Source organism: Sciurus carolinensis, chromosome 13, assembly GCF_902686445.1.
Source record: "Sciurus carolinensis chromosome 13, mSciCar1.2, whole genome shotgun sequence".
Lineage (NCBI taxonomy): Eukaryota > Metazoa > Chordata > Mammalia > Rodentia > Sciuridae > Sciurus > Sciurus carolinensis.
The window spans coordinates 25,504,618-25,566,970 of NC_062225.1; the positions used below are offsets into that span (position 1 = coordinate 25,504,618).

General features: G+C 39.8%; 1 protein-coding gene and 3 pseudogenes across 1 annotated transcript; all 4 read left to right on the forward strand.

The window, feature by feature from the left end:
- The first annotated feature begins 1,979 nt into the window (after window positions 1-1,979).
- Window positions 1,980-8,997, forward strand: LOC124962964 (uncharacterized protein C2orf78-like). The gene is made up of 3 exons (XM_047522243.1): window positions 1,980-2,076; window positions 5,504-6,265; window positions 7,085-8,997. The coding sequence occupies exons 1-3, from the start codon at window positions 1,980-1,982 to the stop codon at window positions 8,995-8,997; spliced, it is 2,772 nt and encodes a 923-aa protein (XP_047378199.1).
- Window positions 8,998-12,114: 3,117 nt separating this feature from the next.
- LOC124962830 (STAM-binding protein-like) lies at window positions 12,115-27,071 on the forward strand (annotated as a pseudogene).
- LOC124963433 (probable mitochondrial glutathione transporter SLC25A39) lies at window positions 15,922-17,003 on the forward strand (annotated as a pseudogene).
- LOC124963477 (centromere protein I-like) lies at window positions 21,016-22,813 on the forward strand (annotated as a pseudogene).
- Window positions 27,072-62,353: the final 35,282 nt, after the last annotated feature.

Sequence of the window (62,353 nt, forward strand, 5' to 3'; positions counted from 1 at the left end):
CTCCAGAAATTTATCAGGTCAAGTTTAGGCATGATGATTCAAAATAAACAGTCATCAATAGGAAAACATGCAACATATCCTACAAGGTTGGATTCCTTTAAAATATGACAAAAAATGAGCTGAAAATCCAAAGCCTTTGGGAGCCATTCACAGTCTAAAAATACCCTGAGTGATGGAAATGAGATGTGACATAAATAAGTAAACTATATTTAAGACCAGTATCTTCACTGAATAGAATTCATGGCAGATTCTGGACTTTCTACCTACCTACATTAAAAATGCATATATATTGAGCCAGGCACAGTGCACACACCTGTAATCCCAGCAACTGAAGAGGCTGAGGCAGGAGGACTGCAAGTTCAAGAACAGTCACAACAACTCTGCAGGCCCTAACCAGCATGGTGAGACTCTGTCTCAAAATAAAACCTACAAATAAAAAGCGTTAGCAATGCGACTCAGTGGTAAATTATCCCCAGCTTAAATTCCTAGGAATCCCTCACAAAAAAATGGAATTACCTGTTTTATTAACACATAATGAGATCAAAATGCGTTGCCTTGTTTCTGACAAAAGAAATTGAAAATCCATGTTACCCTCTTGTTTCTTTACACTCACTTTCCCTATATTCTACTAATGTTCTCTTCTAACTATTCTCCTGAACTTCCACCCAAGCATGGCTGACAAAGAATGTGAGAGGCCCAGGATTCTATAGTGGCTGTTTGCAAGGGGGAGGAAGATTCAGTAACTGCCACACTGGATTCACTTACATAAGAAGAGAAAAAGAATCCTCAGTGCCACTCACATATGAAAGAGCCCAAAGGCAGGATGTCTATGTGACCCAAGGAGCTATCCAAGGCAAATGATGGTGAAAGAAGTACAACCCAAGTCCAGAACAGGGACATTTTACATTGAGCCTCTCTTCTACCTCTCCACTGTTTGAGTCTAATGTTCAGAGTGCATTTTTGAAAGAATCAAGTCACAGAAAACCTGTGCTTTTGTCAGTCAAAAGATAGTAATATTCATGAGTATAAGAATGCAAACTCAAGGCTTGTCCATGAAACAATGTCTACAATGAAGAGGGGTGGGAGGAGGAGAGCAGAAGAGAGTTACAAGTCCAACTTGTCCCAGCACACCCCAGCCCAAGGAAAGTAGGACTGAAGAAAACCTAAAGAAAAACTTGGACCTCCTCATTCCCTACAGGGTGCACTCAAGGAACTTCACCCTACTCTTAGGTTATGAAAAAACTCTTTAGGGCTGAGGTTGTGGCTCAGTGGTAGAGTGATCACCTGGCACATGTGAGGCACTGGGTTTGATCCTCACACATAAAAATGAATGAATAAAATAAAGGTATTGTACGCACATTCAAAAAGAAAAGAGAGATTGGTTTTAGTCCTTTTGTTTCATCCTTGGAAGGAGCAATAACTTCACATCAACTTCTATGGCTACAGAACAACTAGAATGCTCAAAACAGATGTCTCTTTCTTCCATGCCCAGGGATATTAACTATATATGTACTATGTAATTACGTGCACACTATTACCTATGAATATGTGAAATATATAACATATAAATAATTTTGAATGAACATTAATAAGAAACACTGAGATGAACTCCCTAATATAAACACCTGGAAAGGTGGCCCTATCTTGTCCCTCTGGCAGGATTTCACCTCCCCAGAGCTCGGCCATTTAGGTTCAATTCTAAGTCTCCTGTCACTTTCTCTACCCAATCAACTCTCTTGTCAGTGTCTTCACCCAATCCCACCTTCTGGTTGGGAATCTGACCTCCCTATTGGCTACCTCATACCTTTAAACTGCCTTTTTGATGACATCATTCTCCCACCAAACCTACTGCCACCTGATAGAATCTTAGGGATTCCATGGAGTTGTAAACAAATTTGGATCATCGCAAGTGACCAGTGACCAGTAACCAGTCATCAGTGACCAGTGGTCAGTGACCAGTGGACTCCATACTGGGAAACATGCATTCTCTAGCCTCAGTCACCCAGACATCCTCTGGGGTGGTCTCCTCATCCTTTGTATCTGCAATTGATGTCACCTCTTCTCTGACAATGTCAGGTAAAGAAAGAAACTTTTTAAAGTTTTTCATTAGACATTTTGCTGCCTCAATGTACTATTGGAGTCCAATTAGCTTAGAGTAATAGGGAAAAGAATGGAAGAAGAAATCTGGAGACCTAATTTGAGTTTTCACGTTGACATGTACTAGGTATGGGAGGGATGATCATTTACTCTCTCATAAAATCTTTTTCCTCATCTGAACCAGGAGGATAACACAGTGACTTTACACTGGTCCCTTTCTTTTCTAATATTGAGTCTTAAGGGGCATATTTATAGAGAAAGAAATTTGATTTGGGGAGTGCCTTCATTTCAACAGAAAAAAAGATAGTGAGATGGAGAAGAAAACTCACACTGTGTACCGAGAGTATCATCTGGAACAGTGTCCCTCCACCAATATTTCCACTTCAGCATTTCATATTTAGTGATATTCAAAATGGGACATTCACATATTTTGGAATTTTCTGTTTGAACTATGTGAAAGAGAACTAGGGAGAGGGAAGGGGGAGAACAGGGCTGTAAGGAGGCAGATATTCCAGGGGAAGTAAGTTTGGGACTGTTGAAGCACAGGGGCAACAGGAACTTGGTGGGGGAGAAAATATCAAAATAAGGGAAAAGAAAATGTGAGAATAAAAGAGATGAAGAGCATGGAGATGTTCTCAGTTAAATAGTAGTTAGTTGGAATGGAATATACAAAAAAAAAGTGATTTAAATCGATGCAGAGAACATAGAGTGAAATCTTCCCAGCACTTGGACATATGAGGGTGGTCGAGAGAATGTCCTAATTAACTGACTAGCAGGGAAACTTAGGGTAGAATTAGGGTATCACTGGGGAAAGCGGTTTCTCAGAAAAGTCATATTTGGTTCTTTGGAGTTTTTCCTATAGCCTCTTTGAACACAGATGACCTAGACAGTTTGAACATGAACATTTTAAAAGTATGTTTTAGTAATGATTCTTTCTCTAAACATGCTAATGAAAGGGGAGAGAGACAGGCCTGGGGAAACAGCAGTTTTCCATGTCCTATTTTACTCTGTTTTTTAAACTACATGAATTTTTAAAAAATGATGTGCCCTAACCTGCATCAGAAGGATGCATTCCTGTGGTGATAGGTAGTTTTCAAACAGAAGCTGTCTTCCATCTTTACAATAATTTTTTTTCTTCATGAGAATATATACAAATACTCATTAACATGTTTTAAACCTAAGAACCAAAAGAAAGACCTATGTAAGAATAAAATTCAAGTCCCATATCTAATCCCATATTTATCTAAAATAACTTTTGATTTTTCTACAGTTCAAAAAATTGTTTTTGAGTCGGGGTATAGCTCAGTGGTAGAGTGAATGCTTAGCATGTGGGAAGCCCTGAGTTTGATTTCCTGTTCTAGTAAACATCATAGAAATTTGTTTTACTTGTATGATTATATTCTGATGGTGATGTTTTTTTCAGACTTTAGGGACAACCTTTTCCTGTTAAAGATAATTATAAACTAGATTGTGATGATAAATATAACTTTAATGATGACATAGTATTCTTCTGCTTTTTTATAACAAATGTTTATCAGAAAATGTTTTATATTAATTGAAATATCTACATAGTAGGATTAATATCTTTCCATGTTGTGGGTAATATTTAGAAGAAGATGAACAACCACAGAGATGAAATTATTTTACATTTCTTGTTTCATACTCTACTTTGTAGAAAATTTCCTTCCCTCCCTCCTTCCTTCCTTCCTCCTTTCCTAACTTCCTTCCATCCTTCCTTTTTCCTTCCCAGTGCTGGGGACTGAACACAAGGTCTCATACATGCTAGGCAAGCAAGCTATCACAAGCTATATCCCCAGCACATCTTGTTTTCTCTCTGAGACAGGATCTTGCTAAATTGCCCAGAATGACTTTGAATTTCTGGACTCCAGCAATTCCAATGCCTCAGCATCCAGAGTGCTGGGACCACAGGTCCAACCCACCATGCCTAGACTCATAGTGCTATTTTGCTTCAGTTTGTGCATATGGCAGGGAAGAAGAGGGTTGGTTTATGTTTCATTTGTTTTGTAGTACCAGGGATTGAACCTAGGGGCACATAACCATTGAGCTACATCCTGAACCCTTTTTAAATTTTATTTTGATGATTCTCGCTAAATTGCCAAGGCTGTCCTCTAACTTGTGATCATCCTGTCCCTGCCTATTGAGAATCTGAGATTGCAGGTGTGTGCCACTATAACTGGATTAAAAACATTTTTCTTCAAATATTTATATACAAACATTGTGGCTACCTAAACATTTACATTTACATCAATTAGTTGCTTATTACACAATTTTTGTTAATATAGTTTCTCTGTCTATAGGTACTGGTTAGAAATTCATTCAAAATCACCTTCAATTTTGCACAGTGTTTTGATTAACAGTATTCACTGAAATAAAGGACAAACATTCATTTTCATTATATTCTATGTATGATAATGGAACTTCATTGGTTAGTAAATTTACTATGCTTTGATGTTTGCTAACTATCCAAGTTTTCATTAGTATCTAGGTATTCTTTGTAGTTCTGTGCTGTTTTTCACTTTTGCCTTTCTATCTTTCCAGAATTTACTACATCTTAGCCTATATAAATCTAATGTAATATGTCGCTTTTTTCATGGATGAATTATGACTTTTTATTATTGTAAACGCCTTACTTGTGTAACCTGAAGCTCAAAAAGTTCAAATAAATTTTTCTAACAAGAAGCATTTCCTGAAAATTTTACTCTCAAGTGGTAATGTTGATGATGGATGAAAAATCAGGCTTGAATATCAAAAACAGTGGCCCTGTAAATTACCATCTGGATGGTACAAGTGAACTCCAGAAAATGGCATGCAACCTGCACAAACAAAATCAGATGCTGAAGAAAACAGTGGTGATATCAGTACTGTTTTCTCTGAATAGAGAAAAACAAAAATATGTTTCTCCTCATTTCTGGTATTTGTCTATAGTACAGAGTCCTGGCAAGGGAGTAAGTTTCCACAACCTGGTGTTGATAATGAACAAGTCAATAATACTTTCCTGACCCTTGGTTTACTCACTTGCAAACTGATAATGTTAGACATTCTCTAACTTCTAAATGCTTCTGTTGAAAGGCATATTCATGGGCCAAAATTAGTGGAGGCTCAAGGGAAAGGTAGGTCAGGGAGAAGGAAGTGTGTAGGGAACAATGTGTGGTTCAGACCACTTGGGTCTTCGGTACCCAATTGGAGAGAAACAGCAGTTCATCAGAACAGTACCACACTACTCCAACTTTGCAGCCATGTAAATGGTCTGATTTGGGGAATCTCAATATTTATTGGTATTAGAGGCTTCCTGACTGCCACAACAATAAGATAATGCCGTTTCTCAAGTATCTTAAAAATCTGTGAGTCTCATCAATTTTTTTCATCACCCTTTTGCTTCCTACAGAAAATTTCCAGAATTCCTCTATATTTGGAACTACAAATTCTCTGCCTCTCTCTCTTCCTGTGGTGAGCAATGCAGCTTCCCTAACAGGAAGTGCATGTAACTTCTCCAGAGTCTCTGCTTCTGCTGTCAGTTCGGCATGGCTATTGCCTTCAAACTCGGGCACCTCCTTCCAGCCACTCATGGGCAGTGCCTACCTTTACCAACGTTCTAGCACAGCCATGTTGTCTGGGGTTACTAGCCAGCACCAGATCCCCCTGGCACCTGCCTCCTATCCAAGTATTTTTGAGTGGGATAATATGGGAGGTACTGAAAAGAAGTCATCTGCACTGGGGGACTATACTCTGACTGTCACTGAACAGGACACAGCAGCTCCTTCCATGTCTATGACAGCCCAATATGATACACCTTCAGATGCCAATGTCATATTCCCTGAGTATCCATCACTGTCGGCCAGGCTTGTCCAGGTGGCACCATCTCAGATTCCAAATCAGGCACATACCCTGTCACTTCCCTACCAAGCACAGAGCCAGGTCTACTACTATGATCAAAACACACTGGGACCTCTGCTCTCTGGAGATCTTGGGCCCTACCTGCAATCCTATGACTCTGTGTCATACGCAAGAAATAGGGTTGCTGCCCCTCAACCAGAAATGGTGATGGTGCTGAAGGAGGTTCCGTCTACAAATATCCTACCATTGGTCTCTAACCCTGGCACCTACTACTGTGTGTCTACTCAGCCTATGACAGAAACAAATTTTCAAGGTGAGTACAAACAAGAGCATGGGGAAAGAAAAAGATCAGAAATGAAAAGGAGAGTCAAATAGGCAGCCGGGAGCTGTGGGTCTACAGATATATAGAATTTAAGTCCTGAGACTTTAACCCCTATTCTTATTCAGCAGTTTGCATTTTCAGACTCTGCAAGAAGAAGATGCAGGACCCTCTAATGTTCATTCACAATGCATTTAAAAGACCTTCATGAGCACACTGGAGGCGATTAATTTTCAGTGCCTTGGTAGACCAGTCCCCCTCCACCAACACATTATGAGTCTATTTCCCTAATTTGGCTGGGTTTTCTAAGGAAGATACTTCAAAACTGACCATGATTTGACAGTTTAATTTTCCTTCCTTAATTTCAGGATTTAAACATTCTATTCAGAGATCCTGTGCAAAGCAGATTTCTCAAAATCTGTCCATTATCAAATATGTTATGAGGAAGAGCTCCACCCTCTCCTAGCACATGGTGTTCAGTGTTCATATATTCTTGGGAGAGTGGAGAGTATTCAGAGGTTGCAACATGAGAATGACAGGTTTCAGAAAACATTTTTTGTGGGTATCACACATAGGAGGTAAGTGTGCTACCAATCAGCCATGCTGCCATGATAATGTTGCCAGTGCAAATCTAGGATATCTACTGATCACCTGTAACTGAGGGGGTCAGCACCCACTCCTAACAGAGACCTGTCCATGGTCCTTAGGAAGAGCTACTAGAAAGGACTTCTCCACAGTTGGTAGGTTCCCTGATTATTGTGTTGCTGTGTAGGGGGAGCATCCTACTTACCATCCTCCTTGATTCCTTTGCAGTGATGGAAACTACCCGAGGGATGGAGGCTTCTGTGGGATTGCCACCGCCAAGTCAAACATTTTGTCTGCCACAACCTCCAGAATTCCCCAACTCCTGCAGTAGCAGAAGTATGCAAAATCTCCAAATACTTGAGAGTAACCCACCAACTGAACCTGGGGACATTTCAGTAATAACTCCAGACCAGAGCTCTACTAATTTCGTGGCATTGCCTCCAACTCAAAGTCAGGAAGAAACAGACAGTTTGGATGAGGTTAAAGCCATGCTTTCAAACCCTCTGGATGCCTATCTGTTTGCAGTAGAAAACCAGGATCCTCTACTACTCCCTTTAGAAATCTCTGATAGCCATGAGCTCCTGGCCTCCACTGGTCCTCTGGACCAAGAGGAGATGCCCCATTCTGAACATATCAATCTGGGAAAGAGTACCCTGAGTCTTGAGGACCAAGGCACACTTGAAAATGGGATCGAATGTAGCAGTGATTTTGCAGACCTCACTGCACTGGTGGGGGACATTCACCTTCCCGAAATTTTCAATTTCTTCAAAGACCTTGACCAACCTGGAAGTCCTCAAATCATAAAAGCCAATGACACCGGAGACATCATGGTGAATCAGGAGCAGGTAAACTCAAGTGACATAAAGGACCATGCTGATCAAGTTAGGAAGAACAAACATAAAGCCTCAGAGTCTCCTGATGGGACTCCTAAGGCCAAATTGCCGCCAAAGCCCCCAGAGTGCACATTAGAGGGAAAAGTTGCTTGCAGGGATGCAGACAGTCAAAGGGCTCTTGGGAACAGAGCCCAGCATTCTAACAGGAAAACTCAAAAGGCTGCAACCAGCAGTAACAGCAAAGCTAAGGGTCATGGGCAGGAAAAGCCCAAAAGGAGCACAGAAAACAGGTTCAAGAAAGCAGAAGACAGTAAGCAGGCAGGCAACAAGGTCAAGACAGAAGAGAAGCCAATGGTTCCTAAGGCAAAGCGCAAGAGAAATCAACCTGACCTTAGCCAAGAGACCTTTAAAAAGCCTCGAAGTTATCTAGGCATGCACATGCTGGAGTCCGTGCAGGTTTTTCATGCACTGGGGAAGAAGAATGATAAGAATCCTGGGCTCTCTTCCTCCCGGGCCCTGGGAAACTCAAGCAGTAACAAAGATCCCCGTCCTTGCCCAGCTAGGAAACCCTGGCTGCAGGTTAAAGGTCCTGAGAAAACTCAAGTGAGAGCCCAGAAACCAGATATCAGTGCTGACAAAGAGTGTCCATCTCCATCCCAGCATGAGCTTCCACCTCCTGGGAAGGTTAAATTGGTGCCTTTGCCTTTTCTGTCCCCAGAGAAACCTCAACCTCGACCTGTGTATCGCAGGCCACAGTCTCTGGCCTCACGTAGACCCACTGTGGCTTACCCTGCCCAGCCTGCTTCTACCAGCTCAGCTCAACCCAGGGCAGTCAACCAATCCCGACCAGCTCCTGCCAACACATCTTTCATGCGTCCTGCCAAGCCAGCTCAGCCGGCTGTATCCCACTCAATCCATTCAGGCTTCACCACGTCTACCCAGCCTAGTGTCCCTCAGTCTGCTGCCTCTAGGCCTGCAGCCTACACAACATCATCTTGCACTTCTGTCCAGCGGGGCCCTGTTTCCACCCTTGTGAACAAGCTCCAGTCCCAACCGCCCAAGCCTCAAAACCGATATCTGCTCCAAGACTTTGCCTTACAACCAATTCCATGGAGGAAACCCAATGTTCCTGGGCCAGTAATGTCAACTCCCATCACGGAAGAGCAGAGGCCAGAGCGGGAAGCCATGAAGAAGAAGGCTCAACAAGAGCGTGAGAATGCTGCCAAATATCCTTTGGGGAGAGTGCAGTTTTTCATTGAGAGGGAAAGAGAGATGGAAATTGCTAACTACTATGGCTATACGATATAAGAGGTGCTAAGACTGATGGTGCCACGTGGCTGCCAGTTAGTTTCCACATGTATATAGATTGATATAAATTTAATGATTCTCATATGTTTTTAAATTTTAATAAAATTAGATGAAGAAATTTAAGAGGTCTTTTGGTACCACTTGGGTACCAATTAGTGTTCCACATATAATACAGAGATAGATAGATACAAATTATTCATTCTGATATAATCTCAAAATACAATAAAATTGAATAAAGCAATGCATTAGAAAATATTAATAGATAAGTAATGAGATTTTTTGGTACTATTTGAATACCAAATAGTTTCCCACATTTATATATATGTCTATAGGTACAAGTTCATAGGCTGATATATTTTTAAATCTTAATAAAATTGAATAAAGAAATGTAATAGTATTGTTTAATAGATAAGCAACAAAGAGGTTCTGGTACCACTGGAGCATCACATACTTTTCCACATAGAGACAGATATATGTACGTTACGGTTAGGGTTAGGGTTAGGATTATTCATTCTGATATACATTTCAAAGTTATTAAAATTGAATAAAGAATTAACAGATCAATAATAAAGAGAACTTTTGAGTTTTGAATTGCTGTGAACTGTGGTTTTCTTGGAAGACGTGGGGATTAAAGCCTGCATGAGAAGAAAAGACCTGAACGTGGGACAGGATAACAGGGGAAAAGAATAGGAATTGAGGAAAGAGGAAGGAATATGACCTAGCACTAGGAAAGCAAATGGATTTATACCAAGATTCAGGAAATGAAGTCACAAAGTTTGAGGCTGGGGTTAAAAGCATAAAATCTGAAACAAGTGGAAAATGACAGAAGATGGGTTCACGTTGACCAGGAGAAATGCTAAAATCAAACAAAAACCCTCATGGAGAATGATCTAGGTATTATGACCTATCAGAAAGACATTTTTAGTAAATTAGATTCAGGGCACGAGTCCAGCATGTTTGGGTCACCTAAGATCATGACTGGGGTGGTAAATACAAAACATGGGGTTATCTACCAGGGTTGTGGCAAGGGTTCATAGTTATCCTTAGTGCACCTGACAATGTGGTACCTAGGCAAGTGAACTGCAGCAGTATGAGGCCCACCCTGAACACGGCCTGGAATAAATCATCATTTACTAACACCCGTGCACCAGGGCAGCAGAGATGCACTACTTCAATTAACCTTCAAACACACAAGGCCAGTATCGCTGTGCCACTTTACTAAAGATCTACTGCTGTATGATCACAAATTTTGCACAAAAAGAAGGCGTCAATCTGAGGCCGATGGCCTCAAGTCCTCCATGATTACAAGTGCGGTCTGGCAGCCAGCCTGGCTTTCAGAGCACAGCATCCAGACATTACCGGCAGCCGAGATCACACTTCAAAACAAGGATAAATAACTAAATTGAGGGACCTGTCAGTCCTTGTTCACTGATTCCTGCACGTGCCATCACCAGAGACCACTGCCATCAACCGACGCTCACGAGAAACAACAGTTCTTGGCGTCCATCTCCACCCTATGCGAGCAGACAGTGCGCGTGCGCAGGGAATAGCTGGCCAACAGCTGCAGGACCCAGAAGCCCAAAGCTGTGCAGGCTCTTCCGGAGGCCGGAGGCCGGAGGCCAGAGTCCTCGTGCACAGCTGCCCTGGGAGAGGGTGACCGACAGTGGGTGAGAATTGGAAAAGAATGGATCTTAGCGCAGGCAGCAGATTTTAACTATGCAAAGATTATTAATGTATATTTGAGAAATTTTTGCTGTAGATATAAATCACATAACATAGAATTCATTATTGAAAAGTGTGCAATTCAGTGGCATTTAGTAATCTCTTGAGGTTGTGCAACCATCGCCACCATCTAATTCATAACATATTCATAATCCCCAAAAGAAACCCTTCTATGTGTGAGAGGTCACTCCCATTCCTTCCTCGCCCTGCCCCCACGCAACCATTAATCTTTGGTTTTGTCTTTTCTGGACATTTCATATGAAAGGAATCATACAATATATGGCCTTTTATGGCTTCTTTGAATTAGAAGACTGTTCTCAAGGATTATCCGTGTTATAAAGTGTTGAGTCCTTCATCCGTTTTTCAGATTGCCTATGATTATATTCCACTGATATCCCACATTTTTTACATGAATACATCTCCAGTTTAACTTCAAACCATGTACAACCACAGGGAAGGGATGTTGTACTCCATGTACATAATATGTCAAAATACATTCTATAATCATGTATACCAAAAAGAACATAAAATTATTTATTTTTAAAAATTCGAAATACAAAAAATTACAGCATGTGCTTATAAGCTAATTTATAAATGTGTAAATGAAATATAAAATGATAAAATCCCTCACCTGAAGTGTATCAAATAACCCTAAAATTTCTTACGTCATTTAACTGTTTGCAATTCTCAACCTTGAGATTGCAAGTTTTTACAAAAAATTTTTCAATAATTAGAAAATAATTTATATAACTCATAGCTAACTTGTTGGAAACAAAGAAACAAAATTTGACTAAAATTAAACTTATTCCTAGTTTATACAATTAATCATCACTTTTAACAAACCCACATATTAAAGATCTCTCTGAAGATGCATAAGAAACTATTTTGCAAACTTGTCACTTTTCCTGCTGACACGAGAGACCAGTGTTTGAAGTAGCTATAGGTGATGTTCCAAACCACAGATTAATCTCAATGTTATCATTTTTTTCTTTTTTTTCATGGTAATTTTTATTCATTTATTTTTTGAATTTTTTAATATTTTTATTTTTTTTCAAGTATATTTACTCTTTATTGCATTCCTCCATTTGCATTAAATAATATAATATTCACCAATTTCTATACAGTTTTGGGCAGAACACAAAGATATCTTTATTGAAAAAGAGACATAAGTTAATATAAATTGTGCTGTTTCTCAAGAAGAGGTCAGATGGCAAACACATTGGGGATCCAGGACACAAGCCACCAGGGATCACAGAATTTCACAATATAATCTACTGTTGCAAAAGCCACAAAATGAGCCAGTGAGGAAGACCAGTGGTAAGAAATTCACCTCAAAAGGACTCAAGATGTTCTTCTTCCCTCTGAAAGTTTAGTAGGGTAAAGGAATGGATCAGTATGGGTGTTCAAGGGCTGAGGGAGAGGGTAAGGACAGGCCTTATTTCTCTGGATAATAGTGTTTATTTGCATGATAGATAGTACAGATAATTTGATATAAAGGAAGGATAAATTCTAAGGAACTAGGCAAAGGAAAAGGGAAAAGTGGTGATACTAATAACCCATTAATATTATCCTAAGGAATGGACCCACTTAGAGTTGGACAATAATTAGTGCTGAGAGGTTTGTAAAATTTATTTTAATGGTTCTTTTCAGAATGTTCAGGGTGTACATTTTTCCATACATATCTTTCATAAGATTTCAACAATGCAATGTTATGGTTTTACTGTAGCCTTCTTCTGAAGGGACAACTTCACCAGGTAATTCCAACTACAAGTGAAAAAGAACATCATTTGCATGCAATAATAATGGACAAGCTTAAAAGACTCCAATGCATTTGAGACATTGGCCTATATTTGAACGTTCATCCCATCTTTTTCTGTCCAAGTACTTACTTTCAAATTCTGACATTTTAATATTCCCAATAGGTGCATAACAAACATTTTACCAGTGTGAACAATTTCTCTTCAGTATACATCCCTTTTCTGCCTTCAGAGCACCCCCAATCCTTAGCAATGTTCTAGACAGGCTGTTGTAGCATTGCAATGCAAACACTGAAAGCCTGCATCTCCCAAGGCAAATGTTTCCAGGCACTAGCTGCAGACAGGGAGGTGTTTTTAATAATCACTTCTAAAGTAAGAGTGTCTAGGAGGCATTAGTTAATCTCCTTCCAAGTAAATCCTCTCCAGAAGCTGCCCACAGATCCCTTCTCCAAGAAGGTGAAATTCCTGAGTGCCCAAGAAAATTGTTATGCTTACTAGAGCACCCCTCAAAAGAACTTATATAAACCTAATCCCTATCTTTGTTCAGTGGCTTCTTTTGCACCAGGAAAGTAGGTCCATTAGAACTATGACTCCATTCCTGAATAAGGCTTTTGGCTGATTCTTGAAGTGTGCACCTGCCATTCTCCTAAATGCTGTCTAAAAATGAGGACAGGTGGTCAGAAGCCACCACCAGTTTTTGCCACAGTGGCACTTGGCTGTGGCTCTTTCATCTGTCTCCACAGATCATCTCCAAATCTTGCTCTCTGGACACTTTTATTTGGGGTCTTCATCCATGGCTCATTTTTGTGGCTTTTACAACAGTGGATTATATTGTGAAATTCTGTGATCCGTGGTGGCTTGTGTCCTGGTTCTCCAATATGTTTGCCACCTGGCCTCTTCCTGAGAAGCAGCATATATTGTATTAACTTAGTCTCTTGTTCAATAATGTCTTTGTGTTCTGCCCAAAACTGTATAGAAATTGATAAATATTATATTGTTTAATGCAAATGAAGGAATGCATTAAAGAGTACATATACTTGGGAAAAAACCTGGGGAATATCGAGGGTATGACCTAAACTTGTATTTTTAAAATATGACTCTTGGCTGTTACGTGGTAAATGGTAGAGAGTTGCTCAGAGAAGGCAGGAAAACCAGCTGGAAACACTTTCAGCAACTCAGCAGAAGGCTAGTGGTTTGGAGTAGTAAAACATGGCAGCACGGGGAGAGACAGATGGATTTGCTGAATGGAGGTAGAGTCCAGAGGACTCTAGTGACTTATAGTCTGGAAAAAAAAGATGCTATCATGGTTGACCTCAGATTTTTGTCTTGAGCAACATGGTAGTCCATTTCCCCAGTATGTGTCAAAAAGGGGTTGAGGAGCTCAGTCACTTGTAATCCTAGCTACTCAGGAGGCTGAAGCAGCAGGATTATAAGTTCAAAGCCAGTCAGGAAAACTTACTGAGATCCTGTGTCTGAAATATATAAATAGTATTTATCAATAAAAAAGAATTTATAAATAAAATGGAGATGTAATTCAGTGGAAGTGCCCCTAAATTGTTTTTTTTTTTAACATTTTGACTTGTTAAACTTGGGATGCATATGAGATGTTCAAGTAGAAATGTCAATAGGAGGTTGAATGTACCACTCTGAATGAACTCAGAGGAGAGATCTGGGCTGAAAATATAAATAAGAGTGACCTCAAAGTGAAAATGGTTCTGAAGCCATGAGAACAGCTGAGACCTTCTAGTGAAGAGATTCATAGCCCAGGGTCCAGGAAACTCTGAGGGATTCATGTATAGAATTCAGGGGACCATGAAGTTGAATGAGGAAAATGGTTCTTACTATTACTATCCACCAACTGACATTTAGCAGTTTTTTCCATGTTGAATGTAGGCTTAAACAAAATCCATGTTCAAAATATTTCTAACTTTGTCACCAATAGCTATGAAGATATTTTCATGCCATATTAAAATTGTTCTGATATCCCAAAATACCATCTACATTTATCTCTACTTCAGAATCATGGTATAGTATTACTAAACCAATGACTAGATCCTGTTATGTCATGTGTTAATAAATTCATTCACATTTGGTTATACATAAAGCTGAAAGTACTGGGACTTTAACTGTATTTGAAAATAGGTATATGGTGGCTGGGTAGATAGGTGTGGGGACTGCATCTCATCAGTATATTGGTAGCAAGGGAAGCATGGATCATGTGTTGGAAAATCAAACTAGCACAGAAAAATGTTTTGAAAATCTCTTTCCCCGGGAAGCCTTTCTTCTGATGTGTGAAGTGTTGGCCCAAATGTTTCTCTCCCTTTGCAGAAGAAGGAAGTGGAGGGATTTGGTGGGAACATAACTATCCAGCAAGAGCTAGAACATGAAAGACAGAGGGACAGCACATGAGAAGGAGCAGTAGTTGGAACAGGAAGAGTTCCATGCCTTTAAGGAAATGATCCAGAACCAGGAACTAGAAAAAGTGTGACTGAAAATTGTACAGGAATTTGAAAAGGTGGACCCTGGCCTAGGAGGCCACTGATGCCTGACTTGGAAAAATACTCCTTTGACGTGTTCCCCGCTCACCTGTGTCATCCACACAGCCTTCAAACGGTAACACAACAGCAAGGCCAGCTAGGCCAACAGTGGTGGACAGGTCCTTGCAACCTGGAGCACTGAGCAGCTCTGAAAGTAGTGAGTCTGTTTGCTGTTCTCCTCTCATTTTTGCCTCCACAGTATCATTCTGGGGGACTCAGCCTAGGAGGGCCTCTGTGATTCCACTTACCAGCCTTTGGTAACAGAACCCCTTGGATAAGCACTGCCATAGTGTGTCCTGTCACACTGGCTACCTTGTTTGAGGCCTTTATTTAAAACATACAATTTACCTGAAGCCAGGTCAGTTTCCTGAAAAGCTGGTAGTATCCCTGAAGGTCAAACCCTCAGCTTTTAAGGTCATCCAGAGATTGAAAATGATCAGTGAATAAGAGACCACCATTGACTTTTTGTGAAAATAATTCTAAAATGTACAGAATCTATGGTGCAATTCAATGACTGAATTTTAAAAAAGAAAAAGAAAGAACAGGGTACTACTTGCCCTGAAAGCATTCCTGATTCTTAAGGCACTTGGTGAAGGTGAACCTCATGTGATAACTCAGTTCAACCATCAAAACTACCGGCAGTCTTACCTCCTGTCACCAATGATGGCAATCAAGAAAATAGGAATGGGGTTAAACGATGAGTAAATCTTGATCATTAGAGGAATTTGTGGAAGGCAGGAATTGACTTTCAAGTAGTCACTTAAAATCGCCTTTGGAGTTTCCCAGCTCTCGTTGTGTGAAGCGGGTGAGCGCGTGGGCACCCTGCACTGGCTGCAGAGCTGCTATGGGCCCACTGGGCCCCTGGCCACTACATAGGAGCACCAGTTTAGAGCCAGGATTGGAACAAGATGGCTGACCAGGACCTTGGGGGAATTAGCCCTCTCCAACAAATGATGGCCTCAGGGGCTGTGGCTGTGGTCACCTCCCTCTTCACGACACCCCTGGATGTGTTGGAGGTCCGCTTGCAGTCTCAGTGCACCTCAGTAGGCAGTGAGCCAGAGTCCCTCCAGACTCTGGAACCTCTCCTACAGCAGATCGCACTCCTCTCTCCAATCCACAGGGAAGTGCCTCCCATACTGCAATGTTGTCCTGGAGCCCCTGTACAAATGTTCAAATGGTACCCACTGTACCACATGGTTTCATGATCCTACCCACTTCACTGGCACTCTGAATACTTTTGTGAAGATTGTGAGGCATGAGGGCACCAGCATCCTGTGGAGTGGCCTCCCAGCCACCCTGGTGATGACTGTGCCAGCTACCACCATCTACTTCACTGCCTATGACTACCTCAAGGCCTTCCTCTGTGGGCAAGTCCTGACTTCTGACCTCTACGCACCCATGGTTGCTGGTGCACTGGCTCACTTGGGCACTGCGACAGTGATCGGTCCCCTGGAACTTGTGCGGACAAAGCTGCAGGCTCAGCATGTATCATACCATGAGCTAAGCACCTGTGGCCGGGCTGCAGCGACTCAGGGCAGCTGGCGCTCACTGTGGCTGGGCGGAGGCCCCACAGCAGTTCGAGATGTACCCTTCTCAGCTCTGTACTGGTTCAAGTATGAGCTGGTGAAGAGATGACTGAATAGGCCCAGACCAAAGGACCAGACGTCTGTGGGCATTAGCTTCGCAGCTGGCGGCATCTCAGGGACGGTGGCTACCATCTTGACTCTACCCTTTGATGTGGTGAAGATGCAGCACCAGGTTGCGAGGGAAGCAGTAGAGGCTGAGAGAGTGAAGCCCCCACCAGTTCACTCCACCTGGCTGATGCTTCGGAGAATACGGGCTGCTGAATCAGGTACCAAGGGACTCTTTGCAGGTTTTCAACAGAGGATCGTCAAGGCTGCCCCCTCCTGTGCTACCATGATCAGCACCTTACGAGTTTGGCAAAAGCTTCTTCCAGAGGCTCAACCAGGAAAAGCCTCAGGGCCATTAAATGGGGCCAGGAAATGGACTCTTAGCTCTTCTGTGGATGCGGGGCAAGAGGAGATGGAGTCAGGTGCCTTTTCCTCAGCACTCAGGGAAGGGGCCACCTTTCCCTCTTCTCCAACCAAGAGCCCCAGGTAGTGCTGTCCCCCAACCCTGGGTCATCCAGGCCTTCCTTAGACCCAGCTTGCTTCCTGTTGCTCCCCCTTTCTAAGATCATCCCTTTCCCACCCCCCAAGTTCAAGACCAAATCTGATAATTGCCTGCCTCTTGTGTTCCCTTTGTGTTTGTCTGTAGCTGGGCCCCCAGGAGCCAGGAACCCCTGGGCTCAGCTTACTCTCCCTGCCCTCTGCACGCTCTAAAAATTAAAAAAAAAAGTCAGCTTTGATGGAAATCCATTTACAAGTAAGAAGGGAAGGAGGCTGGGCTGTGAGGTCTGAGATTTTGACACCCATCCCCATTTACCAGGCAGCCTTATCTCCCACTACTGTTCCTTCCTACATATTCTTAGTTCAGGGTAATTGATCTGTCAAGTTCCCAGAACATTCCCTCCACTGCCTTATCCAATGATGTTTGCTAACTTTTGCCTTCTACATAGATTCTGTTTCTGCCTTCCCTGCTTTTCTGGAAGCCTTTCCACTTCCTCTCCCTTCAATCAGATTGATCTGCAATACAAGTTAGATCATTTATCAGATTATGTAGTTATTTGTCAATAACTTGATTTTCACTTCCTGCAAGTGAGGACCTGAGTCTTGTTCGAGTCTGATTCACATTTGTGTTCCCTGTAGGCTGAACACAGTGTCTACTTGCTATACATTTAATTGGCAAATTTATAGAATTAAAAGGAAAGGAGTGTGTCAAACATTAATTCCTCATCTGTAGATGTCATCATCAGACTGTTGATTCACAGTGCATCCCATGGACTGACTTTGTCACCTCTCTGGCAGTTCAGACCTTGCTGTAGAACATACAGAAAATAATGTGCTTTTTAACTTTTTTTTTATTAAAATATGATTGTGAATTTGCTTCCTAAGCTTAGCTTGCTGGCTTTCTCAGAGGGTTTCTCCTTGGTGTTTAGGAACTGCGTCCATCCTTAACATCCTGAAGCAGTTTTAGAATTTGTTAATGCATTTTTAGAGAGACCAGACTTTTGTTATTTTAGGGGGTTGTGCTTGGGATTTAAACATTCTTCTCAAGACTCAACTCAGAAGGAAATGACTACCTAAGTCATTTTCCATTATGAAGACTATATTATTTTAAGCCTCCATGAAAGTCATACTCTAACATTCTTATGAGTTCAAACAGAGATGAACAGTTGAAAGGGGAGGTTATTTTTTAATCATCCTATTTAGACTGTGGCAGAGAATTTCTAAATATCTTAGAAATGTTTTGAAAAGGAGTAGTTTACCCTTGTCTGATATTTAATAAGTAAAGCCTACTCTTTTCTTGAAGTATCGAGAACATGAACTCAAACTTCAAAGTTTCGTATAAATCACATACAGATGAGACCCAAGGCACAATTCATCCTTCTCCAGCTGGGAACTGGAAATGAATAAGTTATATGCTTCCAAAATATAATGATGGAACCGGTGTAGGACATGCAGTCCCATTCCAAAAGGGAGAAATAAATGAAGAACCAAGTGATTGGAGCAGGCTTGGTATTCCATGCCTATGATGCCACTACAAGGCAGGCTGAGGTGGGAGGATTCCCAAGTTCAAGGTCAGTTTGGGCACCGTGCAAACCAAGAATGGGAAAACAACATTAAGTCTTAATGTTGGAGAACAATCTCTTTTGATTCCATGTCCTGCATTCTGGGCACACTAGGACATATGTTGGACCCCCCCCTCCCGCCCCAAGACATCATAAGCCCATTTCTATATTTTCTGCTGAACTCAGTTCACCCAGAGCTCTCATGAGTATGCCCAAATTGTTCAGAATGGAATCATGGACTGATGGCTCTCTGGTTCTGGGTCTTGAAGCACTGCCCCACTCCTCCAATGCCAAGGCACTGCCCCAAAGGGGCCTCTCTTTGGTAGCTCTGCTCCTATGACACGTCTCTGAACAGACCCTCAGACTGTCTGAAACATACTTTGAAACCTAGGTAGAGACCACATGGCCCCACAGTTCTTAGGGGAATTGGCTTATATGAATAAGGAGGCTGAGAAGTTCCACAAAATATTTTTGCTAGATGAACACCCTGGAATGCTGGTCATGTGACTCTGTTCACATCCAAAATCTTCAGAACCAGGGCAGCTCATGGCATAATTCTCAGCTTCAGTCCAAAGACCTTAGAATCCAGGAGCCACTGGTGCAAGTCTTAGAGTCCAAAGTCTAGAAATCCAGTCCTGATTTCCAAAGACAGGAATAGAAGAGTGCCTCTACTCTGCCTTTGTTGTGATTCTGTCTGGGCTCCCGCTGTTTGCATGCTGCCACTCATATTGACAGCAGATCTTCCCCACTCAGTCTGGAGAACCACACATCAGTTTCCTTCAGAAAACCTCTGAAAGTCACACCCAGAAATAACTCTTTACCATGTATGTATTCCTTAATGCAGTCAAGCTGACACATAAAATTGACCGTAACATCTCCAAATCAGCTGTGGCCACAGGCTGGAGAAGAGATTTTATGACAGTTTTTTGATGTCATTAGAATGAGATGCTCACTCAGTGTCTGAAGTTGGGGGGATTCCAGTGACTTAGGATTGCTCTCCCAATGCTAGAAGCTGTGAACTCTGCTTGGAATGATTCAGCCTCATGGTCTCAGACTTTTCCCTTCACCATTACAGTTCCTACAATTGACAGACTGCACCATGTGGTGGTGCCCAGGAGACTCTGTCCTCAGTTTCTTCAGTTAGCCAGTGCCAACACTGCTCAGGGAGTAGAATTTCTTTGAGATACTGGTAAAAAAGAAAAGAAGAGAAAAGAAAGAAAGAAAGAAAGAAAGAAAGAAAGAAAGAAAGAAAGAAAAAGAACAAAAAACTCAAACTCGTTCCTGAAGTGAGACTTCCATTTCTTGACCTCCCATAACTCTCAGAGAAGATGTTCAGGGTCAGTTTCTTTTTGCATGAAATCCTCCACAGATGCAACATGGACTGTGGAGTATAATCCCTTTAGATCTTTAGACTCTGTATTTGGTTGCTTTTCAGATTCCCTTGAATTGAACTGATTATTATTATAGTTAGAAACTAAACATAGTAGGAAGAGCTAGCCATTACCTATACCACCATGTTCTGAGTACCTACTCTGTGGTAGGACCTAGAAATATAAAATATTTGTAATACAAATAGTTTATGTTCACAAAAAGAGTCCAATCAAGTTGGAGATGGGAAATATGCAATAAACATACATAGCGTTCTGAGTCTATGTATGATATAAGCACTAGGAATTTTGAGGAAGGAAAGAGCACTGAATGCAGGCACTTAGAGAACCCATTACTAACTGCTGGATGAATCCATGAATGAAGTGGAACAGACGTAGCCAGAGTTTAATGAAGGACTTAACAGTGAGAGGAAAACTGCTTTAGACATGAGCAAAGGAAGGGAAATGCTACTCCACTTGGAGATTTTCAGGAACCACGAATACAATGCAACAGGACTGCGGCGTTTACCCAAGCTGGGCATCAGAGGAAGGTTAAGGGATGGTCACAGCATCTCTGGTTATGACCAGCACCCAGTAATGCACATTAGTAGACAAGGGGGTGAAACACTGAGGTGAGGGATTCTGGGAACACAGAAGAGACTCATGCTGTGGTGGGAAGTAATGTTGCTTGTATAGATATTGGACTTTCCACAGTAAGGTTGTAGGAGTGCACAAGAATTGTGACAATCTGTTTTCTTCTTTGCAGATGAGGAATGAATTTACCATTATCCACAGTCTCATCTCCAAGCAAAGTGCTGGTATGATTATTGCAACACAGATATAGAACTTTTCCTCATACAGGATCAGCAGGGTCTCATCAACCTGGGCGGGATTCATGTAAGCAAATCTCAGCTGTCTGAGGGTTCATCTCATCTCTGTTTGTTATGAACACTGCTTGTTTCTTGTTTTCAACAGATTGTACATAGGTTATTTATTGTTTTCCTCTCCTTTGGATACAGTTCCTAGTATACTTGAGTGCTTGTACTAAGAAAATGGCAAAGTTTTCCAGAACCTCTGGCAGTAGTGGTAGGTCCAGCTAATGTCCATCCACTAAACAGAAAATGGAATTCTCACTCAGTTACACCTCTACTACATTCTGGTAGCTACACTAATGTGGAAAAAAAACAGACGAGTCTTTCTGTCTCAGTCACAATAGATCACTTCCACTGGAACAGCTTCAAAACTTCCCTCCACTCTTACAAAACATCCATTGCTTAGAGCTGCCTTCTCAGTTGGGCTCAGTGCTGAACAAATCTCTGCTACTTTACTATGTTAACTGTGACAGAGATGAGTCAATGTCACTGAGGCTCTGTTACTAGTTCAGTCAGACATTACAAGAAGACTGTATTGGGTAAAACAGGAATAATATTGAACATCGATAAGACTTTACCAACTTCCTGGACACTATCATCAGGGCACAGTGCTTCCTACACAAGGGGTTTTACTCCTGTGAAGCATTCCAGTCTGAGCGCCTTCCTCTCCTGGATGGCCTCTGTTGTTGGTCACAATTCCTTCAGCTTGTGAGCTGGGTTTCTTTTGTCATTTCTCAGAGGTGAAGCCTATTCTTTCTGACCATCTAGCACAGCTCTTCTTTACATCAACCACGTCTTTCAAGTGTAGTGTTCTTCAGAGTCTGAAAGAGGTGCTGCAAAATTGGCTGCTGGGGCTTTCTGTGGACACTGGCAGGAAACCTCTGGCAAGCAGTCCTCTGGAGACAATCTTGGGTGGATCCATGAACTCTGTGTCTAAACTGATTCACTATGAAGGATGGTTGTGTACTACTGCACTGTGATTGGAGAGTAATAGTACTTTCTTGTTGCAGTTCAGGTTGGATTTGTATGAGTGGGATGTGACACATATGTAAATTATAACCTTTCACTAAGGCTATTATTTGTTCCTGGGATGTTCTCTTCTGCACTCTTCTGTCTGGATACCAGTAAACGGAACCAGCTCTGATATAGTATGCACAGGTAATGTAAAAATTTCATGCTAGCAAGAAAAGAGACTTGGTACAAAAGGCAAAATCAGAGTTCAATTTCAGCAGCAAGACACATCAATAAATTTGTCACTAATTGACAACCAGTTGTTTGCCTGTGGACATACAAACCCTTTGAGAAAGGAACATAGATTGACCTCCAAATCTGAGAAAGAGGTGGAGTAGTGGAGTACAAAAACAGGCTAAGTTTAGTCTACTACCCTTCTCTATTTAGGTATACTCTTCCTTTTGCCTGCAGGAAAGCCCAGTAGGACGGACAATAAACATGAGCTCTACTCGGGGGAAGAAATGGAACTGGTATTTGGAGTATTTATTCTCAGAGGTTGTTACGAGGTGTGAAACATTTCATAGGAAGTAATATTCATCATTCTTCTGTCCCATGGTCAGAGCTGGCCCTTTATCAGAGAGCAAAACCACCACAATAAATATTAAATGAATGTTGACATACAAAGTGAACACATCAGACTAAGTTCCTTCCTCAAGGGTAGAGAGGCCAAGTAGCTCAACTTTTGTTTCCGTATTCATTTCAGTAGCAGACTGCATTCAAGGAGTATTCAGAAGGGCCTCCTGTTGGTGGCTCAGGAGGGCCTTGGTGTAGCCAACTATCTTTCATCATTTAAATTTTTAGCTTACTGGTGAAAAAGGACCTCTTCATCCTGCTCTGCCCTCCACCAAATTATACCTGAAGAGAGACATCTGCTTTGTGCTGGGAGTTTTCACATTCTTATAAACCATGAGTTGCACTGACCGACGAGAGTAGGTAATATATAGTGCTAGTTAATCCACAGACATACTTTTGCATACTCTGCTGTCTCGGTGAAACCTCTGTGGATATTGACATTTTTTCTTATGTGAACAAGAGCAGCAGTACCAACTTAATAGGATACAAGACATATGAGTGTAAGGGCCCTGAGTAGCTGATGGCCTCCTGGGCTGTCACTGGTAAGAATTTGTTGAGGGAAGGAAGGAGAAGGATGGGGGGGAATCAAGACATTTCTGTTCATACTGATACGGTTTCATTAAACTATTTTATTTGTGTGTATATGTGTATGTATATACATAATTTTTAAATGTTCAGGTCTATGTAAACTAACTGCAAATTTACTTTGAGAAGGAATTCTGAAGCTTTTTATGAATTTCCTATTAACTAAACTAAGATGTTGAAAATATAAATTTTGGAGGGCTGGGGTTGTAGATTAGTCATAGAGAGCTTGCCTAGCATGTGTAAGGCACTGAGATCAATTTTATGCAGGGCAAATAAATAAATGAATAATGTCCATCAACAACTAAAAAATAATGTTAAGAAATATGAATTTTTTCTCCCTGCTACTCTTAATTTAATTCATATCATTTTAGAGGAATGAAATTGAATTTATCCTTGCATTGAAGGGTATTGTAAGAACCCAGAAACCACTCCGGACACGGGAACTCACGTAAGAGGGTTTATTAAGCAAACAGAGTGTCCCCCTGCAGGGTAAGAGAGAAAATGAGAGGAAAAGGGAAAGGGCATATGCAACAGAGAATGTGAAAAGCAAGGAGGAGAGAGAAAGAAAAGTGAGTAGGAGAGAGAAAGTAAGAAAAAAGATGGCGGGGGAGTTATCCTTAAGCAGTTGAATTCCACTGGGCTAACAGGGGACCAATAATGGACAAGGATACTTGCAAGCTGACTGATGAACCAATAGCTAGGTAGGATGTTCACAGACTGACAAGAAGTTGGTAGGCAGGGAGATGACTGCAGCCAAAAGGGCGGGGGAGCAGTTTTATATTATATGTACATTCCCAGTATTTTTCTGTTCATTAAAACAAAAATAATAATCGAACAGTAGAAATCTTATTCATGTATTCATAGAGTGAATTAATATGTATTGAGTTCCTTATTGTGGGGCAGGTATTCTTTGGTGTGCTGGTTATATAGCTGCATCCCATGCAAAGAACCTTCTTTTAGGAATTTATGTTCCAATGAAGAATAAAGATAATAACAATGTAAGCAATATATAATGTCAGGTGCTAAGAAGAAAAAGCAGGCATTAGGGATAGAATGGGGAGGTGGTTGCTATTATTTATAAGGTGGTTAGGGAAGGTCTGTTTGAAGAGGTGATATAAGCAGAGAACCTCATAAGCATACGAGCCATTTGACTAGGAAAGAGCATTCTGCACAGGGGAAAAGGCAAGTCAAAAGGCCCTATAATGTTTATCTATGTGGCATATTTAAGGGACAACAGAGGCTGGTGAGGTTACCACATGATGAAGAGTAAACAGTGGGAAGAACTAGGGACAAAAGGCAGAGACTACTTTATGAAAGGTTCATTTAGCCTGGTATGGACCATTAGGGAGACTGAGAAAAGATGGCATAATTTGGCTTACCTGTATGAAATACAAGGATACAGTGTGAAGGTTAGACTAAAAAGGATTGAGGGCCAATGCAGAGAATACTTAGATTCTTACAATATTCCAGGAAAGAGTCTTAGGCCAGTCTCACAGATGATAGAGAAGTGTTTAGATGTTGGATTCAGTCTCTATTTTGAAGTTGGAGAAGTTAGGATTTACTGATCACTTGGATATTAGGAGGAAGAAAGAGAGGAGTCAAGGATGAATCCTAGACCTTTGTTTACCTGAACTAGGTGAATTCTAAGATAGAGATGAGGCATACTGGAGGAAAAGGGTTTGGAAAAGCATGAAATCAACTTCTATTTTGTCCACGTTGGGTTGGAGATGCTGAATAGACAACTGGATTTCAGGGTATAATTTAGGGCTTGAAATTTAATCTGGAGTTATCTGGGAATAACCATGGCATTGGATGAAATCACTTTATGGATCTGGAAAAGAGAAAATGGAAGAGAACCGAGCCCTGGGTTCTTCCAACATTACAAAGAACAGGAATAACAAAAGACTGAGAAACTTACAAATGTACTGGAAATGTACTAAAATGAGGAGATTGCTATGCTGGAAGCCAGGTAACAAGAGGGTTTCAGAAAGGTGGGAATATTTCCATTTGTTCTCATAAATGAGAAGAAGCTCAAATATTTGATCTGGTGAGTTGGGGAACTGAGTTTGAAGACGATAATTTATAGGTATAAAGGTGCAGCTGGGGGGAAAATAGTAATGTCTGATAGCACTTTAGGGTAACTCTGTTTGACAACAATGAACTGTACATTTCAAAATGGATCCTAACTTCTGGGACTAAGGCTCAGTGATAGAGCACTTGTGGAGCACAAGTGTGAGGCAGTGGGTTCAATTCTCTGCACTGCATAGAAATAAATAAAATAAAGGGCCATCTACAATAAAAAGTACACAGATATTCTCATTAAAAAAGAAAAAATCCCACAAAATTGAATACTGTCTAAAAGAAAAAAATTATATATATTTGACATGTAATATGCCAATGATCCTGTTTTACATCATACATATATATGTATTGAAATAGCACACTGTACACTATAAATATGTATAATTATATATCAATGAAAATGTTTTAAGTCAAACAAAAAATACAGTTCCTCAAAAATAAGAGGAAGAAAAAAGAAAGTGAACTATGTAGTCACCATGTTGCACACAAAACCTTTTAACAACAACGCAAAAGAAATTATGGGTTTCTTCCCATACTTGTATTGCATTTTTGTTTACAATGTTGGAAAGAAATATCCTTCCTTTTTGTGAACTTCAAGTGTACCCCTCAAGTTGTAAATACCTTTTACTTGAAAAGAATTTTGGTATCAGCGTTGAGACGTTCCAACATGGCCATACCTTTCTTCGTGCACCACACATGACTGTCCCTGCTCACCAAGAGTTCTCTGGCTCCTTTCTCTTCTCAGACTCATTCCACACAGATCTCCTTTCTCTCCAGTGTTGACCTACGCACTCACTGTTCCTACCAGATGATGCTACCACAGTCAATAACTAGTGTCTGCTCCCCCAAGTTTCAGGAGTGAGTACACAGGACTTGGTTCTAGGTGTTATAGGGAGGACGGAGCAAAGAAAGTCTCAGAGCAAAAGGTCTTTATACTTGAGACTGGTTCTTTAGAAAATATAGAGATTGTAGCATTAACTGGCTTCTTTCTAAAATGCTTCTTGAAAGCCCCATATTCTGGTAAACCTATGATGCTTGTTTTAAAAGATATATAAGCAAAAGTTTTGTTGCTTTTCTAAGAGAAGCCAGGTGCAGTGACCCATGCCTGAAATCCTAGCATCTTGGGAGGCTACAACAGGAGGATAGATCCTCAGCAACTTAGTGAGACTGACCCTATCTCAAAAAGACAAAACAAACACAAAACAAACAAACAAACAAAAAACCAGGGCAGGGTATGTAGGTCTATAGTGAAGTGCCCCGGGCTCCATTCCCAGTATCAAAAAATTAAAATAAAAATAAATTTTAAAAAGTCCACCAGAAATTTAGAGTATTTGATTTGAAGAAAAGGGAATTCCAAGAGTTCAATGTTGGGTTAGAGAATTTCAAATCTGTGCTAAGCGGGTGGAGCTCAGTGGAAAAGCACTTCTATGCATGTGTGAAGCCACGAGTACCATCCCTGCTACCACACACACAGACGAACAGAAGTTCAAATCAAACTCATGATGTCATTGTTAGCTCTTTTTCATTCCAAATACTGTTATTTACTATGAGTTCTCCCAGAAAAACCAATGTGGTTGCACTGATGAATCATTCTGTAACTGTGCTTACTCAATAGATAAGAGACTTGTAAACCAGCATACTATAGAAGCTGTCTTAAAATGCACTTAGTTGTACTGTGTGTGAGAATGCATGCCTGGTCCTGTGTGAGTGTGAGAGAGAGAGAGGCTTTGCTTGCCTCTGAATCTGCCTCTTCTTATTTGAGAACTGGATTCTTTACATTAACTGACCATGGACAAGAGGAGATTTCTTCATGTTGCCAGAAAGGATCTGATCCACACAGCAAGGATCCACCTGTTTTGTATATACATCTAGTGTAAAAGAAATTAGAGCTGTACTTCAGGCAAGGAGGACAGTCAGAGCTGATGAGGTGCACTGTTCTGCCTGGCCCACATGGAATATCTGCCTTGTCACTTGTCTTTCCAGATCTCTGTAATAAGGACAGACATGGGAAGCAGTGTGAGATGGAAACAGATTTGAATGTGAGCTATACCACTGATTCACTCTATGTTTTTGAGGCTACTTCCCTACCTGGACCTCATCTTTCTGATCAGTAAAGTGAGGATAATAATAAAACATATTTATAGGCATACTGCAAGGATTAAAGGAAGTAGGGTTAGCATGCATAAGACCCTGAATTCAATCCCCAGCAACACGTGCACAAAAGTAATTTGCAGGAAGTACCTAATACAGTAGCTGGGTAATGAAATGTTACTTTTGTTCTTTATTGGGTCAACTGCTATGCCTATCCTTTGGCAAGAGGTTTGAATGCAAAGGAAAAAAGCACCAAAGAGAGGTTAATTAAGTATACTTGACCTGGAATTTTGCTCAGATAGAGGGTAAGTGAAAAGCCTATAGCTCAGGAGTTAATTGGAAAGTATCAGCATAAACCCAAGTTATTACATTATAAACACCCGCAAACATAATTTCACAGAAAAAGCCTAGGAACATTTTCAGCCTGGTAGCAATGCATATCTCTAGCACTCAGATGGTAGTCTCTAAGTATCATTCCCACTAAAAGGAATCTAAGCACATTGATTCGGGCTGGGGCTCAAAATGAACAAGATGATCCTGGAACATTTTTATACAAATAGCAAAAATAGTGAACAAAGATTCCAAAATTTGTTTTGAAATGTCTCAGGCACCAAATTGAGGAGCTCCAAACACCCAAAGACATGGCTTCAACTTGTACCTCGGTAACAAAAAAAAGGGCATGGAGTTCATAATGATATAAAAAGTAAAGTAATTAAACAAAATCCTACTATTTCAACTCATTGTGCAAATTTAAACAAAAGGAAAGAATCATGCCTACCCAACTGGGCCTCCAGTTGATAAGGGGAAAATTGTCCTTATAGAAAAATCCACAGATAATAAAGGAAGAAAGAATTATTGACCTTTCTATTTTTTGATGTCTCAAAAGAAGTGATCGACCAATCATCAAGAACTGATAACATCATAGAAAGAGATAACCACTCATTGATAAGCTTCCTCGGAGAAGAAATACAATGTCACTTCTGAAACAGTTTTGCCACAAAAAAAAAAGACAGAGACAACAAGTCTGAATATGAACAAGTTAGATCCAAGTACCAGTTTGCAGACAGTAAAGGACTAGAAAAAATATTAACAACACATGGGGATGCAGTTGTCAAAATCTACATACCACAGACACTACCTGATTAATACATAAATTTCAATGCACAGTTGGAGGACAGTTAGAGAGGCACAGTTAGAGAGACATGAAAGGGAATCTGTGGATTAAATAAGACATAAGAGCCTTAACAACTAATTGCAACGTGACAATATTTTATGGCATTTAGGAGTCAATAGCAAGTTTGAGCACTGATGGGATACATGCCATTTGAGAACTGATATAAAAATAAAAGTCCATACATTTAAAATACACTCACCAAAGTGGTAGAAATAAAATTATATCACATCTGAGCCTTGCTGTGAAATACTACAGAATGGGGTGACACAGGTAGGGGTACAGATGAAACAAGACATTCATCAGTTGATAAACATTAAAGCTGAAGACATTAGTGGGTTTAATAAACACCTGTAAGTATTATGTCTCTCTGTATCTGTGTGACATTCAGGACAACAGCTTAAAAACATGAAGATGACATTGCAAAAGTACAGCAGTTTCTCAGTAGGTCAAAGACCATGTGACCCAGTAATTCTACACATAGTCAGACATGTAGAAAAAATGAAAGCAAGGATTCAAACAAATATTTATACAGCAGTCCAGCAGGGTGGCACACGATGTACTCCCAGTGACTCGGGAGGCTGAGGCAGGAGTATCACATGCTTAAGGCTACCTTTAGTAAGACCCTAAGCAACTCAGTGACACCTTGTCTCAAAATAAAAATTAAAAAGGGCTGTGGATAAGGCCGAATGGTAAAGTTCCTGTGGGTTCAATCCCCAACAGCAAAACACCAAAAGAGAAACATCTGTATACCAATGTTTATAGCAGCAATATTCCCTATAGCCCAAGAAACCTCCCACCACCTATGAATAGATGAAGGATAAACAAAACATGGCACACGCACACAATAAAATATTTAGCCATGAAAAGGAATAAGATTCTGAAACATGCCCCAAAATGGATGAATCTTAACAACATAATTAGTGAAATGGGCTAGACACAGAAGGACAAAGATTATTATTCCTTTTCTATGAGGCACCAAGAATAAGAAAAGTTAGAGAGACAAAAAGTAGATTAGCGGTTACCAGGGGCTGGAGGAAGAAAAGGGAATTACTTTTTATAGGTTATTGAGTTTTTGTTGAAGATGAAAGACTGGGTATAAACAATAGCAATCGTGACCAAACTGTTCATTTCTACAATCTCATTATGAGAGAGCAATTAAATACATGTAATTCAGGACACCATTTGGTTTCCTTTTAAAATTGTTATTATCCATGGAAGAAGGCCAGGCTTCACATGAGCGTAAGATGAAAATTATGAAATCGTTACTGAATTACTATGAATTATTTTAACATCATAATGGAGAATGGTGCGCAACTGCAATCCCAGCAGCTTGGCAGGCTGAGACAGGAGTATGGCAAGTTCAAAGTCAACTTCACCAACAGAAAGGCACCAAGCAAATCAGTGAGACCCTGTCCACTAAAAAACAATACATAATATGACTGGGGATGTGGCTCAGTGGTTGAGTGCACTTCAGTTCAAGTTCAATCCTTGGTTGTAAGAAGAAAAAAAAAAAGTTTCCTTCAGTTAAAGGTTCAATTTACATCTGACATCTAATAGTGCTGAGTATTCGTTAAATCAATAATCAATCCAAGCTCTTCATTTTGTTCTTGAATTTGCTTAAAAAGATCCAGTGGAAAAAGGGTTCTTCTGGAGCAAGTTTGGCTTCAAAACTCTGTCAGAGAAAATGAAATAGAGAGACAATGTGTGCTAAAATCTGGTTATACATTTATTCAAATCTGAAGACACCAAAAACTGTGAGATGCAAGGAGGGTTTCTACTCTTCTAGAAACTAAATTATAAACTCTCTTCCACTCATCTGAAGGAAGAAAGACGCTCACTCCTTAGATAAAGGCTCACTGAATATATAAATGGATGTGTTACTTGAGTTCCACATACTAAATGACTCATGAACATACTAGTCGACGTTAATATAGTTGCGTAAAAAAACCTGCTCTTTACCTAAGTTTTGGATCCTAACTCTGATTCACAAATAAAGTATTTTTGGACAATTATAATGTCCATTGAATGTCTCAGGACAATAATCACCTGATCAACAAAGTGAAGACCGTATTTCGTTTTGTTTGGAAATCTATTGAAGTTTTTCACTGTTTTGGAAATACAACCAAGGTTACAATGTATATTTGTAGATCTTGCATTCATAGTAATAAACACCTCTTTCCTTATATCTTCTAGTGTGCTAATGTTCATTAATTTAGATACTGAAATATATATGACTTAATTATAAATTTAGTGTATTATTCATAGTTAAGGCATTATAATAACTTCTTTGAAAGTATGGTTTGAAGTAAATTATATTCATCTACAAATATTTATGGGGAGCAAAGGATACATTAAGAAGCATTTGCTACAAAAGGAAATGTTAGAGTGTGACAGGGTTGAAAACCAGTGTTCAAATAATTTGTTCATATATTCATGGCCTCTATTAAAAATAGTAGCCCAAATTTAAAAAAATATTGGTGGGAAACAATTTTCAATACAAAGTTACAGTACTATTGGCTGGTAGTTAACTAGAACATACAGACTTCTAAGCAGATAGCAGTGAGAATTTACCGCATAGAACCTCACGGAGAATCCTCAGTTCTATAGATTCAGTTAGGTACTGCCTTCTTTGGTGCAGAGCAGGGAAAATGAAATCTACAACACCCACCTCAGCAGAGGTAGGCTGGTTCCTGGAGGAGGGCAGGAAAAGATGGTCACCAAGACACCATAAAAAACAGGGAAGCTGATACTTAATATTATTTTGGGAAGTAATTATTTAGTTGAATACCATATATGTGAGACAGATTCAAAGGAGAGAGACTGAAGGACTTTCTCCATATTTCCAGCCTGGCTACACATGGCCATGCTTCTAAATACAATGTTGTATGAAGCAATGGCACAAAGGATCACAGGCATAAGCACACAAGCCACCAGGCAGATCTGGCACTGAGTAGCAAGTTGCAAAAGCTGTGCATCTTGGGCAGCAGGTGGGAATTTATCAGATGCAACCGAAATCACTGTAATTTCATAAATCATATCCCTGGATAGAATAAGCTTTCCATGGCATGGCTCTGAGCTAAGAAGTAAATTTACCTTGAAATTTTTGAAGTACACAAATCCAAGCTGTCACAATACAGTGGATGCAGTCGGGTCCCTTCTAGTACTATGATACCCCTGTGGTCTCAATAAATGTACTCTGACTAGAGGTCACCATGATCAAGACAAACACAAAAAGTTCACCAATCCCAACAAACAGCATGATTTAAAACAAGATTAATTCTTAATATCTATGTGCAGGGCTGGGTATGTGGCTCAGTGGTAGAGCACTTGACTAGCATGAGTGAGGCACTGGTTTCAACACTCCCAAACACATAAATAATAAGTAAATAAAATGAAAATATTGTGTCCATCTATGACTAAAAAATAATTTAAAAAAGGTTTATGTGTAAATAAAACTACTTTTACATTGAAAAAAATGAATGTTTGGCATCACAATTTCATTGTGGCATGCTAGGGATCTGGCAGAGTTTGAGCCACCAATGTCAGGTGTTGGGTCATTTTTGTTTGATTTTAGATATTTTCCATTTCAAGGAAGGTGGTCTAATAGAGTGGGCAGGCACAGAAGCAATGAAGTCAAGCTGCCTGAATATCAATGCTCTACTTCCCCACAACCAGCCCTGGCTGTGTGATACTGTGGATCATATGGATGCCTGAGTTGTGACTCCTAAGTCCCAGAGACAGCCACAAATAAGGGTTCCATTGCTTGCACATGTGTAAAAATCAGTCAGATGAGTGAAGATGGCAGAGACAATGTCCACTCTACAAAGGCCACCTGTAGCATGCTTATGAGCAGCTGCATCCCAAAGAACATCTCCAAGCAAGGAAGCTCCCCACCACACAAAGTCCCAGCTTGATAACACCATCCCTCTGCAGTCTGTGGTGTTCCTCTGCGGGATATAACCACCCAACTTCCTGCTAGCTATGTGGCCCAGGCAGAAACCTGAGAGCACACCTTGCCTGCAGGTTCCCACCTAGAAGCCAGATAGTGGGGCTTTTAACCTCTACCTCAAAAAGGAACCTATATTTATGCTGTACACATTAAAGAAAGTTATTTAAAAACTTGTAGTGAATAATTTTTTTTTTTGGTGGTACTGGGATTGAACCAAGGACCTTATGCTTTTGAGGCAAGTACTCTACCAAATGAGTTAAACTCCCAACCCCAACAATTTTTATTTTATATATTTCATGTAGTGTTAAAAAATAGATATATAAATATATATGTCTATTAAAATTCCATATCAATTTCAAAAAAGAAAAAGGAAAAATACCCCAGTCTTCCACAGGGTGAATTTAGACTTCTGCAAGAATACTGAATTAACTTTTGCTTACCTTTTGCAAAGGGACTTTGAAAGCAAAGAATCAAGTCTCAGGCATCCGGTCCAACTGGGAGATAGTCTTTCCACCTAGGAGATACATTCTTTGTTAGCCAAACTGTATGTTAGCCTTGTCTCCATGCACAGAATAAAGGCTTCTGGAAAACCACAGTCCCTGCTGACACAGCATGTCCCTTCCCTCTGCTTTGCTTTCTGCTACTAACTTATTCATCTGTCTTTCTGCTACTAACTTATTCATCTTTCTGGTAATAAGTCCTTCTTCCCATCTCCCCATCTTGAAAACAGATCAAAGACAACAGAACAAAGGAATCCACAAATCAGGAATAGCTAAAATCAGATGGCCAGAACTTCTGTATCCCTCACAAACTCTAACCTTAGTACCAATACTATGGAGTTATTATTAGAAACACACTGCAACACTTTAAATTCAATTCTCTAACTAAACATCATTTTCTAAGTTTTCATACAACCGATAGCATCAAATTCAATCGGTAGGGCATTTAAAGTTTAATTTTGAACAGAAAACTCTTCAAATAGAAAGGAACTATGAACTTCACTTAAGGCTAGGAGTCAACCCTGAAAAGTATTATTTGAGTTCACTTCTGTGGAACAAGTTAGAAGTAAGTATGGTGAATTCAATATATCTCAAGCACAGAAAGTCCAGAGCAGTAAGAAGTGGGGCTGGAGAAGCAGAGAGGATCCCACACCACACAGGGCCTCACAGACCATGTAAGAAGATTGTTTTTATTCTTAAAATAATGCTTTACACTGATGTCTATGAGCTACCTTCCAATTCCATTTCAATTTCAACATGGTTTGGGTGCTGAGGTTAACCCCATGAGCACTTCACCACTGAGCTATACACCCACTTTTTTTTTTTTTTAAAGAGACCAGGTATCCCTAAACTGCTGGCCTGGATTGGAACTTGTGATCTTCCTGCCTTAAGGCTCCCAAGTAGCTGGGATTATAGCCATGCACCACTATACGGGGCTCTCAATTGTTCATAATGACCTACTTAAGAAGGTACGAGCCGGAAGGGCCAACCCAGCAGCAGGGCATATCACCTTTCCGGGATGCGGTTTCCGCCCTTCCTCTTTGCTAGGTGACATCCAGAAAAGTCGCTTCCTGTCTCTAGCCACCGCGGATAGGATGCCATTGGCTCACGTGGGTGCCGAGACGCCGCCCACCCAATGCCAAGCGGGTCTAGGTAGTCACAGTGGCGTCCTCGGTGCCTGAAAAAGACGCTGGGTTGGGAGCGTGTCAGACAGCTACCCATGGATCGCTGGCCGGCGCCACTGCGCCTGCGACACTTCCGGTCCTGATGGGACATACCCGCTTGCTGTGTTGCTCGACTTACATACGGGACTCTGGCGCCCACAGCGCCCACTTGGCTGGAGGCCTGTAGCACAGGTCTGTGAGTTCCTGTGAGCACTCCTGAATTCAAATCTGCTGGCCCTGGAATAAAGAGTTAGGTCCCACAGTACCCAGTTCCCTATGTGTTCTTTGAGATGTGTCCAAGTGTTTACATTTACATTTTGTATAGCTTTTATGGATAATTACTTCACATATATGTATAGCTTCTTCACTCACAGCAGCAGCTCACCATATGATTTCTGTCTCTAGAATACTGATTTTTCTCAGTTTATACGTGTATCCATCCAAGTTTTTAATGACCACAGTGCATTGCATGCATTGTAAGTAACATAACTCAAAGTATCATCATTTGCTTAGTCAGTCCCATATTAATGGACCTCTAGTTGTTTTCACGTTTTTTGGTTTGGGTTTAGGTCTTCTCTTATAGGCCATGCAATGAACTATCCCTACACATATACAAAACTATATCTAAATTTCTAGAAATAGAATTTCTGGAATGAAGGATACACACACTTAACGTTTTGAAAGATACTGTCTAATTGACCTCCAAAAATTATATACCCTATACTCACATTCCTGGCCAGGCGTTCACAACATTCCTATCATATGACAGGTATGCTAAAAGTAGACAACAACATATCCATGTTTTAGAAAATACCAAAACCAAAGCAAAAGTGAGAGACATGAGAGTGGAGTTCACTTCTAATATCTTCACATACTTATCACTCATCCAGACTGTACCTATTAGGAAAACTATCAATTCAGTTACAAGTAGAAGAGCAAAGAACACCATATCTGAAGATGGGAGTACTGACTTCCAGATTAAACTGTAAATAATTATGATTGCAACAGTTCTTCAAAATAATTTCTACTTTTTGTTTCTAATTTTGAAAGGTCCTTATATGCACTGTTATTAGTCTTCACAACAATTTTTATTTGCAAACTACAATTTGGCACATTCAAACTTGACAGTAAATTATAAAATACTCTTTTGGAACATAGGAAAACATATCTGACAGGTATATGATGGCTAGATGGCATAAATGATCCATCTGTTTATAAACATGACAAAGTACAAAATGTGACATAAATTTCTCCAAAACTAGAATAACTATGTTGGTCTTGCACTTTAAGTTTTCAAAAAGACATAAGTATGACAAGAACAAACTCAGTTATAGTTGCCAGGAGAAAATCCAGACCTAGACAGAATAGAGTTTCCAGAAAGTATGGGAAGTGCAAGAGTAGTCCTTTGGAAAGGAGTGGTTCCAATATGAGTTAAAAGAATGTCTTCACAAATCCGTAGTACACAGGAATGGAGGATAGAGAATGGAGAAAGAGATATTAGGAGGAACAGTTAAGTAGTTGACACTAATAAAATGTGACAGTACCTGGTAGTGTCTAGGTATCATATAGAGACTTGAGGGTTTCCATTCTTAATAAAACCCAAATGAGAATATGGGGAGAACATGGAAGGATGTCAGGGATAGATGTTATGGGTAGGTTACAGGAAGATGAGTCCCAGTCATCCTGATCAGTACTAATTGCTGGGATTGGGTTGTGCCTGGAACAATACCCTCAATATAAAAACTGAGGGTTTAGTTCAGGGAAGGACTTGATGCTACATTACAGTGTTGGACCAAATCTCTTTAGGTACATTCTTCCATATTTAAGACTTGGTTTAGAGGCTAAGGTGAGGTTTACTGCAAACTAGAGTTGAGTGGATAGAATTACAAAGGGCAAATACTTATCATGCCTGTGGACCAGGAGAGGTAAACAGCATTTTTCTAATTATAACTGAATATTGGACCTGAATATTTCAGTATGTAAAAATTACATTGCTATCAAAAATGATCTTACCACATGCTACGAATCTGATTTGGAATGTCCCTAAAGGCCCATGTGGCAAACCTTCCCCTCCAGTTTGGTACTATTGGGAAATGGTGGAATCTTTAGGAGGTGGGGCCTAAAAGGGGCACAATGTTGCTATTTCTACACTCCCAGCTATTTGGAAGGCTGAAGCAGTATGATCTCAAGTTTCACACCAACCTGAGCGCCTCAGTGAGACCCAGTCACAAAATAAGATTTTAGAGGAGGGGCTGGTGATAACTCACAGAGTGATGTTGGGTTCACTAAGCAGTACTCTTAAAAAAAGGGTGGGGAGGGTCTAGTAGGAGATCTTCTTATCATTGAGGGCATGGGCTTGGCGGGACAATGAAGTCCAACACAAACGGTCATCAATAGAAAAACATTCAATGTGTCTTACAATGTTGGATTCCTTTAAAATATGCAAAAGAAAAAGTGACTTAAATCCAGAGCCCTTGCTCAGTTCACAATAGCCAGATTGTGGAACCAACCTAGATGTCCTTCAATTGATGAATGGATAAAGAAAATGTGGTATATATATACAATGGAATATTACTCTGCCATAAAGAATGATAAAATTATGGCATTTGCAGGCAAATGGATGAAACTGGAGAATATCATGCTAAGTGAGATAAGCCAATCTCAAAAAACCAAAGGAAGAATGATATCGCTAATAAGTGGATGAGGACACATAATGGGGGGTGGGAAGAGTTCGTGTTAGGGTTAGAGTTAGGTTTAGGGAGGGGGGCAAGAATGGAGGAAGGAAGGACTGTATAGAGGGAAAAGAGGGGTGGGAGGGTTGGGGGGAAGGGAAAAAAATAACAGAATGAATCAAACTTTACCCTATGAAAATTTATGATTACACAAATGGTATGCCTTTACGCCATGTACAAACAGAGAAACAACATGTATCCCATTTCTGTACAATAAAAAAAAAATCCAGAGCCTTTAAGAGCTCTTCACAATCTGCAAACACACTAATAAAGAACAAAAATGAGATAACATGACAAAAAACAAGATAAGCAAATTATATGTAAGAGTTTTTCTTCATTGTACAGAACTGAAGGCAGTTTCTGGACTTTCTAGCTAGCTACATTATATATCTACCTATATATGTGTATGTATTGAGCCGGGTACAGTGGCACATGCCTGAAAACCCAGCACCTCAGGAAGCTGAGGTAGGAGGATCAGAAGTCCTAGCACAGCCTCAACAACACAGAAAGACCCTGTGAAATTAGTAAACTATCTCAATATAAAATATAAAAGGGCTGGGAAGTGACTCAGTGGTAATGAGTCTCTGGTTTAACATCCCAGGATGCTAGTACCAAAAATTGAATCGTCTGTTTTATTAATACAAAATAAAAACAATTTATGTAGACTTATTTCTGACAAAAAAAAAAATCCACGTGATTTTCTTTTATCTACTCTCACTTTCCCTACATTCTACTAACTATTCTCCTGGCCTTTCACCCAAGCATGGCAGACAAAGAATATGAGAGGCCCAGGATTCTATAGAGGCTGTTTGCAAGGGGCAGGAAGATTCAGTAAGTGCCAAACTGGATTGGATTCACTTACATAGGAAGAGAGAAAGAATACTCAGAGCCTATCACATATGAAGGAGTCCAAAGCAGGATGTCTACATTACCCAAGGAGCCATCCATGGCATATGGTGTACAACCAAAGTCCAAAAGAAGGGCATTTGACAGTGAGCAGGGTCTTCCACCCCTCCACTGTTTGATTCTCAGTTTCAGAGTGCGTTTTCAAAGAATCAAGTCACAAAATACAAGACCCCTGCTCTGGAAGTCAAAAGAAAGTACTATCTAGGAGTATAAGAATGCAAAATCAAGGCTTGTTCATGGAACAATGTCTACAATGAAGAGGGGTGGGAGGAGAAGAGCAGAAGGAAGTTACAAGTCCAACCTGGCCCAGCACACCCCAGCCCAAGGAAAGTAGGATTCAAGAAAACCAAAAGAAAAACTGGGAACTCCTCATTTCCTACAGGGGGCACTCAAGGAATTTCAACCTACTCTTAGGTTATGAAAAAACTCTTTAGGGCTGAGGGTGTGGCTCAGTGGTAGAGTGCTCACCTGGCAAATGTGAGGCTCTAGGTTTATTCCTCAGCACCACATAAAAATAAATGAGTAAAAGTTTTGCATCCACCTACAACTAGACTACAGAATAAACCTTTTAAATCCTTTTCTTTCATCCTTGGAAGCTGCAGGAAGTTTACTAATCAGATCAATATCTATGGTTCCAGAATAACTAGAATTGCTCTCTTTCTTCCATCCCCAGGGATATTAACTGTACATTAATATATAATTAAGTGCCCACTTTTACCTATTAAAATGTGAAATAAATATATAACGTATAATAATTTTTAATGAGCATTTATAAGGAACACTGAGCTGATCCTCCGAATACAAGCACCAGGGAAGTTGGCCCTATGTTAACCCTCTGGCAGAATTTCACGTTCCCAGAGTTTGGCCGTTTAGGTTCAATGATAAATCTCCTGTCACCTTCTCCACCCAATCAACTCTCTTCTCAGTTTCTCCACCCAATCCCACCTTCTGGTTGGGAATCTGAACTCCCTATTGGCTACCTCATACCTTTAAACTGCCTTTTTGGTGACATCATTCTCCCACCAAACCTACTGCCACCTGATAGAATCTTAGGGATTGCATGGAGTTGTAAAAAAATTTGGATCATCACAAGTGACCAGTGACAGATAACCAGTCATCACTGACCAGTAGTAAGTGGCCAGTGGCCAGTGACCAGTGAACTCCATACTGGGAAACATGCATTCTCTAGCCTCAGTCACCCAGACATCCTCTGGGGTGGTCTCCTCATCCTTTGTATCTGCAATTGATGTCACCTCTTCTCTGACAATGTCAGGTAAGGAAAGAAACTTTAAAGTTTTTCATTAGGCTTTTTGCTGCCTCAATGTACTAGTGGAGTCGAATTAGCTTAGAATAATAGGGAAAAGGATGGAAGTAGAAATCTGGAGACCTAATTTGAGTTTTCACTTTGACATATACTAGGTATGGGATGGATGATCATTTACTCTCTCACAAAATCTGTTTCCTCATCTGAACTAGGAGGATAACAGACTGCCTCTGCACTGGTCCCTTTGTTTTTCTAATATTATGTCTTAAGGGGATGTTTACAGAGAATGAAATTGGATTTGGTGAGTGCCTTTGTTTCATCCAAAAGAGAAAAGTCCAAGACAGAAAAGAAAACTTACACTGTGAAGGATAGTAGGAACATACCTGAACATTGTAAAGGCTACTTATGCTAATCCGATGGCCAACATCATTCTAAATGGAGAAAAACTGAAACCATTCCCTTTAAAAATGGGAACAAGACAGGGATGTCCTCCTTCACCACATCTATTCAGCATTGTCCTTGAAACTCTAGCCAGAGCAATTAGGCAGAGTAGAGAATTTAAAGGGATACAAATAGGAAAAGAGGAACTTAAGCTGTCACTATTTGCTGATGACATGATTCTATATTTAGAGGATCTAAAAAACTCCTCCAGAAAACTTCTAGACCTCATCAATGAATTCAGCAAATAGCAGGCTACGAAATCAACACACAGAAATCTAACGCATTTTTATTTATTTTTTTATTTTTTAAATTTAATTTATTTTTATTGTAAACAAATGGGATACATGTTGTTTCTGTTTCTACATGGAGTAACAGCATACCATTTGCCTAATCATACCTTTGCATACGGTAATGGTGTTTGATTCATTCTGTTATATTTCCTTCCCACCCACCCCTCCACCCCACTTTTCCTTATATACAGTCCCTCCTTCCTCCATTCGTGCCCCCCTTCCACCCCCCATTATGTGTTAATTTCCAGAGTGGCTGCACTAATTTGCAGGCTCACCAGTAATGTATGAGTGTAACTTTGTCCCCACATCCTCGCCAACACCTATTGTTGCTTGTGTTCTTGATAATCGCCATTCTAATTGGGGTGAGATGGAGTCTTAGGATAGTTTTGATTTGCATTTCTCTTATTACTAGAGATGTTGAACATTTTTTCATATATCTGTTGATTGCTTGTAGATCTTCTTCTGTGAAGTGTCTGTTCATTTCCTTAGCCCATTTGTTGATTGCGTTGTTTGTATTATTCATGTAGAGTTTTTTGTGTTCTTTATAGATTCTGGAAATTAGTGCTCTATCTGAAGTATGAGTGGCAAAGATATTCTCCCACTCTGTAGGCTCTCTCTTCGCATTGCTGATAGTTTCCTTTGCTAAGAGAAAGCTATTTAGGTTGAATCTATCCCAGTTGTTGATTCTTGCTTTTATTTCTTGTGCTATGGGAATCCTGTTAAGGAAGTCTGATCCTAAGCCAACAAGTTGAAGATTTGGACCTACTTTTTCTTCTATAAGATGCAGGGTCTCTGGTCTGATTCCAAGATCCTTGATCCATTGTGAGTTGATTTTTGTGCAGGGTGAGAGATAGGGATTTATTTTCATTCTGTTGCATATGGATTTCCAGTTTTCCCAGCACCATTTGTCGAAGAGGCTATCTTTTTTCCATTGCATCTTTTTGGCACCTTTGTCTAGTATGAGAAAATTGTATTTATTTGGGTTTGTGTCCGTGACCTCTATTCTGTTCCATTGATCTACCTGTCTATTTTGGTGCCAATACCATACTATTTTTGTTACTATTGCTTTGTAGTATAGTTGAAGTTCTGGTATTGCGATACCCCCTGTTTCATTCTTCCTGCTAAGGATTCCTTTAGCTATTCTGGGTTTCTTATTCTTCCAGATGAATTTCATGATTGCTTGCTCTATTTCTGTAAGGTACATCATTGGGATTTTAATTGGAAATGCATTGAATGTGTATAGCACTTTTGGTAGTATGGCCATTTTGACAATATTAATTCTGCCTATCCAAAAACATGGGAGATCGTTCCATCTTCTGAAGTCTTCCTCAGTTTCTTCTTCAATGTTTTGTAGTTTTCATTGTAGAGATCTTTTACCTCTTTGGTTAGATTGATTCCCAAGTATTTTATTTTTTTTGAGGCTATTCCAAATGGTGTTGTTTTCCTCACTTCCCTTTCAGATGTTTCATTGCTTGCGTATAAAAATGCTTTAGATTTATGCGTGTTGATTTTATAGCCTGCTATTTTGCTGAATTCATTGATGAGGTCTAGAAGTTTTCTGGAGGAGTTTTTTAGATCCTCTAAATATAGAATCATGTCATCAGCAAATAGTGACAGCTTAAGTTCCTCTTTTCCTATTTTTATCCCTTTAATTTCTTTAGTCTGCCCAATTGCTCTGGCTAGAGTTTCAAGGACAATGCTGAATAGAAGTGGTGAAAGACGACATCCCTGTCTTGTTCCCGTTTTTAAAGGCAATGGTTTCAGTTTTTCTCCATTTAGAATGATGTTGGCCATTGGCTTAGCATAAATAGCCTTTACAATGTTCAGGAATGTTCGTACTATCCCTATTTTTTGTGTGTGTTAAGCATGAAGGTGTGTTGTATTTTGTCAAACGCGTTTTCAGTGTCAATTGATAGAACCATATGATTCTTATCCTTAAGTCTATTGACATGATGGATTATGTTTATTGATTTACGGATGTTAAACCTCCTTGCATTCCAGGGGTGAACCTGACTTGATCATGGTGCATGATTTTCTTAATATGTTTTTGGATATGGTTTGCCAATATTTTGTTAAGGATCTTTGCATCTATATTCATCAAGGATATTGGTCTAAAATTTTCCTTCCTTGATGGGTCTTTTCCTGGTTTGGGTATGAGGGTCATATTAGCTTCATAGAATGAGTTTTGTAAGGTACCCTCCTTTTCTATTTCCTGGAATACTTTGAGAAGTATTGGAATGAGTTCTTCTTTGAAGGTTTTGTAAACTGAGGTGAGAATCCATCTGCTCCTGGGCTTTTCTTGGATGGTAGGTTTTTAATGGCTTTTTCTATTTCATTGCTTGATATTGATCTGTTTAAATTGTGTATGTCCTCCTGAATCAGTTTGGGAGTAGCATGTCTCTAGAAATTTGTCAATGTCTTCACTGGTTTCTATTTTGTTGGAATACAGATTTTCAAAGTAGCTTCTCATTATGTTATGTATCTCAGTGCTGTCTGTCTTGATATTTCCTTTTTCATCACGAATTTTATTAATTTGAATTTTCTCTCTCCTTCTCTTTGTTAGTGTGGCTAAGGATATGTCTATTTTGTTTACTGTTTCAAAGAACCAAGTTTTTGTTTTGCCAATTTTTTGAATTGTTTCTTTGGTTTCAATTTCATTGATTTCAGCTCTGATTTTAATGATTTCCTGTCTTCTACTACTTTTGCTGTTATTCTGTCCTTCTTTTTCTAGGGCTTTGAGCTGTAACGTTAGGTCATTTACCTGTTGACTTTTCCTTCTTTTCTAGAATGCACTCCATGCAATGAATTTTCCTCTTAGTACCGCTTTCATAGTGTCACAGACATTTTGATATGTTGTATCGTCGTTCTCATTGACCTCTAAAATTTTTTTTATCTCCTCCCTGATGTTTTCTGTTATCCATGTTTCATTCAATAGCATATTATTTAGTCTCCAGGTGTTGGAGTAATTTCTGCTTTTTATTTTGTCATTGATTTCTACTCTCAGTCCATTATGATCTGATAGAACACAAGGCAGTATCTCTATTTTTTTGCATTTCCAAGGGCTGCTTTGTGGCATAACATATGGTCTATTTTCGAGAAGGTTCCATGTGCTGCTGAGAAGAAAGTGAATCTGCTCGTTGATGGATGGAATATTCTATATATGTCTATTAAGTCTAGGTTATTGATTGTATTATTGAGTTCTATGGTTTCTTTGTTTGGTTTTTGTTTGGAAGAACTATCTAGTGGTGGCAGCGGTGCATTAAAGTCACCCAGAATTATTGTGTTGTGGTCTATGTTATTCCTGTTATTGAGAAGAATTTGTTTGATGCACAGGGATGCACCATTGTTTGGGGCATAAATATTTACTATCGTTATGTCTTCCTGATTTATGGTTCCCTCAAGCAGTATGAAATGTCCTTCTTTATCCCTTCTGACTAACTTTCGCTTGAAGTTCACATTATCTGATATAAGGATGGAAACCCCCACTTTTTTACTGAGTCCATGTACGTGGTAGGTTTTTTCCCATCCTTTCACCTTTAGTCTGTGGATGTCTTTTTCTATGAGATGAGAGTCTCTTGCAGGGAGCATATTGTTGGGTCTTTCTTTTTAGTCCATTCTGCAAGTCTATGTCTTTTGATTGATGAGTTTAGGCCGTTAACGTTCAGGGTTATTATTGAGATATGATTTGTATTCCCAGTCACTTGGGCTTATTTTTGGTTTTTAAGTTGGCTTGGTTTCTTCTTGAGTGGTTTTCCTCTAAGGTAGTTCCTCCCTTTGCTGACCTACATTGTTGTTTTCCATTTCTTCCTCATGGAATATTTTGTTGAGAACATTCTGTAGCGCAGGTTTTCTATTTTAAATTCTTTTATCTTTTGTTTATCATGGAAGGTTTTATTTCATCTTCAAATCTGAAGGTTAGTTTTTCTGGGTATAGGATTCTTGGTTGGCAACCATGTTCTTTCAGAGCTTGAAATATATTGTTCCCGGCCCTTCTAGCTTTTAGAGTCTGGGTTGAGAAGTCGGCTGCTGTCCGTATTGGCCTCCCCCTATATGTAATTTGATGCTTTTCTCTCATGGCCTTCAAAATCCTGTCTTTATTTTGAATGTTATGCATTTTCATTATAATGTGTCTTGGTGTGGATCTGTTTTGATTTTGTGCATTTGGTGTTCTGTAAGCCTCTTGGTTTTGATTTTCCATTTCATTCTTCAGGTCTGGGAAATTTTCTGATATTATTTCATTGAATAGGTTGTTCATTCCTTCGGTTTGTATCTCTGTGCCTTACTCAATCCCAATAATTCTTAAATTTGGTCTTTCTTGATGTCCCATAGTTCTTGGAGATTCTGTTCATGATTTCTTACCATCTTCTCTGTTTGGAAAACTTTATTTTCAAGATTAAATATTTTATCTTCATTATCTGATGTTCTGTCTTCCAAGTGGTCTAGTCTTTTGGTGATGCTTTCAATTGAGTTTGTAATTTGGTTTATTGTTTCCTTCATTTCAAGGATTTTTGTTTGTTTGTTTGTTTTTTGAGAATCTCTACCTCTTTGTTGAAATGATCTTCTGCTTCCTGCAGTTGCTCTGTCAGCTTATTGGTATTATCATTCATTGCCCACATTTGCTCTCTTATCTCATCCTTTGATTTGCAAATCAACTTAATCATGTATAATCTGAGGTCCTTTTCTGACATTTCTTCTAACATACTGTCATTGGATTCTATTAATATAGAGTCAAGATTTGTTTGGACCATTTGCTTCCCTTGTTTTTTTCATGTTGTTCATGTATCTTCCCCTCTAGCAGTGCAGATCTGGGGTATTGCAGATTTCCCCTTATAGCCTTATAGTGGCCCTATAGGTTTCCAAAACCTTTTCTTTAAGGGGAGATCAGTATTAGCAGTGCCCAATTCAGACACTATGGAATCCTAGACCAAATAGGCCCTATGAGGACAATAACAATATTGTCATAATAAACAGAATGAGTTCAAATATTATCTTCAATAAAAAAAACCGATTTGCAATAAGGTCTGCAGTTTCTAATGGAGGACAAAGAGGATACAGAGGGATGTAGAACGTGGCTATTAATGGGATAAGAAATGAATATACAGAAGTTATAGATAATAGAAATGGTGAGAGTGTAATCAAAAGAAATTGGATGTTAGCATGCAAAAAAGGGGGAAAGAGACTCTGAGGGAACAGGTAAACAAAAGGAAAAGAGAGCAAAAAAATAAAGAAATAAAAACTTAAAATTTTTCAATAAGGAGAAAAAAGAAAATCTACAGTACAATAGTCACATAGTAATAAAACCTCCCAGTCTTTAGTAGGTTGATGCAGGAGAGGTACCTGACATTGAGCTTCTAGTCTCCAGTAGGTGTCCCAGGATGGGATTTGCCCCACCAAAAAATCGGAGCTATGGCTTCCAGGGTTATCCAAGATGACGCTCTGGCTTCCAAATGTTTTGGCAAATGGGGAGCTGCAGCTCAGGGTGTGGATGTGGTCAGCTGGAGGTCCTGGAGGCGGGATGCAGTTGGTCAGGCAGGGGTCCTTGAGTTTGGGTGTGTTTGGTGTGGTTGTGGGATCCTTGATGCTGGTTGCAGACAGTTGGGGTCCTGGTGATATGGTGCAGTCAGTTGTTCTCGGTCCTCGTGGCAGGGAGCAGTCAGTCGATGTGAGGGTCCCCGAGGCAGGAAGTGATCAGTCGGGCTGAGGGATCCTGGAGACTGGGCTCAGTCAATCTGGTCAGGGATCCTATGGGGACTGGCTGTTCTCTCAAAATGGCGGCATCCACATGTAATCAAACCTGCAGGTTCTGTAACAGTGAACTTCCAGGCAACAGCAGGCAGCTGGTGCTCCACTGGTGGTCAGCGATCAGTTTGCTGACTGTTGTCGGATGATTGAGAGGTGATCCTCGAGCGTTGGGAGATGGATAAGTGTAAGGCAGGCGATGGACAGGTGAGAGGCAGGCAAGTGGAGGATGACAGGTGCCTGACAGTGAGTAATCTGCACTCAAAAAAGGTGTTGATATGCTGGCAGACTGCAGGTGGTCACAGCAGACAAATGGGGTAAACAGAGGGGGATCGATAAGCAGCAAAAACTGCCTCACCAGGAAACAGATATCCTCTGCTTGAAACCGGAGTTACGGAGCGACAAGGAACGCAGCCTCCCTGTACTCCGCCATCTTGTGTCTCCTCTAACACATTTTTATATGCAAGCGATGAAACATCTGAAAGGGAAGTGAGGAAAACAAATCCATTTGCAATATGCTCAAAAAAAAATACTTGGGAATCAATCTAACCAAAGAGGAATAGAGCTCTACAATGAAAACTACAAAACATTGAAGAAGAAACTGGGGAAGACCCTAGAAGATGGAAAGATCTCCCATGTTCCTGGATAGGCAGAATTAATATTGTCAAAATGGCCATACTACCAAAAGTGCTATGCACATTCAATGCAATTCCAATTGAAATACCAATGAAGTACCTTACGGAAATAGAGCAAGCAATCATGAAATTCATCTGGAAGAATAAGAAACCCAGAATAGCTAAAGGAATCCTTAGCAGGAAGAATGAAACAGGGGGTATCGCAATACCAGAACTTCAAATATACTACAAAGTAATAGTAACAAAAACAGCATGGTATTGGCACCAAAATAGACAGGTAGATCAATGGAACAGAATAGAGGACGTGGACACAAACCCAAATAAATACAATTTTCTCATACTAGACAAAGGTGCCAAAAAGATGCAATGGAGAAAAGATAGCCTCTTCGACAAATGGTGCTGGGAAAACTGGAAATCCATATGCAACAGAATGAAAATAAATCCCTATCTCTCACCCTGCACAAAAATCAACTCACAATGGATCAAGGACATTGAAATCATACCAGAGACCCTGCATCTTATAGAAGAAAAAGTAGGTCCAAATCTTCAACTTGTTGGCTTAGGATCAGACTTCCTCAACAGGACTCCCATAGCACAAGAAATAAAAGAAGAATCAATAACTGGGACAGATTCAACCTAAATAGCTTTCTCTCAGCAAAGGAGACTATCAGCAATGCGAAGAAAGAGCCTACAGAGTGGGAGAATATCTTTACCACTCATACTTCAGATAGAGCACTACTTTCCAGAATCTAAACTCTACACCAAGAATACAAATAATCCAATCAACAAAAGGGCTAAGGAAATGAACAGACACATCACAGAAGATCTACAAGCAATCAACAGATATATGAAAAAATGTTCAACATCTCTAAAGACAAATGCAAATCAAAACTATCCTAAGATTCCAACTCACCCCAATTAGAATGGCGATTATCAAGAACACAAGGAACAATAGGTGTTGGAGAGAATGTGGGGACAAAGTTACACTCATACATTGCTCATGGGGCTGCAAATTAGTGCAGCCACTGTGTAAAGCAGTATGGAGATTCCTCAGAAATCTTGGAATGGAACCACCATTTGACCCAGCTATCCCACTCCTTGGCCTATACCCAAAGGACTTAAAATCAGCATACTACAGAGATACAGCCACATCAATGTTCATTGCTGCTCAATTCACCATAGCCAGATTGTGGAACCAAACTAGATGCCCTTCAGTTGATGAATGGAGAAAGAAACTGTGGCATATATATACAATGGAATATTACTCTGCCATGAAGAATGATAAAATTATGACATTTGCAAGAAAATGGATGAAATTGGAGAACATCAATGTAAGTGAGATAAGCCAATCTCAAAAAACTACAGGACGAATGATCTATCTGATAAGCGGATAAGGACATATAATGGGGGGTGGGAGGGGTTAGTGTTAGGGTTAGGGTTAGGGATAAGGAGGGTGGTAAGAATGGAGGAAGGAAGGATTGTACAGAGGGAAAAGAGGGGTGGGAGGGGTTGGGGAAGGGAAAAAAATAACAGAATAATTCAAACAAAATTACCCTATGCAAATTTATGATTACACAAATGGTATGCCATGATTACATGTAAAAAAAAAAAAAACTCTACATGAAGAATACGAATAACCCAATCAACAAATGGGCTAAAGATATGAACGGACGCTTCACAGAAGAAGATCTACAAGCAATCAACAAACATATAAAAAAATGTTCACCATCTTTAGTAATAAGAGAAATGCAAATCAAACCTACCCTAAGATTCCATCTTACCCCAATTAGAATGGCTATTATCAAGAATAGAAGCAACATTAGGTGTTGGAGAGGATGTGGGAAAAAGGTACACTCATACATTGCTGGTGGGGCTGCAAATTAGTGCAGCCACTCTGGAAAGCAGTGTGGAGATTCTTTATAAAACTTGGAATGGACCCACCGTTTGACCCAGCTATCCCACTCCTTGGCGTACACCCAAAGGACTTAAAATCAGCATACTACAGAGATACAGTCACAACAATGTTCATAGCTGGTCTATTCACCATAGCCAGATTGTGGAACCAACCTAGATGTCCTTCAGTTGATGAATGGGTAAAGAGACTGTTATATATATATATATATATATATATATATATATATATACACAGACACACGCAAAATGTAAAATTACTCAGCTATAAAGAATAATAAAATTATGTCATTTGCAGCCAAATGGATGAAATTGGAGAATATCATGCTAAGTGAGATAAGCCAATCTCAAAAACCCAAAGTTCGAATGATCTCGCTGATAAGCAGATGATAACACATAATGGGGGGTGGAAGGGGGGCACGAATGGAGGAAGGAGGGACTGTATAGAGGGAAAAGAGGGGTGCAAAGAGTGGGGGGGGAGAAAAAATAAGAGAAGAAATCAAACATCATTACCCTACGTAAATGTATGATTATGCAAGTGCTATGCTGTTGCTCCATGTACAAACAGAAACAACATGTATTCCATTTGTTTAGAATAAAAATAAATTAAAAGAAAAAAAGGAAATAAAATTCTATATGTTCAAATATTTATATGAATATGAAATGCCTGAATAGCAAATAATAATAATCCAATTGAAGACATATATAGACATTTCTTGAAAGAAGATAAACAAATAACCAACGGTTATGTGAAAATGTATTCCACATAATTAATCATAAGGAAATTCAAATAAAACTAAAATGGTTTTTTCTTAAAAGCAAAAAAAAAAAGAAAGAAAGAAACTGTTGTATATATATATATATATAGGAATATTAGCCATAAAGGAAAATAAAATTATGGCATTTGCAGGCAAATGGATAAAATTGGAGAATATCATGCTAAGTGAGATAAGCCAATCTCAAAAAACCAAAGGACGAATGATCTTGCTGATAAGCAGATGATGACACATAATGGGGGGGTTGGAGGGTGTCAAGAATGGAGGAAGGAGGGACTGTAAGGAGGAAAAAGAGGGGCGGGAGGGGTGGGGGGGAAAGAAAAAATAACAATGAATCAAATATTACTCTATGTAAATCAATGACTACGCAAATGGTATGCTGTTACTCCATGTACAAAGAGAAACAAATGTATCCCATTTGTTTACAATAAAAAGAAATTAAAATAAAAAAAAACTTACAGTGTGTACCTAGAGGTTTCAACTGGAACAGTGTCCCTCCACCAATATTTCCATGTCAGTATTTTGAATTTAGTACTATTCAAAAAGGACATTCACATACTTTGGAGTTTTCTGTAAATAGGTAAAAAGAGAACTAGGGAGAGAGAAGGGAGAGGATAGGGCTGCAATGAGGTAGATATTCCTGGGGAAGTAAGTTTGGGACTGTTGAAGCATAGGGTAATAGGAACTTGGTGCAGGGAGAAAATATCAAAATAAGGGAGAAGAAAATGTGAGAATAAAAGAGATGAAGAGTATGGAGATGTTCTCAAAAAAAAGAGGATGTTTGGGATGGAATGTGCAAAAGAAACAAAGATTTTAAATCAATGCAGAGAGTATACAGGGAAATCTTCCCAGCACCGAACAACTGAGGCTGGTTGAGAGAATGTCTAGATTAATGGACTAGTGAGGAAACTAAGGGTAGAATTAGGGTATCAGTGGGGAAAGCAGTGCCTCAGAAAAGTCACCTTTGGTTGCTTGGAGTTTTCCAATGGCCTCTTTGAACACAGATGACCTAGATAGTTTGAACATGAACATTTTAAAAGTATGCTCTAGAATGATTCTTCCTCTAAACATGATAATGAAAGAGGTTACAGACAGGGCTGGGGAAACAGCATTTTCCATGTCCTATTTTACTCTGCTTTTAAAACTATGTGGATTTGTAAAAATATGATATTCCCTCACCTGCATCAGAAGGATGCGTTCACTTGTGTCATAGGTTTTAGGCAGAAGCTGTTTTTAATCTTGCTTTTAAATACTTTTTAGTTGTTGATGGACCTTCATTTTATTTATTAATTGACTGATTGATTCATATGTGGAGCTGAGAATTGAACCCAGTGCCTCACACATGCTAGGCAAGAACTCTACCACTGAGCCACAACACCAGTCCTGCTTTTAATCTTTACAATTGTTTTCCTTTTTTTAACAGAGTACATACAAAGTGTCATTAACAATTTTTAAACCTAAGAAGCAAAAGAAAGACCTACGTAAGAATAAAATTCAAGCTCCACATCTCTAATTCCACATATATCTAAAATACTATTGTAAATTATTTTGGGTTTTCTACATTTCAAAGAATTGTTTTGATGGAGGGTATAATCAGTCTCAGAGTGCATGCTTAGCAAGTGGGAAGCCCTCGGTTCAATACCCTGCACCAGGAAACATCATAAACATTTTTTCTTTTTTTTTTTTTTTTTTTTTTTTTTTTTTTTTTTTTTTCTTTTTTTTTTTTTTTTTTTTTTTTTTTTACGTTTACATAGGGTAATGATGTTTATTATATTTTTTCCCCTCCCCCCCACCCCTCCCACCCCTCCCACCCCTCTTTTCCCTCTACACAGTCCTTCTTTCCTTCATTCTTACTGCTCTCCTTAGCCTAACTCTAAACCTAACCCTAAACCTAATGCTAGCCCGTCCCACCCCCCATTATATGTCCTCATCCGCTTATCAGCGAGATCATTCGTCCTTTAGTTTTTTGAGATTGGCTTATCTCACTTAGCATGATATTCTCCAATTTCGACCATTTGCCTACAAATGCCATAATTTTATCATTCTTCATTGCGGAGTAATATTCCATTGTATAAATATGCCACAGTTTCTTTATCCATTCATCAACTGAAGGGCATCTAGGTTGGTTCCACAATCTGGCTATGGTGAATTGAGCAGCAATGAACATTGATGTGGCTGTATCTCTGTAGTATGCTGATTTTAAGTCCTTTGGGTATAGGCCAAGGAGTGGGATAGCTGGGTCAAATGGTGTTTCCATTCCAAGCTTTCTGAGGAATCTCCACACTGCTTTCCAGAGTGGTTGCACTAATTTGCAACCCCACCAGCAATGTATGAGTGTTCCTTTTTCACCACATCCTCGCCAACACCTATTGTTGCTTGTATTCTTGATAATCGCCATTCTAATTGGGGTGAGATGAAATCTTAGGGTGGTTTTGATTTGCATTTCCCTTATTACTAGGGATGTTGAACATTTTTTCATATATCTGGTGATTACTTGTACATCTTCTTCTGTGAAGTGTCTGTTCATTTCCTTAGCCCATTTGTTGATTGGATTATTTGTATTCTTCGTGTAGAGTTTTTTGAGTTCTTTATAGATTCTGGAAATTAGCGCTCTATCTGAGGTATGGTTGGCAAAGATATTCTCCCACTCTGTAGGCTCTCTCTTCACATTTCTGATAGTTTCCTTTGCTGAGAGAAAGCTTTTTAGTTTGAATCTATCCCAGTTGTTTATTCTTGCTTTTATTTCTTGTGCTATGGGAGTCCTGTTAAGGAAATCTGATCCTGAGCCAACAAGTTGAAGATTTGGACCTACTTTTTCTTCTATAAGATGCAGGGTCTCTGGTCTGATTCCGAGGTCTTTGATCCATTTTGAGTTGAGTTTTGTGTAGGGTGAGAGATAGGGGTTTAGTTTCATTCTATTGCATATAGTTTTCCAGTTTTCCCAGCACCATTTGTTGAAGAGGCTATCTTTTCTCCATTGCATATTGTTGGAACCTTTGTCTAGTATGAGAAAATTGTATTTATTTGGGTTTGTGTCCATGTCCTCTATTCTGTACCATTGATCTACCTGTCTATTTTGGTACCAATACCATGCCGTTTTTGTTACTATTGCTTTGTAGTAGAGTTGAAGATCTGGTATTGCAATACCCCCTGCTTCGCTCTTGCTACTGAGGATTGCTTTAGCTATTCTAGGTTTTTTATTCTTCCAGATGAATTTCATAATTGCTTGCTCTATTTCTGCGAGGTACATCATTGGGATTTTAATTGGAATTGCATTGAATCTGTATAGAACTTTAGGTAGTATAGCCATTTTGACGATATTAATTCTGCCTATCCAGGAACATGGGAGATCTTTCCATCTTCTAAGGTTTTCTTGAATTTCTTTCTTTAGTGTTCTGTAGTTCTCATTGTAGAGGTCTTTCACCTCTTTTGTGAGATTGATTCCCAAGTATTTTATTTTTTTCGATGCTATTGTGAATGGGGTAGTTTTCCTAATTTCTCTTTCTGAAGATTCATCACTTATGTATAAAAATGCATTGGATTTATGAGCATTGATCTTGTAACCTGCTACTTTACTGAATTCACTTATGAGTTCTAAAAGTTTTCTGGTGGAATTTCCAGGTTCCTCTAAATATATAATCATGTCATCAGCGAACAGGGATAGTTTGAGTTCTTCTTTTCCTATTCGTATCCCTTTAATTTCTTTGGTTTGTCTGATTGCTCTGGCTAGAGACATTTTTTCAATTGTATGATTATATTCTAGTGGTGGATGGTTTCATCAGACTTTAGGGCCAACATTTTCCTGTTAAAAATGATTACAAACTAGGTTTTCAGGATAAATATAAGTTTTATGATTATTTTAAAGCTTTTTTCTGCTTTCATTGTAACTGAAATGTTTATCAGAATGATTTTAATTGAAATATCGACCTCGTGGGATTAATATCTTTTACTTGGTGTGTATAATATTTAGAGAGAGATGAAAAAGCACACTCAAGGAATTTCTTTACACTTCTTATTTTGTGCTCTACTTGTACAAACCTTCCTCCTGTTCTTTCTTCCTTCTTCCCTTCCTTCCTTTCTTTCTTTTTTGATTCTAGTGCTGGGGATTGAATTCAGGGTCTTATATGTGCTAAGCCAGCATGCTACCACAAGCTATGTCCCCAGCATTTTCCCCACTTTTGTTTTGTTTCTGAGAAAGGATCTTGTTAAATTGCCCAGGCTGGCTCTGAATTCCTGGGTCCCAGCAATTCCAATGCTTCAGCCTCCTGAGTGCTAGCACCACAGGCGCACAGGACCATGCCCAGATTCATGGTGGGATTTTGCTTTGGAGTTTGCTTTTGCCTGTGGTGGGGAAGAGGAGGGTTGGTGGGGTTTTGTTTTTTTGAAGCACCAGGGATTGAACCTAGGGACACTTTACCACTAAGATACATCCTGAACCCTTTTAAAAGTTTATTTTGATAGTCTTGCCAAATTGCCAAGGCCATCCTCTAACTTGTGATCTCCTGCGTCAGCCTCCTGAATAGCTGAGGTTGCAGGAGTGTTGGATTGCATGTGGATTCATAATATTTTTTATTTAAATTTGCTGCTGATTACACACTTTTCATTGATACAGTTTCTCTGTCTAGAAGTACTGGTTAGAAATTCATTCAAAATCACCTTCACTTGTGGGCAGTGTTTTAGTTACGAGTAGTCACTAAAATAAACCACAATCATTCACTTTCATTATATTGTATGTATGATAATGGAACTTCATTCATTAGTAAATTTGCTATGCTTTGACGCTTGCTACATATACAAATTTTTCTTAGTGTCTATGTATTCTTTGTAGCTCTGTGCTTTTTCAGTTTTGCCTTTCTATCATTTCAGAATTTATTATACCTTCCTCCAGGTAAATCTTACATATCACTTTTATTTGTGAATGAATTAAGACTCTCAGTATTATTGTAAATACCTTATAGATGAGGAACCTGAAGCACAGAAAGTTTAAATAACATTTTTTTCCAAGAAGCATTATCTCTTATAAAACTTACCTTCAGGTATTCATGTTGGTGTACGATGAAAAGACAGGCTTGTAAACAATGACCATTTGGATGGTCCAACTGAACTCTGGGAAATGGCATGGGACCTGCACAAGCAAAATGGGATGGGGAAGATAACACTGGTGATAGCAGTACTGTTTCCTATGAACAGGCAAAAGTAAAATTCTATTTAAACTGACTTCTGCTCTTTGTCTACTGCATAGATCCCTGGCCAAGGGAGGAAGTTTCCATAACTTGGTGCTGATATTGAACAAGTCAATCATACTTCTCGGACTCTGGGTTTACTCACTTGCAAACTGATAATGTTAGACGTCCTCTACCTTCTAAAACATTTCAGATGAAGGGTTCATTCATGGGCAAATACTAGTACAGGCTCAGAAGAAAGATAGGCCAGGGAGAAGGTTGCTTGTAGGGAACAATATGTGAAGCAGACCACTTGGGTCTTCTGTACCCTAATGGTGAGAGAAGGCAGTTCATCAGAAGAGTACCAAACTGCTCCAGCACTTGCAGCCATGCAAGCGATTGATTTGGGGTATCTCAAAGATTACTGGTATTAGAGGCTTCCTGACTGCCACAACATTAAGATAATGCTCTTTCTCAAGTATCATAACAATCTGTCAGTCTCATCAATGTTTACTTTACCCTCTTATTACTACAAAAATTCCAAGAATTCTTCTATATTTGGGACTGCAAATTCTCTTCCTCTCTCTCTTCCTGTGGTGAGCAATGTAGTTTGGATTCTCAGCAACCATTTTAACTGTGTGAACAATTTCTCTTTAATACACATTCCATTTCTGCTTTCAGAATGCTTAGCAATGTTCTTGATAGGCTGTTGTAGTGTTGCAATTCATGCACTTCACCTAGCATCCCCCTGAGAATCTTGTTCACCGTTTAAATTTGTTCATTCTGATGGCTCTAAACTGTCATCTATGAAAGCCTTAAAATAACAAAAATATTTCTTTTTCATTGTAGGTGCACTGGCTAACATAGATTCAAGGATATGGTAGCAGCTGTAGGCATCTAGCCTTTAAGAATTATGCTTCTAGCTTGGACTGCCTTCTGGAGAAGACTTGGTCTCAGGATCATAAGGAATCTTTTCTCATTGTGTACCTTGGATATTACCATAATTGGCTAGCCTATAACGGAATTGATTTTGGGAACAGCAATATGGGAACAACCAGGAATATGTATTGAATATCAACTGGGGTCACATATCAATGTAGGCATTGAGAAGAGAGCTGTAAAGCAACTCAGAAAATCTCCTGTCTCTCTGGACATCTCATTCCAGTGGACAGTGAAAGACAATAAACAACCCGAACCATATCAGATACTGGTAAAGACTATTGACAAGGTTGAAACAAGACCAGCTGATAGAGGGTGACTGGGTAGCTCCTTAGAGTGGATGGACAGAGAAGATCTCTTTGAGGAGGTGACATGAATGATCAAATGAAACGAGCCAAGTAAATATTCTAGAAAAGCACCTCATGAAGTGTGATCAGCTGTGCAAAGGTATTGAGTAGAACTGCAGATGTTTAGATGATGTGGCTGGAGAATGGAAAGCAAGAAGGAGAGGGGGAGGTGAGGTCAGAGAGGCAACAGTGGCTGAATCACTCTGCAATCCAGGGTAAGGAGTTTGAATTTTAAGCCCAAGCATCATGGGAGGTTATTATACGTTTTGAAGTCCATGTGTTATGGAATCTGACTTTTGCTTTTCAAAAGATCATTAGTTGCTCTTCTAAGAATGCAGTGTATTGGGTAAGGAGTATGACCTTCTGTATTAGTGAGAGTGCCCCTCTGGGCATGGCACATAGCACAGGAGTAAAAAGTAGGCAAGAGACATCTGCCTAGAATCCTCCTTGGTTTTGGCTCCCTCAGAATCATCTCTGGCATACTTTTTTAACGTGCTAATGCCACATATCACGTGAGGGATTTCATATTGTATGAGACCCTCGATGCTGCCCAGGAATGAGCAGTATGAATGAGCAGTCACACCCCATGTGATGGAGGCAGGTTAAGAGAATAACAAAACTACCTGTGTGCCAATTGATAAAAATGGGTCAATTCATTACTCCTAACCTGTTAACAGGTTCCTTGTGCTGGTCTTCATAATATGCACAACTTTGAGCATGACTAGTGGCCAGAGACTTCTTGGGCCCACATTCAACAGCCTTCCATTGCTCACCCAGTAACATGGTTTGATCTTCCCCCTTCAATCTAACTTAATTCCACCGCCTTTTTGCCTGGTCCCTTGTTGACTACTGGTTCTTCCCAGTGAATTTTGTTCAATTATTCGGAATTGTCCTCCTGCAGGGGGTGGCAAACACTGACCCAGATACAAAATAAACTAAGGACCCCGAGAAAATTAGTGCCTGGGAAAGGGAGAGAGTTCTCCTCCCCTTTCCCCTGCCAGCTGGTTTACAGGGAACCTCATTATCTCCATTCACTCCTACCTTTTGGATTGTAAAGGACTTTCCCTAGGACCTAACTACATTCCTTTGAAGTGTAAAACCCTCGCCCAGGTCCCTTGCAAGGCTCCAGGGCCCAAGGGTGGAGATTTATTTACCAAAGGCCTTATGAGAGGAGTCCCCTTATAGCACTCTGGTTCTGTAAACATGCTTCTTACTTGAAAACTGTTACACACAATCATGTATCATGTTTTGAAACCTTGTGTACAACTATGGATTGTTTCAGAGTAGAAAATTTATGACACTAGATAGCCTAGAAATGTGTGCAAAACTGGTAGGGGTACTCAGAATCGGAGTGCTCACCTCCTCTGGGCCCACAGCGTAGTATAAAGTTTGGTGTCTCCCACTCTTCCAGTGCCCTTTGCAACTTCTTGCCTGATTCCCACAACACTTTCAATTCCCACTTTGCATGTCTCTCAAGAACTCATGTTGTACCACACTGGGCCTCAAACATGGCTTCCATATGTCCCTAAAACACAGGATCAAGAGGACAGGCTTATTTTCCTCACTGGCAGAGGCTCACCTGCATGGCAGGAACTTAATGTTAATAACTTATTCAGCAGATGCCTATGCTCTTACCATGGACACTGGGATACTTCACATAAATTGTTACCATAGTCTCAATGTGTTAAACCCCATCCTCAAAATCGTTCTGTTGTAGGAAATCAGGTTATAAATTGGGGGGTTCTTATGGCAGAACTGATTGACACTGAATGTAGACCTTTGGGATGGAAATTGTCAAACAGGGATAGTTTAGATTGGTTTTTAGAACTGTTTTACACTCCAACTCCTCTGTGTACTGGTCTAAGGGAGAATTATGACCTCCTACCATGAGAATGGATTTGGGGTCAATTCAGGAAACTTTATGGAAAATAGGTCTGACTGAGGAGTGAAGGGATAATGGGTTACCAAGGATGAAGCCATTTACCACCCCCTGCCATTTTTCTGCTGCCGTTTTTCTACCCCCAAGCCACCATTTTACAACCTAGATCATTAGCCTGCAAATGTCCTTGTCAGGCACTGGTCTAATCTCTATTATCCGAGGAACTTCCACTACTTAAGATCAGCTCCCCAGACACTCTCTCTGTGTCTCTGTCTCTGTCTTTGTCTCTCTCTCTCTCTCTCTATCTCACCGTAGGGTCCGAAACTCTCCTCATCCACATAATAATATCTCTTGTGTGAGTTCTGACCAGGAGTGGTCTCTGGGTGCGTTCAAGGAGCCTCTTCAGACCTGAAACAGTGATAATCAATATAATAATTGAAAAATATGATGTATCTTAACATTTCCATTCATAAGGAATTCTACCTCACAGTGTGTATTACATCCCTCTTTTATGTGGACCCATTCAAATACCTCACAGAACATGTATTATGTTAAATGTGAGAACTGTGTGCTGCAACCATATGTCAGGCAAACTATATGGCAAAGTTCAGGGCAAACTGTTATGATTCTCAAAAGGCCAATAACCACCTTCTTCCTCCAAAATTAGAAGAACTGAAGCCAGAAATGAGGACAGGCAGTTACTGGAGAAACAGATAATCAGGTCAAATCAAGGAAAAGGAAGGCATGAAAGCCTTCTGCATCTGGAAGTTGGAGACTGTCCCTGGATGAATGGAATGTCAAAGATCTCTGGAGCCCACTGATTACCAAATTTACCTGCCCTTATGGAGGACTACAGGCAGAGAGTTGCTAATTAATGTCCCCGGATCACTTTGGCCCTCCCCCTGCCCATCTGCTTCTCACTCTTCGCATCTCACCTGCAAAACTGGGCCTACTCATGCAGGCAGAAAGGAAAGAGATAAGGGGGAAAGGAACAGGAGAATAAAACCTATAAAATGGACAAGATTTGCTCAACCCATGGATTCCTCCTTTGGGTCCCCTTCTTCCACCCAGGAGAAGTCTGTTTTCACTTGTCCTTAACAAAGTTTCTTACTTTCTACTCTACACTTGCCTCACCGTGCTTCTCTGGTGTTATACTTCAACACCTGAGAAAGCAGGACTCACCAAGGTAAAAGGCAGTATCAGAACCATGACAGAGACCCCTTCAGTAGCATCATGCAGGAACTACTGTGGCACCTGAAACAATGTGTTAAATGAATTATCTGGTGGCTGATAGCAGGTACTGCTGCTGTGGCTGCCATCATCACCTCCGCCTCCACTGCAGTGGTGGCATTGCAACAGCAAGTCCAAAACAACTCATTACCTTCCAAAAATCCGATCATTACCCTATGTAAACGTAAAAAAATAAAAAAATAAAAAAAAAAAAGATTCAATTATGTCAGGAGCAACAAAAGAATCATTGCTTTGAACTCCATAGCCTTGGACTCCTAGACCGCCCTTTTGGGTTCCTCTCAATACAGCAGTGCTGAAAGACATGTCCAGGTGCAGGTGACCACTGTTAATGGGGCAGAGTTCATCCATGGTGTGGAATTTATGGGTCAATAGCTTTGAATTCAGATGCCTGCTGCCCTGGGGTGAAAGAGATACCAGGGCAGCTAAATAATCTTGAGGCACCAGCTACCTGGAGAAGGGAGATTTACTGCACAAGTGATGAATCCCAGTCAGGCCAATGTCTCCACAGCCTCTTTCATTTTGTTTACCTTGAACATTCCTTCCTCACATCAAATTCCTTTGGGATGTTTCACTATAAATAAAGCATTCGAGGCCTTTCTCCTTTTGGTAGGTTCAGACCCATCAGGCCTTTTCCACCTGTAAAGCACTTGCTTTAAAAAACATTTTTCATGTCTTTTATATGATTTCTTAATACTACTTTTCAGATTTTTATTTCCAGCTGCCCACACCTCCATGAGATACTTATTCCCTCCCCGTGCAGGCTGTGACTGAGAAATTATATGCCTAGGAGAACAAGTACAAGATTTACAAGTTGCTCAAAGACTTCAGTGTCACTATGACATTACCGATTTTTTATTACTAGAGTTCCATATAATGACACTGAGATTCAATGGCAAAATATACATAATCACCTGATGTGACTTGATCCTTTTCATAATACTTGTATGGATGTGTTAAAATTACAGTCTCAGGTTCCAGCCATGGTAATCCAAAAACTCCTACTTTGGATAATGAAGAAACTTGGGGCAGTTTAGCTGAAGGGATTTCTTGCTCTAACCCTTTTAAATACTTTTCTACACTTGTAAGCAGGCTACTAGCTATAACTATACTGTTAATTTTGTTCTGCACAGACTGTCAAGCTATGTGGAAATTATTGAACCATCAAGAAAATATGGTTCCTAAGTTAATTGTGCTTACAATGCTCCAAAGGACCTGAACACATGAGATCATGGAAGTTGCACCCTGAATTGGAATGGGACATGATGACTTTGATTAAGGAGAATAGGATCCCCAACTGTGTTACCTGCTAAAATTATTTTCTTAGCACTAGCAAATCAGTTAACCCTCACCTTTCTTATAGTAAACTTTCTTCTCCCTATTCTTAATTTTGTACACAATAATTTCTTAATGAGAGGACCTGCCCAGCACAAGCCACCTGCAGAACACAGTCTGACTCTTTCAAACTATAAAAGGGGGATTTTGCCTGAACCCGAAGTCTCTTCCCATATATACCACTCTTAAGCCTCAACCACAAGTGTCCTCATGCCCACTTCTAGAACTCTAAAAGGAGTGGTCCCTCTACATCACCCCTTCTCATCAGGAAATAGTCAGACCTGATATCATCACCCCAATCCTTTATCCCTTTCAGAGTCTGGACTAAAGGATATGGAAATGACAACAACCAAAACAGTGGCCTGGGAAAAGGGAAAGAGGAAGACCGAAAAAGAAAACATTGATAACATCAATCCTTTGCCAATACATCCTTTCCCAGTGACAAGAAAATTAGGGGGAAGGAAGCGAACATCACCCAGTGAGAAGAATCCCTGGAAATGGGCAAGCATCAATCACTTCCCAGTATATCCTTTCTCAGGGACAGTACAGTACACCCTCTTTTCTTGCCCTGTAAAAACACTGCCCAGGAAAAATGAATTTCTAGTATTTGCAAACTTTTTCTTGAATGCCCACATTCTATTGATGTCTTCAATGGCTAAGTCACCTCCAATGTGGTAACCCATAGAAACCTAGACCCCTCCTGTAATCGATGACCATTTTCCAAGCAGAAAGTATGCCTGTTCAATGCCTGACTCCACCACTGCAAAGACTTTGCTGAATTCATGAGGTCTGCACAAGTCTCCATCATTTTGTGCTTACAACCTTAACCTGTAGGAACGATGGGTTCCCTTGATTTCTATGAGAACATAGGGATTGATGTGGCTTATGGATACTTAACATATGCTCTTAATCTCATATTAATTCCAGAAGTAAGCTTTCTGAAGTATGACACTGAACTGAAAAGAAAAAAACCAAAACTTGAAAATTTCACATCATCCAAACTGTATGTTAGGCTGTCAAACTATCCATAATTTTTCTCAGGTAAACATTATCCCATACACAACCATCAAGAAAACATATTTCATAAGAACTGGAAGAGATGGGAAAATAGACCTATCAAAGCAATATTTTTATATGAGCTTTATATGTGAGCTATTTATCCTATATATGAGGTTGTCTTCCTGTGGGTTCTTGACATATTGAATCACATACTATCTACTCGCCGTCTCTAGAGATATCCCCAGATAGGTCAATCCAGCCATCCTTAAAAGCTAAACACTGGGCTGGGGTTATAGCTCAGTGGTATAGTGCTCACCTAGCATGGGTGAGGCACTGACATCAATTCTCAGATTCAATATAAATAAAGAAATTAAATAAAGGTTCACTGACAAATAATAAAGTGTTTTAAAAAAGACAAAGCTTACCACCAAGGAAAATCATTGAATGCATACATTTACTCCCCCAATCTCTTCAGGTCTCATACATGTATATTCACTCCTGACTTACTTTATCACAGTTACAAGAGAACTTAGTGAAACAAGCACTCTCCAGGGGATCAAAACAAAAGCAATCTAGATCAAGGTGGCTTGAATTCAGACACACTTGTTCCTTGGGTGCACAGTATAACTTATCACAATGGTTTTTCCACATGCCTTTCTTTAATTTTCTCCAGAAATTCATCAGGTCAAGTTAAGGCATGATGATTCAAAATAAACAATCATCAATAGGAAAACAAGCAACATGTCCTACAAGGTTGGATTCCTTTAAAATATGACAAAAAATGAGCTGAAAATCCAAAGCCTTTGGGAGCCATTCACAGTCTAAAAATACCCTGAGTGATGGAAATGAGATGTGACATAAAATAAGTAAACTATATTTAAGACCAATATCTTCACTGAATAGAATTCACGGCAGATTCTGGACTTTCTACCTAGCTACATTAAAAATACATATATATTGAGCCAGGCACAGTGCACACACCTGTAATCCCAGCAACTGAAGAGGCTGAGGCAGGAGGACTGCAAGTTCAAGAACAGTCACAACAACTCTGCAGGCCCTAACCAGCATGGTGAGACTCTGTCTCAAAATAAAACCCACAAATATAAAAGCGTTAGCAATGTGACTCAGTGGTAAATTATCCCCAGTTTAAATTCCTAGGAACCCCTCACAAAAAAATGGAATTACCTGTTTTATTAACACATAATGAGATCAAAATGCGTTGCCTTGTTTGTGACAAAAGAAATTGAAAATCCATGTTACCCTCTTGTTTCTTTACACTCACTTTCCCTATATTCTACTAATGTTCTCTTCTAACTATTCTCCTGAACTTCCACCCAAGCATGGCTGACAAAGAATGTGAGAGGCCCAGGATTCTATAGTGGCTGTTTGCAAGGGGGAGGAAGATTCAGTAACTGCCACACTGGATTCACTTACATAAGAAGAGAAAAAGAATCCTCAGTGCCACTCACATATGAAAGAGCCCAAAGGCAGGATGTCTATGTGACCCAAGAAGCCATCCAAGGCAAATGATGGTGAAAGAAGTACAACCCAAGTCCAGAACAGGGACATTTTACATTGAGCCTCTCTTCCACCTCTCCACTGTTTGAGTCTAATGTTCAGAGTGCATTTTTGAAAGAATCAAGTCACAGAAAACAAGACCTGTGCTTTTGGCATTCAAA

What these genes read in the sequence shown, in the direction of transcription:
- LOC124962964 (XM_047522243.1), top strand. Translation starts at nt 1,980, where the DNA reads ATGCATTCTCTAGCCTCAGTCACCCAGACATCCTCTGGGGTGGTCTCC. An exon ending in CTCTTCTCTGACAATGTCAG is followed by an intron (nt 2,077 to 5,503) that starts GTAAAGAAAGAA and finishes TGCTTCCTACAG; the next exon opens with AAAATTTCCAGAATTCCTCT. An exon ending in GACAGAAACAAATTTTCAAG is followed by an intron (nt 6,266 to 7,084) that starts GTGAGTACAAAC and finishes ATTCCTTTGCAG; the next exon opens with TGATGGAAACTACCCGAGGG.